Source organism: Hippocampus zosterae, chromosome 9, assembly GCF_025434085.1.
Source record: "Hippocampus zosterae strain Florida chromosome 9, ASM2543408v3, whole genome shotgun sequence".
In the NCBI taxonomy this organism is placed as follows: domain Eukaryota; kingdom Metazoa; phylum Chordata; class Actinopteri; order Syngnathiformes; family Syngnathidae; genus Hippocampus; species Hippocampus zosterae.
This window is the reverse complement of record NC_067459.1, coordinates 10725033-10797121: the sequence shown is the minus strand read 5'-3', so window position 1 is coordinate 10797121 and position 72089 is coordinate 10725033. Positions and strand designations below refer to the sequence as shown.

Here is a 72089-nt window from a genome sequence, read left to right as displayed (position 1 = left end):
GTGGTTTGCAATTTCATCAACAGCCGAGGAATGCAACAATAACGGCTCATAAAAAAAAAAAGAAAGAAAAAAAGTCCCTCGTGGGCCTCATCAGCGGCTCAGCTGGACGCCAAGAGAGAAAGCACGTCGCGTCCGTTGGGATTTTGGCTCTTTGTCCGCGGATCGAAATCAGCGAGAGAAAATAAAAAGGAAAAGTGCAGAAGATTTAAAATGCTGAATTTGAGACGGTAAACATATTGGTAAGCGATTCTGGCTAAATGCAAACCTGATGTTCCTGCAGAACACTCAGTGACTCACCACGAGGTTTGCTTGCAAATGCACCCAAACAACTTGGTTTGACGCTGAAAAGAGAGAAAAACATGCTAATTTTCAACATTTTTATCCTCTTTTTATATTCGGAGATTAGACCTCACACATCGCGAAAAAATCGACGTGTGTGTTCTTTCTGTTCATACTGTGCAGTACATTTGAGATGACCAACGCAGCCTACCAAACACATACAAGGAACTCCTCAGACATTCAGTAAAGTCATAATACACCCCACACCACAGAAGAATCTTCGACATTCCAGTCATTGGCCCTTTGATGACTTTAATCGCAAGGGAAGCAAATTGAATTTGGTGTTACTGCACCCAAAAAGGATTTGTAATCGTAAATATAGCATCGCATTTACGATCTTCGGTCTCCACCAGATGGGAAAAATCTCTCAACGCATCCTGCACCAAAGGATCATCATGCGGAATATTCTTTGCAGACATCCGACAACTGGATCTTTTTAGACTTTGATCACAAGCGAGGGAAAATGATCAAACTTGGTGTGGATCAGGAATGTTGGAAAAAAGCTCAAATTCAACTCAATTATCAGTGTATTGGATTTATGATTGTTGGTCTTGACCATCCTCCCATCAGATCGGTCAAGAATAATCACTCCAAACTACAGCATTATCACTTTGGATCACCTTTCAGAGATGTCTGACAATTGGGCCTTTCCTGATTTTGATCACAAGGGAGGTTTGTGTTGACCGCATCCGGATGGATCTACCAAGGTAAATTTACAATTAACATTTAACATTTACGATTGTCAAACCACTCGTGGTTTGAATGGATAAGGCAGGAAATAAGTCTTTAGCAACCATAAAATAATAACTCTGGAAAAATGTTCAAAGCCATTCAAGAGTCATCCCATTTTGGGAAAGAAAGGGAAAGAAAATAATCCTACTCGGTGTTGACTACAAAAAAAAAAAAGATTTGTCATCATAAATTTTTGACCAGGTTTCAAATTGACTAAGTGAATCGGGCAAGAAGTCACCCATATCACACCTCACAGCGCGGGATAATCACTCTGGATAATCTTCAAGAGACATCCGAGAATCAGGCCTTTTCTAACTTGCAACTCAGGAGAGGGAAAATGCAGAAACTTGGCATGAAAAAAAAATTGCTCACATTCTGCCCGATGACAGGAATCCTGAAAGCCTTCATGAAGCTCGGCTGTTTTTGCCTTCTTCTACCAAATAGCCTTTCTCTTGGGTAATTTTTTGCCTTTGAGAAATAGTTCTTAACTGTGAGAATAGCGACCAAATGGCTTTAAAATGATGACAGAGATTTTTATGGTCTTAAGAAAAACTGCTATGGTGCCACTCTTGATCCTTATTCCAGCCACCGTTTCCTGGAGTTTTACTTAACGCTTTCCAGACAGAGTGAATCAAGCTCAGCGTTTTCATCACGATACAGAATTTCATGTGAATGGCAATGATAATAAAATAAACATTGAAAAAAAAAAATACTCAGCGGGGTGGAAAAACTTGAGATTTCTCAACCAAATACAATTACACAATATTAACGATCACAATCATCACCATGATCATCATGATATAAATAAATAAATAATGATAATATATAATACATTAACAAATGAGGAAACATGAAATAATGCAATTAGTAATGTTCTGTAGATCAAACTAAAATACATACTTTTTAAAAATGATGTGGGAGAAAACCGGAGTGCCTGGTGGAAAGCCACGCAGGCAAGGGGAGAACATTAGGGTGGCACGGTGCCGTGCCACCATATAAAGAAATCTAATTGAGAAATAAAATAAAATATTTATTCATAGGCTACGTTTGTAACTTTCGTGTTTTTTGAAACTATCAAGCAGCAATTTTTCCGGTACCCTTTTGCAGTTCCCCATATATTCCCACAATTTCCAATCCTTAAAAAATAAAAAATAAAATCCAGGCATTTTGCAACCAAAGTAACTCTGAATGTCTGAGTTACTCAAAGAGACAATAAATCACTTTAACACTGCCAGTAAATCTTTAGAAAGGAACCAAATTTTCAGATTCCCCGTTTAAGTAAGAAAAAGCCCCCAAAGAACGCGGTCCCGGCATGTTTGTCAGTAAAAGGGCCGTTAAGTGTCACGTGGATCAGAAAAATGTTCCCGCTTGCCTCTTTTTCCCGGATGATCCGGCTCTACTGATAAAACGACACATTTGTTTGATTTTTCAGATCAAACCTCTTCATTAGTGCTCCCTTTGATTCGTTTTAACCACCTTACCGGCAAGGCTTCCCTCCTTCCACTATCTCAATGTTGGCTAATCTGATGCAGCCCCAGATTTCCCTGTCTGATCTTGCACGTTTTTATCCATTACTTCCTCTGCTGTGTTTTTATCTAATAGGGACCCATCACTTCCAAGGGCCGTAATTGTCCAGAGGTCCATTTACTGTAAGGGCAAAATACAAAGTAACAAGATATTAAATAAGGGGATTTTTTTTTTCGTCATCATTAAAGGATGAAGTGAATGATCGGTGGCGTAAACACAAAACAGATTTGAAAGGAATGCGCTTTCCCGAAATGAAGGCTCTCATTTAAAATCTATTCTTCCTCCTGCACTTTTGAGTTAAAGAGCAGTTGAGAAACCACAAAGCGGTTCTGGTAAGCAGCCTGACTCGGTGGATTCACAAATTACTTTTCTTAGCCCAGTGACCGAAAACGCCTATCCGAATCAGTCGAAAGTGTCTGCATGTAAAGTGAATATAAAAAGACTTGGTTTTTAATTATGTATAAAGAACAATTCAGTTCCCCCCAATTTATTTTTTTTTAGATTAAATTGTTTTCATACATCTAATGTCCAATAGCATCTATGTTGTGGTCTTTTAACGCTTTAGCAAAACACTAAAATCAAACGGGGCATCAAAAGCATGAAGACCGGGTACGCAATTAATTTTGTCAAGGGGGCCACATGAGAAACTGGAATGCTTGCCGAGGGCCAAGCCAACATGTCAACCTCAATATTGTCCATACTATTTTTTAAAGTTTTGAGAAAAAATATATTGTCTCGTTTTATTCAATTGCTATGTGTGTAGATGAGGTATGCATTGTTATAATTAGGAAATCTTAACAAAATAATTTGCGATCATTAACACAATGTTTTTACACATGAAAAATTATAACATTTTGTGCACCGAGTGGCCCGGTGTCCAGTGGTTAACGCGTTGGCCTCACATTGCAAAGTTCATGGGTTCGATCCTGGCTCCGGCCTTCCTGTGTGGAGTATGCATGTTCTCCCCGGGCCTGCATGGGTTTTCTCCGGGTATTCCGGTTTCCTTCCACATTCTTAAAACATGGCAGGCTGATTGAACACTAAATTGTCCCAGGGTGTGAATGTGAGCGCGGATGGTTGTTCGCCTCTGTGTGCCGTACGATCGACTGGCAACCGGTTCAGGGTGTCTCCCGCCTACTGTCCGAAGACAGCTGGGATAGTTTCCAGCACCGCCCGTGACCCGTGTGAGGACAAAGCGGCACAGAAAATGGATGGATGGATGGATTTTGTGCCCCAACTAGCAACTCATATTAATATATAAATAAGCGGAAGGAGATGATTGACAGTGATGTATAATGATACAGGGATGAGTTATAGTCCGGTCCATGAAACTGTACGTTTGTGTACAGTAAACCCAAATCTTTTTGGCCCTCTTCCCTCCAATCGTGTAGGCAAAAAAAATGCTGCAAATATTTGGACCTCTGTTGTAATTTTTGCAGGTCTCATTTTTTTTTTAAAACATTGTTGCTATAGGGGTCGGAATAGTGCCTAAATATGGTGAAAACAGGTGGCCCGGTAGCCCAGTGGTTAGCACGTCGGCTTCACAGTGCAGAGGTACCGGGTTCGATTCCAGCTCCGGCCTCCCTGTGTGGAGTTTGCATGTTCTCCCCGGGCCTGCGTGGGTTTTCTCCGGGTGCTCCGGTTTCCTCCCACATTCCAAAAATATGCATGGCAGGCTGATTGAACACTCTAAATTGTCCCTAGGTGTGAGTGTGAGTGCGATTGGTTGTTCGTCTCTGTGTGCCCTGCGATTGGCTGGCAACCGATTCAGGGCGTCCCCCGCCTACTGCCCGGAGACAGCTGGGATAGGCTCCAGCACCCCCCGCGACCCTTGTGAGGATCAAGCGGCTCGGAAAATGGATGGATGGATATGGTGAAAACATTGCTATGAAAAAATTTCAGACAGTCAGAGCTCTTGATCACTACCTCGCTTATACTAGTGTCAACACAAGTGCGCATAAAGTAGAAGCACAACTTTCAAAATAAAAGCAATTCATATTTAACGTTTGACTTTGATTTCATGGTCACTGTGAGGGCCGGTCAGACACTGTGGGTGGGGCGGATGTGGTCCCCTGTATTTTCCCCAGCTCTGATGTAGACAGACAATTTAAGATTACTCGCAGTCATATATAATCTAATCTCTGTGAAGAATGATTAATATCAGTGCCGTACTCATGAGCTGAGGGAGGAGTTGAGATGTTGTAATGAAGAGTTATTATGAATCCCACTGCAATGTGACTGCTGCATGAAGACAGAATTACCGAGACTCACTTGAGATTCTTAAGAAAAGTTCTGTTTCATACTAAGCCAAGTGGTCAAGACAGAACCTTTGATGTAAAAGCACAACTTGTGAAGTGAGTAATATAAAATGGTGCTTGGGATTGCTCTGCGAAGTGGACGCTTAGGAAATAATGTATACCTCTTATTCCTGTTTATCGATCTTGATCTTTTGTTCCACGTTCATGGACTTGTTTTATTACGTAATGTGTATTCTCGCTGTTCTCTTGTCCTTGCCTTTGTAAGCGATTTTTGTTTTATGTATTAAGTTTTTTTGTGGCTCCTTGTGACCGGCGATTTCAGTGTCTGTCGATGCGCTTTTCTGTAATATTTTTGTTAGCACACTGTGTTCGAGCGTGCATTTCTGGAATCCAAAACATGATTCAGTTAGCTTCAGAACCTGACACTTAAAAGTGTGACTATTTGAGTCAAAGTTTGTATTTTGGAAAAAAACTGAACACGGTGGCCGTAACCCATTTAATTTCCCATTACGCTGCGGCAGTGGCATGGCCACATTTTCTGCCAAAAAATGAAATAATGGCAATAAAAAGTCATTTTGAATGGTTCTGCTGTGGTGCAGTGGTCTCAATCCAACAACTGCAACCCCGATGTTTGAAAAACGCAATTAAATTGCCACATTTATCGCTATTTGAACGAACTGGCCGACAAGCCGGCTTTGCTGATGTCAAACTCCCGCTGTGGTGTTTAATGATGTGTCAAAGCTGTTTGCTCTGGTTAGACTTGAGGCTTAACTTGATCATTATGAGCGCTGTCAATTGTGTGACGTTGTCCTGGGAAACAGATCCTAATTGACTCACCGTCAGCGTTGCTTCCGTGGAGCACATTAACAGTCATGACCACACTGTGCTACCTTTGGAGCTCATGTGCATTACACGTTTTTCCATGTGTGTAAATACAGTATGCGTGTGTGCGTACATGCATGTATAGATAGAGAGGGGGAGAGAGAGAGAGAGAGAGAGAGAGAGAGAGAGAGAGAGAGAGAGAGAGAGAGAGAGAGAAGGAGACAGAGAGAGAGATTCTAAGGGCTGTAATGCTAGACATATCTCATGCAAGTGAGTTACTGCCTATCCCAGCTGTCTTCGGGCAGTAGGCGGGGACACCCTGAACTGGTTGCCAGCCAATCGCAGGGCATCCAGAGACGAACAACCATCTGCATTCACACGCACACCTCGGGATAATTTAGAGTGTTCCATTAATCTGCCACGCGTATTTTTGGAATGTGGGAGGAAACCAGAGTACCCGGAGAAAACCCATGCAGGGACGGGGAGAACATGCAAACTCCACAAAGGAAGGGCGGAGCCAGAACCACTGGTATACCGGATCGCCCGTTTGGAAAAACACCAAAAGAAAATATAATTTACAGTGTTTTTTCAATACATTGTGTCACAACTACATTCATCTAAAACTAATACAAATTAATGTCTTGAACAAGTTACTACTATAAAAGTATATCAAGAATTATTTAGTGTACAAGAAAACTGTTGTCGAGCAAGAAAGCCGGAACCATGCAGTTAAGCTGCAAAATGCACGTCCATGAGGTGAAGTGCGCATTTTCTCTGTTTGTTAAGCTTCCTGGTGTTTCCCTCTGACATTTAAATGATTGACCGCACTTGTGGCAATGCGCATTGAGCACCAACATTACAACACAATCCCTCCATCCCTCTTCAGGCATGACTAATCAAATCAAGAAAAAACAAAATTTCACATGAGTGAAACAGTGGAGTGTCAATCGATTGGTCAGTCAGATTGAAATGATCGGATGCTACTTTCACAGCAACGGAGCTCACAGCTTGCGGTGCATCGGTGTAAAACTCGCTCCTCTGAGTCTTAAAAGCAGATGATTTAGTAGTCTGAGCTCCCAAGCCGTTGGCGTGCGGATGCCGCGGCGTCAAAGCCCGAGTAGGTGGGGCTCGGATGGTGGAGTCTAGGCCCCTGTAAAATAAATACCGAACCCACATATCAAAAACAATGTTCTCAAAACTAGAGGTTTATCCAGCCTGATGTATGCTCAGATATAATACAATGGATCATATCGTTATATGATCGCACAGCACCATAGTGGCAGAGGAAGGAGTCACAAGTGCCCCTCATGAATGACGCTGCAGTGGGATGAGATGGCTCAGCTCAAATTGTGAAAGTGCGTCAATGAATTGAATAATTTGATTGATAGTTAAACAAGATCTCTGTGTTGCAAAATAACGGTTATATGGACTAAGTATATCAAAAAATAATTGGAGTAATTTCTCCATGACCATTAGGGGGAGCTTATCGATACTGAACTGAGTTTAAGAATTCGGCCCGAGGGCCAGTTTCTATCGAGGCGTTCATTACCATGACTACGAGAGGAGGCCAAACCCTGATTACAACTGCTTCTACTTACGAGTGACCAGTGCAGGGCGCACCCCGTTTGTCCCACCCTTCGCCAATTGGGATTGGTTTGAGCACACGTACAAACCGTGTACAGACAAGCAGTATAGAAAATGGACCAAATGTCAGCTGGCATGGGCTACAGCTCACTCGGAAACCTAATTTAGAGAAGTACTCCATGAATTCAGAGAAGTACTCTTCAGAATGGGTCGATGGATAAACAGATAGTTTGACAACAGCCTGGCTCACATCCCTTGAGGCTCATTCGTCGCCCACCCCAATGGCATTAAAAACAAATGAGGGGCTGATCTTTGGGGGTTCCCAGCCGACTGGTGCTTTACCCCCTCCTGACATCCTACTGGCCCTATCACGACTCTCCCGCTCTGTCTCTCTTCAGCCCCCCCCAACCCAAAGTCTATTGTCCCCTCCTTTTCAGCCAGTCTCATATCACCCATAACAAATGGGTCCATCCTCCCCCCATCCCTTTTCTCTCTCTCTCTCCCCCTCTCTCGCTTTTTCCTCCTCCGACTCGGTGCCGATGAAAGGCAGGCATTGAGCCGGCAGTGGCATTCCAAAACCTCAGGCCTCGGCTCCAGCGTGTCTGGCTATTCAACACTGCTGGGAGCCATTAGTTTAAGTAAGGCCTGACCCACCTACTCACCCACGGAAAACCCTCAGATCTCCTGTTACACTCGTACAGAGAGGCGGGGGTGACTGCAACGCGCCCGTGCGTGAATGACAGAGATGGGCCAATAGAAGAGGCGCAGGTATTTATGTGCATGGGGGGTGATGGGGTGCCGGAACGGAGGGTGGAAGTGAGTGTGAAAGTGTGAGCGGGAGAGTGGCTGCGTGTGTGCTTCTATTTTTTTAAATATATTTTTTTATGAGCGGCGGGGTCACACGCTCTCTTGGCCGCATCCTCCTCGAAGTTTCCAAAAGGGGAGGCCAAGTGTGCAGCCAGACGCCAAAGTCCACCCCCCCAAACTCTTCCACCCCGATCCCTTTCATCCAGTGGTTCTCAAAATGGGATCCACAAACCAGAGCTGTGGGGTCCGTAAAATAATAATTTGCACTAAAGGAATATGTTGAGTCTTAAAAAAAAAAGATACCTACATATGGGACCTCTATTTCATGGATTTTTAAGGAATAATTTCTTTTGGAACGCTTAAAAATTGAGTTGTGCTACAACAGGTTGGGCAGGAAAAGTCTGTTGGAAAATATGCAGCGTAATTCAAAAGAATAAGAAAAAGAATGTCCCCAACCCGGAGCCAAGCGCAAAGAGAATATAATGGTGAATCCCTGTGAGTTGAGTTGTGTCCTGTTTGCAAATTTTCTGGGGTTTTTTGTAACGATGACAATGACCATGACGCAAATTTTTGTCAGGCCGTCTATTTTAGAATTCACTCGGCAGACTTTCATTAAACAAATTTATTTGGTTTAAGTTAACAGCTTGGGGGGGCCCGGTGGTCCAGTGGTTAGCACGTCGTCCTCACAGTGCAGAGGTACCGGATTCAATTCCAGCTCCGGCCTTCCTGTGTGGAGTTTGCATGTTCTCGCCGGGCCTGCGTGGGTTTTCTCTGGGTACTCCGGTTTCTTCCTGCATTCCAAAAACATACGTACATGGCAGGCTGATTCAACACTCAAAATCGTCCCTTGGTGTGAGTGTGAGCGCGGATGGTTGTTTGCCTCTGTGTGCCGTGCGATCGGCTTTTGATCTTTGGCCTCTGTGAAGATCTACTGATAATCAAGCCCATAGAGCAGCTGAGTCTTCCACCTGAATGAGTAGCACAATGTCCTTTGAAAGACAAAGTGACACATTTTCGAAAAATATCACTACTATATAGCAATCACATTTTGTTAATGGTTAATTCAAGTTAATTTAAGGTAATTGAATTTCTCTCTCGTAAAAAAATATTTAGATGTACTGTAGGTTAAAATATAGTTTTAAAAAATATAATAAAAGCATTAGGTTTATGAGAGTGATTATCCTTACTCCCCGGTAAAATGAAGGTGAACCCTTGCTTTGCATGAGATCCCTTGCCCAAGCCGCAAGCACTGCTGTGGATATCCGTCGGACGCTCTCGGGAGCGGTTTTGGGTAATTGGAGTGGAAAGGAGAGCAGAAACGTGCTGCGTGCCGCTGGCGTCATGGCTGCGTTGGCACGTAAACACGGACGCTTCTCTAAACAAGCCCATGTTTGGGGAAGGAGGACGCTTGGCCGGGGCCCACACACAGTCATAACACATACAGTGAGTAAATCCACTCACCTCGCCTCGTGCTGGAGGAGGTGTGCCTGGTTTGGGAAACTGGAACTGTAATTTTATGTAAGTTTGTTTATGTCGGCATTAGCAGCTGTAAATCATGGCTCGGTCCCTACCCTGGTTTTGAGGTCGTGGTTCACTTCACATTGTGTGTGTGTGTGTGTGTATGTACATGTATATATCCAGACACATCTCACAAGACCTATATAGGCAAAAAAAAATGCCTATATTAAAACATTTGCATACATATTCGCAACATGCATTAGTCCCTAAAGGACATCCAACTACACGGAGGTGGTCCAACAGAGATTCAAACTAACAGCTCTTGACTGCAAGCCAGCTTTGGTCACTGCTACGATGCTGGTAAAAACTGAAAATGAAATAAAAAATATAATGTTGATGCGACAATGCTGTATGCCATCCATCTATGATCTGTAGTGCTCGTCCTCATTCGAGTCATGGGTGAGTCTCAACCTATCCTAGCAGACTTCTGCGTAGAGAAGGGTGTACAGCTTGGACTGGCTAGCAACCAATCGCAGAATTTTTTGAGAATGTTGGATAAAAATATAAGGAATACAATCCTGGAAAAAAACATTTTATAGAAAGAAAAAACTAATTGCATCTGTTTTGTTACTCGTCAGGACAATTAAATTAATCTTAAAGGAGTGGAAACCCAAGCCAAAAATATCCCCTCTTTCTAAGTATCAGTTATGAATGTACTTACATGCAGCGTCAAGAGTCATACGACTGTGGTATGAACCACAACACATATTTTCTGTCATTTGTCGAGAGGAGGAGAAAATCAGGTGTTGACAACACTGTGTTATTCATTCATTCATTCATCTTCCGAGCCGCTTGATCCTCACTAGGGTCGCGGGGGGGTGCTGGAGCCTATCCCAGCTGTCTTCGGGCACTAGGCGGGGGACACCCTGAATCGGTTGCCAGCCGATCGCAGGGCACACAGAAACGAACAACCATTCGCACTCACACTCACACCTAGGGACAATTTAGAGTGTTCAATCAGCCTGCAACGCATGTTTTTGGAATGTGGGAGGAAACCGGAGCACCCGGAGAAAACCCACGCAGGCCCGGGGAGAACATGCAAACTCCACACAGGGAGGCCGGAGCTGGAATCGAATCTGGAACCTCTGCGCTGTGAAGCCGACGTGCTAACCACTGGACTACCGGGCCGCCTTATATTTGTATTATTATTATGTTACATTTCCTGTTACCATTCCGTATAAACTTTCCATCTTGTTTTTTTTGTTGTTGTTTTTTTTGGGGGGGGTGTCCCTGAGGCCCTCGCAGCAGCTGTGTTGTTCGCTTCCCCGGCAGCCGTGGCACCTGTGATGTGCAGGTGGCTCATCTGGCAGCCAACATGGGAACACCTGGCCTGGCAGCAGATAGAGCCTTCGGGCTTTGCGCTGTCACTCTGTTTGTGTACGTTTGTATACATTTGAGGGGGCTTCTTGAAGGGCTCAATTAAACCCAGGGGACAATAAGCCTCACCCACACACATGGAGGAAGGTGTTGGTATTTCCAATGGTTGAGCCTCGGGGATGTTTGGACTTGTCAGGGTTGCAACACAATCCTCTCTGTAAGCAAAAGGAGTATTTACAGTTTGAGCTGCACTGTTTTTCCTCCTCCCCAAGAACCCATAACATCCCGAGTGGTGGGACCAAGGGTGGCTTTGTGCTGGAACACTGTTATGGAAGGGAAAGCTGATAAAATGCCAGTACAGTACTGTTTTTCCTGGTCCAGTCTTGGAAGTGTTTGGATAGCCTCCCCCCACTTCCTCCGTGATCTGATTTCACTGTCATTGGTTGAATTCTCTGTCACTGTAAAATATATAATTGGACGAAATCAGTGGCAGGGAGTGCCATTTGGACGTGGGACACTCGTTCATGAATGTATTTCGCTTGGGAAAAAACGTATTATCTAAAATTCTGGCTGGTCAAAATACTGAGTGGCTATAGGAACAGAAGCCACACTGCCGGGTGACCAAAACAGTTGTCTTCCATTACGATATTCAACTCCAAATCTCTTCAATTCAGTGTAGCAGTTCATTATTTCTTCAATAACAGGAAAACAGCCTAAGGAAATTCAATAAAATACATGGTACTCACCCCAGATACTTATTTATATACAAACTCCAAACCTCTTTTGCGAGCTGTGTTAGTGTAGTAAGAGCTAGCCATGTAGCCTTTGCTGCTCTCCGATTGGCAAATAGATTCTTTACAGAGTTGAAACAAGATATCCAGCTTCAATCATTGTCTAACTTGACAATGTCCATTTAGTTTTTAAAGTCCGCCTTGAATCTTAATTTTCAACCATCCTTTGTCAGTCACTGGCCTCACATGATGTACAGGAATTGAGTACGTACTAAATTAGCGGACGGAAAGAATCTGAGATCACCCAAAGACCCATCACTGCATCGGTTCCCAACCACCAATTAGTACCCGTCAGCACAGACAAAAAACAAAAAAAAAACTACATACAGTATATATATTTGAATTAACCAAATATGTGCGTTAGCACCCGCGAATAAAAAGCATTACGATTAAAATTTAACAATATTGTCGCACATCTGCTCACTTTAGTATTACAGGAGCGAAACAACATCTCCCTCAGGTTTTCCAACTGCACATATGTCTCCAGCGGCGTACTGTGGTAACCCCCTGCTGGGCTGTTGTTGTGGCCCCCACGGTGACATCTTGCTCCGGAGCTCAACAAGGACCCCCGAGCAAGGACAAGAAGCAGAGACACAAATTGACAAGGCTCATAAACAATGACGGCCAGAACACATTCCACCCGTGGGAGGAAGATACGGAGCTCAACTCCACACTCAAACTTTGGCTGAATAGAAAGTGCCTGCACCATGAGTGACAAAAATCCTAATTTGGCACAATCAGGATATGCGTCACAGCAGCGTTAAAATAAATAAATAAGTAGAAATGTCTGAGCGAAAGAGACAAGAGCGAGAGAGAAAGAGGTGGGCATTGGTGACAGTGTGGATATGTTTGGCTAATGCAATTCAACATGGGAGTCTGAGGATGCCAGTAGTCTCATGTTTACACAGCCATATGTGATGTGTGTCACTTGAATGTACATGAAAATAGTTTTAAAGAAAAAAGGATGTCACCATTAAACAGGCATTGGACCTGCAGTGTAAATCCAGCCTTTGTGACAGGCTCAGTATATCCCGCCAGTAGTGGAATGAAGCACTACGACATGAGGTGAACTTGACAAAAGTCATAAATCTCTTTACAAGCTGTCTGGCTGGCTGGGTGGTGAGGGGCAAACAACTAGCCAGGACAGCTCCTCTGTGGTTTGTGTGCTTGATGAGCACACGTTTCATCTCAGTCATTAGCTTGTCATGTTTCTTTTTTTCATCTGGAGATGCTCATCATTGCATATGCTTCCCATCAGGTGAAGACGATCAAGATGAGAAATGGCAAGCAGCAAAACTGTAAAACATTGGCTTGAATGGGAGGTGGCGGGTTAGAGAGTTGGAGACCTCTCGAAGGGAATGACTACGTCAAGTTAACACAATGGACCTTTCTATCAGATGGTGATAAATGCTGAGGATATGAATGGAGAACAGATGAACAGTGATCTACACTTGACACTCCATTGCACATTTTTTTTCTAAAAAAGCAAACTTTGTACTTGAGGGGGGAAAAATGGATTTATGTATGTGTCTAATGTGTGGTAAATCCAAAAGGTACGTGAAGGCATACCGAATAAAATGTCCAGTTTTCGTGCAATTCAAGACAGGATCAACACTACTTCACCTCTAACCCTATTGAGGACCAGCACTTTTGAAAACGGATGGATGGATGAATGTATGCGTGGATGGAGTTGGGACAGAAATACATGGAGGGAAGGAAGAAGCATGGCCAAGCGGGACACATTAGGTGCAAATGATAAAAACATAGAAACCCGCGAGGGCAGGGAACACGGACGGAATTCGAGAGGGGACACTAAAAAGCATAACAGGACCATCAATTGCTTTCACTTGACCACTCCGTCTCATGGTGAAGTGGCACTTTTGTAGTACCACTTAGTTGGAGACTGGCGGCTAAATGCCTGCACACAATTGCACGGAACTACCGACTTCTCTCGGCAAAAGTCAACTGGGATAGACTCCGGCTCATGTGTAACCCAATGACGACTAAGCCCTTCAGAAAATGGAAGAACGGATGCAGCCTGTGATTGTTGCTCACAACCAGCCTAGAATGAAAAGAAATACTGGACTTTCAAACAGACGGGCACACTGAAGGAAAGGCAAATCAAGTTTAGCGCCTTTCATACACAAGGCAACTCAATGTGCTTCACACAGCCAAAAGCACAACACTTCAAAGCATTGACAAACAGAACAGCTGAAGATATTCCAGGACAAAGCAAAGAGAACACGTTTATTAATATTACCAAAAGAAAGGCACATTGACCACATTTAAATGCATATTCAAACAAAATATTGAAAGACATTTAAAATCAAAGGTAATAAATAAAAAGAGCTTTCTGAAATCGCTAAAAAGGCCGTACAGTGACATTGATTTTGAAAAATGCTTTCTATGAAAATGAAAACGAATCGGCGGACCAGTGGTTAGCGCGTTGACCTCACAGTGCAGAGGTCGGGGTTTGATCTCGGCTCTGGCCTCCCTTTGTGGAGTTTGCATGTTCTTCCCGGGCCTGCGTGGGTTTTCTTCGGGTACTCAGATTTCCTCCCACATTCCAAAAACATGCATGGCAGGCTGATTGAACACTCTAAATTGTCCCTAGGTGTGAGTGTGGGTGCGAACGGTTGTTCGTTTTTTGTGTGCCCTGCGATTGGCTGGCAACCAGTTCAGGGTGTCCCCGCCTACTGCCCAAAGACGGCTGGGATAGGCTCTGGCACCCCGCGACCCTTGTGAGGATAAAAGCGGATCGGAAAATGGATGGAAATGAATACGAACCTGGATTCAAGATCATTTTTACTTGTGGCTTCCTTCACTTAAACTCATTTGCATGCAGCATCACAGCGATGGTACACATACCGCATATTCACTTTGAAACCTGGGCTCCACTTATTGATCTGAGGTTGCAGACCTCAGAGCCCAACTGGATTTGTATTCAGATACCATTTTCTTAATGTATTCAGAACCCTAACCGTTCAGTGATTTATTGACCAGTAGCAGAATCTTAAAATCTATTCTACACCTGGCTGGAAGCCAGTGAAGTCAGGTTTTAAAGACATTTTAATAAAAGCCATGCAAAAACATGGTAAATGTTTAAAAAAAACTTGGAAATGATCATATTTGTCAAGGCATAGGTTTATGCCATTTTATACAAAATTATACTGGTTAACAGAACGGAAAGTAGTACCGCGGTAGCCCGCAATCAAGTCCAAAAGGAAAGAGCCGGCCGGGTTATATTCCGCGAAGGAAGAAGTTAGGTTTTGTCAGGGCACCCTAAATAGCCCTGAACTCCTGTAAGCAAGGCTGGTATTTGCTAGGATTGTTGTTGGCGGGCGATACCTCGGCGCGAGAGCACATCTGGATCCCATCCTCCGTCATAGCCTCGCGCGGCAACAAGAAGCAGCTGTGCAAGAACTGGCTTCAATTAGCCTCAGATTCTCTCTGACAGCTAATCCCTTTCGACTCGTTTCTCTCACCGTTTTTTTTTCTCCCCCTCCTCACTCGACCCAGCAACTACCCCACACTTTTAACTGCTCGCTCGCTTGGAGTTGCCACACTGTCTGCAGTCATCGACGAGGAGGAGGGGGGAGACAGCACGTTCAATTGGAAACAGACGTCGGCGGAGAGAGTGCACAAGATCTCACGAAACACGCAACTCGACATTTCCTATCTGGTTGACAAGGTCGACGCAGATTTTTTTTTTTTTTTGCGAAACACTTGGGAGCTCCGCAGCCCTGTGGCGAAAGCCGTTTTTGGAAATTCACTCATTGAACTGTATAAAATACTGTGATAAATAAAAAACACAATGAGCCTCTGGCACTAGTTTAACTGATCAACATAAAATTGGGCAGACATGCCTATCATAAACAAAACATTTTACCAAGTCTCAAGGACCTATGGCTGAAACTCAACAGGGAGTCGCCCTCTTGACAATTGGCCCAATTGAGCTCCAACTGAAAGCAGGTATCCAGGTAACATCGTTCCCTAAACTTTTTTTTTTTTTACGCCAGCGACCGGTTCGTGCAGGACTGATTTTTTTGTGGACGGGCAACCATTCTTTGACACGTCAGGGGGTTGGGTAGGGACAGGGGAAGTGGTTGATGAATACTATATTCCAAATTGGAAAATGACTAATCATTAAGGGGGACGGAGGTGCTGACGTAGTCATGAAAAGGAATATAGGTTTTGCTAACCACGACCCTACCTCCCAAAAACTGGTACCGGAGCACGGACCAGTGGTTGGGGAAGACAATGCTAAAAATTTGAACAAAACACTAAAAATGGCATCGAAATTCCCTGAGTGGGTTGTGAGGGCCCTCAGCATGCCCAAGGGTCCCTAATTCCTGCAAATGCGCGTATCATGGTAAAAATAAATATATTTCAGAATGTGACTCTCCAAAACTCGCTTAGGAGCAACTGGACAGTTAACAAATAATTCAGCCCTGACACCAGAAAAAAGGGATTGTTTCATTGGGCAACAACATGTCCAAAAGTCACTGAATGCCTCAGTTGAAAAGTTTCAAGAGAATGTAACGGTCATAAAAGAAAATCCTAAATTCAGAGTTGCAATGAATTTCCTGTTAGCATTGCCTGCCGTGTGCATCCTAAAAGTCTTTTGCAAGTGGCAATTTGTCCTGAAAACAATCTTTTTTTTTTTAACCCTCTCGAACTGACGTGGACATTTTCTGTCCATTAATACTATATAAACAGATGAGACCAAAAACTGTGATGTGGATTTTATCTTGTCGCATGTCGACTCCAGACAAAAGTGAATGAATGATGAATGATGATGAGTCTACTTAATTAACATCATTGAAAAAAAACCAACCCCCCAAATAAAAGGGCTGTACTGTGGCTTGGTAGTATTTTATTTCTTTATTTCCAATAAATTGTGCCCACAATTTTAGTTTCACTTAGTGACATGAAATTTGGTCGAGCTTTCACGAGTAGACCCAGTAAAACATTTCAAGAACCTAAGCCCCAAAATTACACAGGACGTCTGCCATTTTGGTTTGATGCCAACATTTTGTCTGAAGTGGTCGTGTAGGCCATTTCGTGGTTATTAACTAATCCGAGAGATTTAAGTACAACATTTTAACCAGATAGATTTGCAGCACTGAACTGCCTAAAAATACGAGTTTCATTTTTTTTTTTTTGTGCATGTATTTTGCCAGAGAAAACATGAAATCTGACTACTGCGTCAAATGTATGACCAAATGGTAGAACTCATCTTAGTTCTGGCAACTGACGCTAAGCCACTGCCGAGAAAAGTTTGCTTAAGATTTCAAACTACATGCGGGGCAAAATCCAAGTTCTGGCCAATTTGCCAGCTATCAAGACCACTTTATCATTCGAACAGAAGTAGCTAGATTCCTTTGTTGTGGTGATCTCACGAGGCGAATTGGGCAACAAAATGACCCCATAAATTTGCTCCATTCTCATGAGAACGGCACTTTGCAAACATCTTAAAAACGGAATCCAGCCGGGCAAGCTCGTCGAACAAAATTGTTGCCGGTGAGTCATTAATCAAACTTGGATCAGCATCTTGACTCAGCTGAAGTGCAAAATCCAACCCAGATTGGGCCCTGTGATGGTAAATGCGAGCCAGATTTGAGTGGTCTGATGGACCACGATGAGCAAATTTGGAAAGTTCTGGAGTCGGTGTAGCCCTGGGCCCTGGAGTAAAACATTAACAGGTGGCGGTCCCGGTGGAAAAGACCCACACGGTGACCAGGGGGGAGTGAGAGTGATACTTTGTGGGCTCACAAACCCCGTCTCTCTCTCTCTCTCTCTCTCTCACACACACACACACACACACACAGCACAAAAACAAAACACATGCAACCGCACACATGACACGCACTGTAACAAATATTGGCCACCAGCAAAAAAGACAAATCTTGACAGAAACAACACACTCTCGTGCAAAATTTAGAAAAAAATAAAAAAATAAAAAACCACAACAACAACCGGGGGTTAGAGGAATTGAAGTGGATGACTGCAGGTACCGCTGCCCTACCTCCAGAACATTTTCCCCACATGGCAAAACACAAAAGGCTGACGTCTGGCACCGGAGCTGACCGCCCAGCAAAAGCCAAAACCAATTAGAACTCTAATGGAAACCTGCAGGGCCTCTTTTTCGTTTCTTTCCCCTTTTTCACGTCAGGCGATTGGAATCCGACTCAGCCCAAAGAATAAAAGGCGAATGGGAAAAATGATCGACGGGGCTTCCATCCAAAATGATCCACATGTTTCCAAGAGAGGCTAATTGTATCAAAGGGATCTACATGGAAATGATTGACGAGTGTGCGAGTCGCTTGCAAAGTACACTTTTTTCCCACGGGCCCGTTTAGCTTTCTGCATGGCGTCATGTTGGTGGCTTTGGGACAAGTTGACACATTGATATTGGCGTCACGTGCAGCTCATCTACGGGACAGTTTTTGCCTTACACCTATAGGGCTGCACATTTATAGAAATTGGGTGGTAACTGAATAACAATAGATGTATGGCAATAAAGATGAAAATGTACACGATTGAAGGTTATTGGATAACCATGACCCAGTTGTAAAATTGAGAATAGGTTTACGATCGTCAGTGTTTATATTTCTTGCTGTTTAATGACAGCGTGCAAACTACTACCCGCAAATAAAAGACTCAACTTAACAACTGATCTTAAATGTATAAAAATGAAATGACAACAACATGATTATCATCATCATCATCAACAACAATTATTCTGAAATAAACAACAAGAATGCATCTATAAACAATATGTCGTATATTGCAATAAATAAAAATTATAATAAAGCAGCAGTTTTGTTTCATTCGTTTATTGAACATAAACCATATACAGTAATGATTTGACAGAAAGTAAGGTACAGGTAAGTAAAATAGTAAAAAGGAAAGAGAAATCAGTCATCATTCAACACAGTTATTTTGTTCAAGGGAATAGGAAGAAGTAAAAAACTTATCTAGACCTACCCCGTGTTATGTGTTTATATCTATTAGATTATTTTTATATCAATCAGAAAAAAGAAAGTAAGAAGAAAGAAGTCTCCATTAAGGCTCATGCTTTACCCTTAACCGTGATATTTTTACAACTTTTGGTTCGTATCGGAATTATATACATCCACACCCTAGCACTCGTGTCAATTTTCTCTTGTATTTATAATGGATATTGCAATACCTTTCTCTATTTATCAACTTAGTTCTGATTTATTGTTATATTTAATGTTTAGAATTTATCGCTTTAACTCTGATTGATGTAGGCAGTTAAAGGGAAGATAGTAAAAGTAACATCGTTAAAATTAATGAATCAATGACTTCATTTATTTTATGGAATAAATACATTCTAATTTTAAACTAATGTGTTTGTAGGCAGAATACGACAAATGTATGTATTGAAATATAATTTTTTTTTGTATGTATAGTAATTTGCATGCATGTCACAAACTATCCATCCATCTTCTGATCCGCTTAATCCTCACAAAGGTCGTGGGGGGCGCTGGAGTCTATCCCAGTCGTCTTTGGGCAGTGGGGACACCCTGAACCAGTTGCCAGCTAATCGCAGGGCACTCAGAGGCGAACAACCATTCACGCTCACATTCACACCTAGGGACGATTTAGAGCGTCCAATCAGCCTGCCATGCATGTTTTTGGAATGTGGGAGGAAACCGGAGTACCCGGAGAAAACCCATGCAGGCACGGGGAGAACATGCAAACTCCACAAAGGAAGGGCGGAGCCGGAATCGAACCGGTACCTCTGTACTGTGAGGCCGACGGGCAAACCACTGGGGACCATCGTCACAAGCTAATCATTATTTTTAAAAAAAACAACAAAAAAAACATTCTCAGTCTTTTAACTTCAATCTACTCAACTTATAAATTTACCGGTACTTGCAAACTTATTTTGTTTCTCATCCTAGGAAGAAATGTCCGTTTGTGATCAGAGAGCAGCTACATTAGCCGCCATGCTAATCTCTTTGGATTCGCCAACATTCCTCATGAACTTTCCCAAGGAATGTATCTGGGAATTTACCATGCACTTTCCACCCTTTCACGACCCGAGTGACAGCTGAGAGTCACAGAAAAAAAGAAGACAAATCCAATCCCTTGACCTATTACAGTTCCACTCTCTGCTGCACCCTGGTGGCCACTGTACCCCCACATCGTCAACATCCTCATTGACACTTTAAGCATGTCGTCTTGTTAGTGTGCAAACAGTGACTGAAGACCTCAGCAGGGGTCACGGCGACACAGAGGGAGGGCCTTGCAGTCATACCCTTGGACCCAAACAGACCCAGCTGGCATTGCAGCAATTTACTACCAAGGCCTGATATGAAAGCTGGCATAAACAAGACAAAAAAAAAGAGTTAGGCAAAATAGAAGACTCAAGCCTGGTTTCTCACCGCCTGGTGTTTTTTTTTCTCTTGAAAAGCTTTAAACTCCAGATGGTGGAAAGAAAAAAAAAATGCCTGGTGGATTAAGGCTTTCCAAATCCTCGGCTGAAAAGACACATAGACCCAAAAGCTGCTACTCAAACAAATGGGAGCATAGTAGCTGTCGTGAGAGCGAGCGGGGAGAGCAAGGGGAGGGGTGGGGGGGGGGGGGGTCATGTTGGATAACGCAATTGAGTATGTGTTATGCATAGTTTATTCTCACTCTTTAATGTAGCCTAATGGGCGTATGATCTTGGCAGACAATAGGATGGCAATATTTTGTTTTGTGGCACACCCAAGCACAGACTATATACAAAAAAAAAGACAAATATAAAAGAATGTGACGGTGATTAGTCATTGGTGCATTTTCATGACCTTTTGATGCAGCGTACCCATGAAAGAAACAAAATAGGACCAAGGACATAGCAGACATTTGTTTTCGGTCGGAGTGTGCAGCTTGGAGCCTTCACACCTGAAGATAGGTGATATCTGATCATAAGAGTCACAATATGTTGACACAGTGGGTACAAAAAGTGTGTGTGAGTGTGCTTTTGTGTGTGTGAAATTTCAAATTAAATGGAAAATTTTGGAATTCCACAAACTGTTTATAGGGTGGTACAAGAAAATTGATCTTGGAGCTGCCAAGTCAAACAATTCTCTTAAAAAGTGCCATTGATAGGGAATATCTTGCTTCTCCTTATCTGTTGCCGTCACAATTAATGCTTAAGACACCAATATCTCAATTAGTTGTGATCTCCATCACAGTTGACCTTAAACCTCTATATTTACCGGTTCATCTTTTGCTGTCATATATTTCAACAAAAAACAAGTAACTTCCGACAACGTACATATCAACGTTCAAAAATAGGGACTACAAAAATAACTCATTAAAAAAGTTAAAGCACAAACATCTGGAAAATGTACTCAAGAACGTCGAATATGCACTGAAAACATGTTCAAAGCGCTTTGCTTTGTCCCTTCTGGTCTATTGCTATCGCCTCGCACAAATTAAACCCTCAAATAGATGTTGTAATGATAGGTTTATGTACTGAAATCCTACATTCCACTCTATGTAATTGTAGACTTCACCCAAAGATGGACTTTCAAGGAAATGGTCTTAAAAAAATATATATATATATATAGTATATAGTATATAGACAGACAGAGAGAGGGAGAGAGAGAGATGTAGATATACTGCACACAGTATAGACAAATAAATAGCTAGATATGGTAGCATAATAACTGTTGTGAGAGCAAGGGGTGGGGGGCAGCATATTGGTTAACGCAATTTAATATGTCAGGTACCCTGTGTGGAAGGGACACAATGAGTGGCAAATAGGATCAGACCAATCACGGCAGGATTGAACAGGAGAGGGGGTAGCGAGCAAGATAGTGATACAAATGTGTGGGGGATCCTCACGACCAAGCACCGCTGCCAAGAGGGAGTGCAAATGAGAGGACAGCTCAAGAAGATAAAGCAATCGAAAGCGCTGCGGATCATAAGTAGAAGAAGTAATTATTCAAGAGGTCGGGCGCACATGCTTTTTGATTTGAACAAGGCAAATTCCAAAGAACCCTTTTCTGTCCCCCAGAACAATGGATCAAATATACTGCCCAGCGTGAATACAGTTTAGAACAATACTATTTTATTTGTCCTAACACAGGACACAGTGTGGTCCCAGGCGTATTGAGAGCTCTCTATTGATCCCATTCCCTATTGCCAAAACTCCATCGAAATGAACGGCCAGCTCTTACTTGTGGAACATTTCAAGTCTTGAGATAACACAACGTGAAAACGAAGGCGAAATGTTCAATATGCAACGCACCAACTGTTGAGCCACAACTCTCCAGATACCCCCTGCCCAAAAAAACAAAAGTGAGAGCAGATCTGGCCTGCATACAGAATTTTTGAATTAGTGCTTCTCACAAGCATAATATTTGGATGCTGGCTGACAGAGCTGTGAGTTACACCACCCCTATCTCAAGGACACACACCACCATCATCATCGTCATCATCATCCCACCCCCCTACAGCCACCCACATATGCCACACGCTCTGTTCTTACCCCCCCTCCAACCTGCCCCTCTGTCCCCTCCTCCTGCCAGGCCGCCACCTGCTCTCTGCAGCATGCTGCACAGCTGCTCCGCTACAATAACAAATTAAGTTCCACCGTGGCAGGAGTCATTACCTACCGCTCCTGCCATGGCGGAAAGCGTCGGCTACTGCATGCACAAGCTGCAAAGACAGGTTTTGAAATGTAGGGGAGTGTAAATTGTTCAAATGTGCGGGACCAAGTGGACCCAGGGGCCAAAAATTGTCATAAATTATTGTAAAATAGATTCACTGTTACAACGTTCAGATAGATGGTAAAGTAATTAATCAATCAATCGATATCACAAATAAATGTAGTGGTGCATCTGTGAAAAGGGCGTATTGAAAAAAGAGGTTTTCCAGATTGTGCTAATTGGATATAGAAAAACTATTTACAACTGAAAGAGGAGCAACATTTCTTTTTAATCATGCCTCGGTGAATACATCAAATTTATTTTCATTAGCAAGATGGTTGCTCCACTTTCTACTGTGTCTCAAGTTCCGATTTGTGAATATATCACATTAATGATCCTCATGTAAACATTGTCACCAAATGATAAATTGCTCTTGTTTTTGATATTTGATGATATTTGGCTGCTGCACACTACAAGGGCAGATCAATTGTAACGGGATACAGGGCCTCGGACAATCACAAAATCTCGGAAAAAAAATCCCATTACCTTATGCAGAAAACTCTGATGAAGCAATTTTTCAAAGTAACTGTCATACTAGAGACATACAGTTGTCAATTGTCAAAGTGGTCCTTGTATCCTTCGAGGGGAAGTTAAACCCCCAATTTTTTTTCGACAATATATTCTATGCGCCTCCACTCGTCTAAACACAGCATTCTGATAAATATTGCGTTTGTGAAACATGAATTAAGCAGCAAAATCCATCCATTGTTGCCTATCATCAGGGGGCGGCCATTTTGCCACTTTTTGTCAAGTGAAAATGACGTTGCAGCTGCTCGGGGAGCAGGTAACGAACAATCACGACTCACCTATTTTATGAAGCTCCTTTTGTCACGAGGTCAAACCAAAAACTTTCTTGACAATGTTTTATTCGCCCGCACTAGTCCGAACCATTTGATTAAATTGAGTTCCATCCATCCATCCATCATCTACCGCTTATCCGGGGCCGGGTCGCGGGGGCAACAGCTTTAGCAGGGAAGCCCAGACTTCCCTCTCGCTAGCTACTTCTTCCAGCTCTCCCCGGGGGATTCCGAGGCGTTCCCAAGCCAGCTGGGTGACGTAGTCTCTCCAGCGTGTCCTGGGTCTTCCTCGGGGTCTCCTCCCGGTGGGACATGCCCGGAACACCTCACCAGGGAGGCGCTCAGGAGGCATCCGAATCAGATGCCCAAGCCACCTCATCTGGCTCCTCTCGATGTGGAGGAGAAGCGGCTCGACTCTGAGCCCCTCCCGGATGACCGAGCTCCTCACCTTATCTCTAAGGGAGAGCCCGGATACCCTGCGGAGAAAACTCATTTCGGCCGCTTGTATCCGGGATCTCGTTCTTTCGGTCACGACCCATAGCTCGTGGCCATAGATGAGGGTTGGGACGTAGATCGACCGGTAAATTGAGAGCTTCGCCCTTTGGCTCAGCTCCTTCTTTACCACGACAGACCGATACAACGTCCGCATCACAGCAGACGCTGCACCGATCCGCCTGTCGATCTCTCGCTCCCTCCTGCCCTCACTCGTGAACAAGACCCCAAGATACTTAAACTCCTCCACTTGGGGTAATATCTCCTCCCCGACCCGGAGGGGGCAATCCACCCTTTTCCGACTGAGGACCATGGTTTCAGATTTGGAGGTGCTGATTTTCATCCCAACCACTTCACACTCGGCTGCGAAACGCTCCAGTGAGAGTTGTAGAGCCCCGTTTGAAGGAGCCAACAGCACCACATCATCTGCAAAAAGCAGGGATGTAATACTGAGGCCCCCAAAACAGACTCCCTCAACGCTTCGGCTGCGCCTAGAAATTCTGTCCATAAAGGTTATGAACAGAATCGGCGACAAAGGGCAGCCTTGGCGGAGTCCTACCCCCACTGGAAACGGTTCCGACTTACTGCCGGCAATGCGAACCAAACTCTGACATCGGTGGTATAGCGACCGAACAGCCCGTATCAGGGGGTTCGGTACGCCATACCCACGAAGCACCCCCCACAGAACTCCCCGAGGGACACGGTCAAACGCCTTCTCCAAGTCCACAAAACACATGTAGACTGGTTGGGCGAATTCCCACATACCCTCAAGGACCCTGCTAAGGGTGTAGAGCTGGTCCACTGTTCCACGGCCGGGACGAAAACCACACTGCTCCTCCTCAATCTGAGGCTCGACTTCCTGACGGACCCTCCTCTCCAGCACCCCTGAATAGACCTTACCAGGGAGGCTGAGGAGTGTGATCCCTCTGTAGTTGGAACACACCCTCCGGTCCCCCTTTTTAAAAAGAGGGACTACCACCCCGGTCTGCCAATCCAGAGGCACTCTCCCTGTTGACCACGCGATGTTGTAGAGGCGTGTCAACCAGGACAGCCCCACAACATCCAGAGCCTTGAGGAACTCCGGGCGGATCTCATCCACCCCTGGGGCCTTGCCACCGAGGAGCTTTTTAACCGCATCGGTGACTTCAACCACAGAGATAGGAGAGCCCACCTCAGAGGCCCCAGGCTCTGCTTCCTCAAAGGAAGGCGTGTTGGTGGAGTTGAGGAGGTCTTCGAAGTACTCTGCCCATCGGTTCACAACGTCCCGAGTCGAAGTCAGCAGCGCCCCATCCCCACTGTACACAGTGTTAGTGGTGCACTGCTTCCCCCTCCTGAGACGTCGGATGGTGGACCAGAATTTCCTCGAAGCCGTCCGGAAGTCGGCTTCCATGGCCTCACCGAACTCTTCCCACGCTCGGGTTTTTGCCTCGGCGACCACCGAAGCCGCGGTCCGCTTGGCCAGTCGATACCCGTCAGCTGCCTCTGGGGTCCCACAGGCCATAAAGGCTCGATAGGACTCCTTCTTCAGCTTGACGGCATCCCTTACTGCTGGTGTCCACCAGCGAGTACGAGGATTGCCGCCACGACAGGCACCAACCACCTTACGGCCACAACTCAGATTGGCCGCCTCAACAATAGAGGCACGGAACATGGTCCACTCGGACTCAATGTCCCCCGTCTCCCCCGGAACATGGGAAAAGCTCTGTCGGAGGTGGGAGTTGAAACTCCTTCTGACAGGGGATTCCGCCAGACGCTCCCAACAAACCCTCACAATACGTTTGGGTCTACCAGGACGGACCGGCATCTTCCCCCACCATCGGAGCCTACTCACCACCAGGTGGTGATCAGTTGACAGCTCCGCCCCTCTCTTCACCCGAGTGTCCAGAACATGCGGCCGCAAATCCGATGATACAACTACAAAGTCGATCATCGAACTGCGGCCTAGGGTGTCCTGGTGCCAAGTGCACATATGGACACCCTTATGTTTGAACAAGGTGTTCGTTATGGACAATCCGTGGCGAGCACAGAAGTCCAATAACAAAACACCACTCGGGTTTTGATCGGGGGGGCCGTTCCTCCCAATCACGCCCCTCCAGGTATCACTGTCATTGCCCACGTGAGCATTGAAGTCCCCCAGCAGAACAATGGAGTCCCCAGCAGGAGTACTCTCCAGCACACCCTCCAAGGACTCCAAAAAGGGTGGGTATGCTGAGCTGCTGTTTGGTGCATATGCACAAACAACAGTCAGGACCCGTCCACCCACCCGAAGGCGGAGGGAGGCAACCCTCTCGTCTACCGGTGTGAACCCCAATGTACAGGCACTGAGCCGGGGGGCAATGAGTATGCCCACACCTGCTCTGCGCCTCTCACCGTGAGCAACTCCAGAGTGGAAGAGAGTCCAACCCCTCTCGAGAGAACTGGTACCAGAACCCAGGCTGTGTGTGGAGGCAAGTCCGACTATATCCAGTCGGAAATTCTCTGCCTCACACACCAGCTCGGGCTCCTTCCCTGCCAGAGAGGTGACATTCCATGTCCCAAGAGCTAGCTTCTGCAGCCGAGGATCGGACCGCCAGGGTCCCCGCCTTTGGCTGCCGCCCAGCTCGCATTGCACCCGACCCCTTTGGCCCCTCTCATGGGTGGTGAGCCCATGGGAAGGGGGACCCACGTTGCCTCTTCGGGCTGTGCCCGGCCGGGCCCCATGGGTGTAAGCCCGGCCACCAGGCGCCTGCCAACGAGCCCCACCTCCAGGCCTGGCTCCAGAGGGGGGCCCCGGTGACCCGCGTCCGGGCAAGGGAAACCTAGATCCATTTATTTTTGTCGTCATTGGGGTCTTTTGAGCCGTGCTTTGTCTGGCCCCTCACCTAGAACCTGTTTGCCATGGGTGACCCTGCCAGGGGCATAAAGCCCCAGACAACTTAGCTTCTAGGATCATTGGGACACACAAACCCCTCCACCACGGTAAGGTGACGACTCACGGAGGGGATTAAATTGAGTTTAGCAGTAAAATCCACCCATTTCTATCTATCTCAGGGGGCAGCCATTTTGCCATTTGCTCTTGACTGAAAATGACATCACAGTTGCTCAGGGCTCAGGCAACGACTGACACGGCTCACCTGTTTTCTGGGTTTGGCCATATGACGTTCGCAAGCCCAGGCATGAGGAAAACATAAAAACAACACATTAGATTCGAAGTCAGAACCTCAGATGTGTGTGTTAGACGTGTTAACCGTCGTTCCGCACTCTGCTACTCCAATTGGAAAATTTCCGCCTAAAATTCAAAATAATATATGTAAGGAATTGTGAAAATAACTCTTTTATCCATCAATGAAGATTATCACAAATTTCATCCCAAAGGTCCAGGGAATATTTTTGTCCCTGTTACGTTTTTGCCAACAAACAAACTAAACAAAACATCAATCAAGTACTTTGTAGGTCTTAATTGTGTTCAATGAACGCCTTTATTTGAAATGTCTCTCCTGCGGGGACATGTGTCAGTAAATCAATTTCAGGAGAGCTGTAGCTGCAAAGCCTGCGGCCTCTGGCCTTCATGAAGAGTGTTTAGCAGTTCTATAGAGCAGCCACCCATGTAGTTATTGGCAGGTGCACGCTGTAAACAAAGCAGCGACGTTTATACGTTACACGAACGAGCCCCACTGCTACTGTGCTACTACTGTGCACTTTACAATGTCAGAGTGAGCAGACTATATTCAAAATTGAAACGGTAGACACAATGGCTGGTAGTCTTCCGTTAAAAAAAAAAAAAAAAAAAAAAAAAGATAACCCCGTAATGGCCTGTGAAACATGGAGGAGGCGCTGTTATGTTTTGCTGCATCCGGCACAGGGGGTATTGTAGTTGTTGAAGGTGCAATGTTGTCTCAAGATCATCAAGCCACTCGAGAGAGAAATGTGCAGTTGTATGGTCAGAAAGCTTGCACTCGATTATGTTCCTGGGCCTCTGCTCTATAAAGGTGTCTTGAATGTGTGCAGGCCACAGTAAACTTTTAAGACTATGCATCTCGGAGCAAAATGTTCTGTGCAGTATTAGAAAGCCTGGTCTCAGTTATGCTCTGGAGGTGCTTTGCATCATCCGACGTCAAGACATTTTCGACACAATTGTGCGGCCCAGTGTCTACAAGTGTGTTCTTGGTTAGGTTTTGGGGCTGCTTTGCTTCGGGATAAAACGATATACAGTATCAAGACTATTGAGGCATTCTGGAGCAAAATTATGCTGCCCAGTGTCAGAAATATTGCCTTCAATTGCAGCTCATCTATCCTCCAACAGAATAAAGACGGAAGGGCACCAATGATTTTGCCAAGCAGGTAAATGCATGCATCAAAAGTTGCACGAATCACAGTTTTTCCTATCACATTCATTCATTGTTTCCAAATATACATCACCAATCACTGCAACTTCAAACCAAGCATGCATGCAGCGAACGACTCAAACAATGCATCAATCCAGACTAAACCTTTGATTGTGACAGCAATGTGCTGTCTAACTCATCTTGTCAAGCATCTACTTGACAGCTTAACAATGGGATGACTGGTCTCTTAACAGGAGGCCTGAGTCAGAGTAGAAGGAGGCTCAGACAGGCGCTGGGATTTGCTGTGGTCATTATGGCCCCTGTGTGTGACAGCTGGCCACTGAGCCCACCCCAGTACCGCCCCCGCCCACGAGCCCCCAAGCCCCACCTCCCCTCCATGTCCTTTCTGCGTCTTTGTCACATCCGCTTTAATCACAGCAGCACGACTGCGACAATCAGCTGACATCACCTGCTGGCCAACCGAGTGTCTGAACAGCAGGATAAGGTGGTACCCCGTCGTTTGAATCAGGCAGGGGTGTTGATCCTGTGTCACAGAATGTACCCGCCTATGTGATCACCCACCCTTTTCCTGGGTGACAGGCACGGCCCAAATCTGCAAGCTTCGCATGATTTGTGTCTTTCTACTTGACTGGTATTCCAAATTGAACTCATGATCAGTAAAATACTTTTTGTAAAGGCTCTCTGTGCAGCCCAGAACCAAATAATCATCACTCTCCACAGGTGAGAATGTGAGAGCTAAGGCCTTCTTATTGCACCTTTGTCACCATTGTCAGCTGGCATAGGCCAAGAAAAGGCATTGAAAGACTACGATTCTATTCGTTTTATCAATTTAGTCTGTATGTAGGATATAAATATCAGTCATATTGATGGTTCGAAGACATTTCCGTAAACCTAACCTCTTTTAATTGAAGACACTTGCAGTAGACGATGCCTCTGTGATCTGACAGCACCATACACGCATGCCCTCTCCACAGTGCAGTGTCTGTCTTGGCAGACTCGAAAAACTCCCACCCCTCCAGGAGGAAACCTTCTCCCTGTTATTTGCTGGTTCAATTGGGTGTACTTGTTAGGTCATCGGTGGGGACTGTTTAGCCTACTTTCTCAGCAGTGGTGCCATCTGTGTGAGCACTGTGGTGCTTGGCCTGCTGGCACACCTCCACAAAGACGATTCACTTATCCTCATTACTGTTTGAAAGCTGGGCGGTTTGAGTATTCCAAATAAATACGCAAGGTCCTTGGTTTACGACAAACCTATAAAATGATGTTTGGAGGTTATGAAGTTAACAGCATACTTATTGTTTTTCTTCTATGTTTGAAATCCATGTTTGTATTATGTGCTTTTCAAATGTATTCTCAACTGATGTGCTGCCGACGCAAGTGAAAATTCAATCAATGCTTTGACTTCAGCTTGCAAGTGGTTTGCATTTTAAGACTCGGGCTTGCTAACCCGTCTAGCTCTGCCCCTTGTTGTCATGGTAATGATAGCAATGCTCACTTACATAAGCTTGCCCTTCAAAACAGGTGGAGTTGAGTGAGACTTAAAATCAGCGCGCTGTAATACTGGTGGTATTTTGATAACGGCATGTCGTATTAATAGAACTGGCAACTGTTCTAAAGTGTGAACAATGCATAATACAGGAAACCACGAAGAGCTACTTGCCAATTTTCTGTACAACATTAACTAACTAACGAAACGAACAAGGAATCATTTGTGATGCAGTGAAGCTCCTGCGCCATGAACTCCCTAAACAGTGACTACAGTATATAGTGGCTCTTTGCATTTTTGCACACCCCTCTGGGACAATATTACTGCACTGATCATTGTAGCTCCAGCTCTCTACACATTTGAACAATCGTCGCCGATCAATAGTCCACCAGAAACTTTAAAGAGCTCAAGTACTTTCTGTATAATTGCAGACTTAAAATTGTATAATTACTGCTACTGACTGGTCACTTAAAAATGGTGCTACTGTTACCAAAATGCACCAAATGCGTAACCATCATAGTATTGTTTGCACCTCTGATCACTTTATCTCTGTTCGAGGACTCTGCACATTGTGGCACAGCTGTCATTGGGTGATACTACTGCACAATGGTACCCTAACGTTACGGAAAGACTTTCGATATTTACATGTCATGTCTATGTTTATTGCAGTTGCTTGTTTTGCAATGCTAGTGTATGATATATGCTTTTTTTAAAGTATATGAGAACAAATAAGAAACAATAAAATGGCTAATAGCAAAGTAAGAGTAAATTTGAAACGACAAACTGTTTTCTGGTCATAGTCCAGGGAATATTCAGGGTTCAAATGATTACTATAAAGAATTGTAAACATTTCGGGGGCCTCATTGTCCATTTGTTGTTTGCAATAGCGCTTGGTTTGACTGTACTCAATATCAGTTTTTATGGAGGCTAAGAGGGCTTTTATTATTTTTAGATGGCGAGTGGCCATATTGGGAATTGATAGTAAATAATCCAATAATCCATATCGGCTGAGTTAGTGGGAGGGGGGAGATGAGTGATCAGGACGGGTGAGCAACAAAGGACACACAGATGTCCGCGATAACGGAGGGCCAACAGATGAGCAGACAATAAGAGAATTAAAATTAAAATATGGAATAATTTAGATGTGAACAACAGACTGTCGAACGCTGCCCTGGAAAGATTCTGAAGGAAGGGTTCATAATGAGAGGTCAGACAGAAGAACACATGTCAACCTCGCACACCTGTGGCCCACCTTCTGCCACCGAGACCCCCGCGTTTCGTTACTCTCATTATAGCCTCCTGAATAATGTAAAGGTATATGTGCACGAAGGGACGTGTGGCTGAGGGGACCGAGGGATGTAAATAATAGGGCTATCTCTCTCTCCATCTGGTCATGTCATCGTCCCCTCCTCCCTCTGAGTGCCGCATCATCTTTATATGTTTGTGGTTCATCGTTTGAACCCCTGCTATTTGGCGATAATTTAAGTGGCTGTTTTTTTTTAATGGATTTGGATGGTGTACTGACTTGGGGCCCAAACGATTCATGAAGTCGTTATCATCAATCCACCAGATCTCACATTTTAAAGGCACACAGACATTACAATATATCCATCCATCCATTTTCCGATCCGCTTATCCTCACAAGGGTCCCGGAGGGTGCTGGAGTCTATCCCAGCCGTCTTCGGGCAATAGGCGGGGAACACCCTGAACCGGTTGCCAGCCAATCGCAGGGCACACACAGACAAACAACCATCCGCGCTCACACTCATACTGAGGGACAATTTGGAGTGTTCAATCAGCCTGCCATGCATGTTTTTGGAATGTGGGAGGAAACCGGGATACCCGGAGAAAACCCACGCAGGCCCGGTGGGTACATAGAAACTCCACACAGGAAGTGTGGAATTGAACCAGTGCCTCTGCACTGTGAGGTTAACGCACAAAGCACCGGGCCGCCCATCACAATACATCTAGTCTATATACTGTATATTTTGTACATTCTATCCTTGCAATTTTTGGTGTGTGTGATTGACGGTGTGCCCAGAACATATCCCCCTTCTGATAAATGGGAGTTCACTATATAGAGAAGCTATGCATACTTGTGGTACACCATTCACGTACAGTATATCCACCATCATTTTTTTTCTTTTTCTGTAACGGCCGAAGATGTCACAGCTTGCTGCCAAAACGCTGGCTAATAGGAAAGCAGAAACTGGCTTTATGAAAGTATGTTGGGTGAGGTCTATCAGCTCTTTTTTGCTGGGATCAGAAAAGTTTAGCCCACGTTTTTTGTGTATGTTATGGAAAGGTGTTACATCTCCACTGTCATGCTGGGGATGAGAGAAGTTTAGCCGGGGTTGTTACAGAGAGTTATTGCCAAATGTTTTAACTCTGCTGAGTGGCTACAAATAACCTGTAGCGGATAAACAACAGAGGTCTCGTTATTGCTTAAAAATTTGTATTTTTACTGATTGTCAACTGATGACATAAACATTTACACATTGTTTACAGAGGGTGCTTTTCTCCATTTAAATGTTTTTTTTTTCCGCGTGTGGGAGGGTGTCAAACCAAATCTAAATGTTTGTGTGTCAGTTCTGACACAAGGCTTGTCGTGGATGTCATTAGCCTGAAGCAGGTGTTCCTAATGTTGTGGCCGTCGAAGGCCGCTGACGTGAGTGCTGGGGATCCTCATGAGAATTAACCAGGCGTCTGCCATATGACCCCGGTGACTCGAAAAGCATCCTTGGCTCAGCTGATACACGTGCCGTGTGCCCCACACCCCCCGACATGACAAGCAGAAGGAGGAGGAGGAGGAGGAGGACAGAAGGACCAGCATGCAATTAATGATTATGGTGACTAGGGCCATCTTGATAGCCTCTCAGGAACCAGCCCCACCCCTCGTCCCGCTACCCCGACCCCTCCAAGGCAGGAGCCCTGGCCTTGGCCTGAGGTCTGGCTCCCACATGGACCTGGCTCGGGTTGAAGTGTCACCACCAGATACGGTCTGGTGTGTCAGCTGTCTGAGACCACAGGAGAAAATATGGAGATGAATCAAGTCTGTGAAGTATCAAGAGGAAGCTTGACGTGCATGGCCAGAGACCACCAAAGCACGTCCTACTGGGCATCCCTCAGTTGTTTACAGTTGCCGTCCAAGTGTTTGGTATCTCGACCTTCAGTCGGAACTTCCTTAATTTTAATCCACCTCTGAACACCGCCACAGTAATATGGCAAATGTAGAAACCTCTATTATACAAAACCACAAAACAACAGCACGCAATTGTACCATATACGTCATCTGCATCAGTTTAGAATCAATAATTATCTAACAGCATACCAAACTCAAAACATTTGAAATCCATCATACCGTCAATTCATGAATGTATTGATCTGGGCAGATAGCGAATAACTGAAGAGGCTTCAATCCACTACAAGTTTAAGTTTACTGCCAAAATAAACATAAAACAAAGTGATTACCATCAATCCATTCATTTAGGCGGAAACATCATTTCATGTCCATTCATCTAAATGAGGAAGGATGATTTGAGATACAACTGTTTTGAGTTACTACCAGTATTCCGATGTCACTTCTCAAAATAAACCTGCATAAACTGCATATGTATGAATTTATAACTATCCCCTGCATACGTTTATCGCCCTATTGTCAACAGTGTGTCATCTAGAGCCACCAGCCTGCAGCAGATCCGTGGACTCTGCTGTCACAGTGGAACAGGTGGAGCGGGCTAACAGTCACAGCACACACACACACATGAACAAACAGGGCTCAGACACTGGCCCATATGGTAGACCTCTGGAGCTGTTGCCCTCAACAGATCGGGGAGGGATGCAGAGAAGGCCGCAGGAACAGGAGGCAACAGAGGGAAGCGGGGTTGGCGGGGGGTAAATGTGAGGGTGGACGTGGGGGTGGGCCACCCCAACTGTCCGCTGTCTTTGGGGAATTGAGACATGCATATATGTGGCTGATTGAGCTGCGGGATGCTCGGCGAAGGGGGTCGCGGTCCGTTTTATTGTTGAGCGAAAACTCGTACAAAGATGTATTCGGAGAGTAATTAGACTATGAGATGAAAGTTGCCATATTATGAGAATAATGTTGTAAAAAGTATATTGTGGATGTATGCCTTTTAGTGTCATATATTTTAAAAACATTTAAGTGACGATAATACCGCTTATCTGACTTCGGGTGAGGGACTGGGTGAATTTGACCGGTCACCAGCCAATCAATCGGGGGGCACCAAAAATGCTGAGTATTTTCGAAATTAAAAAGTTGTGCCCATAAATGACTATAGTCGTAATAACACAACAATAAAGTACATGTTCTTGAGAGAAAAAGGTCAGACTCAAAATACTGTATATTCAATATTTAAAAAGCAAAACTATGAATATTTTAGCACATTTATTTCGAAAATCTGTACTGGCCCGAGTTGGGCCAGCGTCAGTGAACTTTGGGTGCCCCGATAGGTGCCACTGTTAATGCAGAAGACAGAAATGTACAGAAAAGAACACAGAAATGTACATAAATACATGAATTGTTTGTCTAAAATATACACCACTCTCTTGTCATAACATCATGACTTTGATGAAAGACGTCTTACTTTTAATGCTGAGGATATACAAATAAATATATGTATAATTTATTCTCATACTGTTATAACTTTCATTTTATCTAAAAAAATACAACTGTTAATTCAATATCAAACATTCAGTATATATCGTACGACTTTTTATCCCAAAAATTTATTAAAATATTCTTCGAAAGAGATCGTGTTCACATCAGTGTGTCTCGTAAATAATAATTTTAGTTACCGCTAGCTGACAATGGTATCATTTAATAAGGCAATTTAACAACATGTATTTTGATTATTGCGATTGTAATTTACAGTGTCAACTCAGTCACAATACTGACGTCAACACCACTGCGGACTACATTTATCAATAGTTATGGTGAATACCCATTTGATATACACATTCATTATTTCCACCGACCAACGCTTGAATGCATCATGCATGTATACAATATTATTTTTCCCTGTTGGACCGTGATCGAGTGGCTCATGTGGCCAATCTGTATTACGGATATCTACAAAGGCAATAAAAAAGCCAAAAGTCACTCCCTGGAACTATTGACAATGTCCCACTGACCAAACGTTAATGGCAGGCACACGCCACCACCATAACACCGCTAACGTTCTATTGACCAAGTATAAATGTGTTTTCCGTGTTTTCTTGTATTCTTTGTGCCTTCCATTTATGCCAGCTTTCATAAAAAATTTTTTTAAAAAAGAGGGTCTGGTGTGAAGGATAGGCTGCTGGCCACCTGCCGCTCAACATCACAAAGGCGAACAAGACTGACAGATGTACAGACTGGAGGTCAGATGGCGCACTTTGTAATAATGCTCAACATCATCACGCAGACACACACTACCCCCAACATTAATACTACTACAAGAGCTCAGCTCAGCGAGCTCAGCGGATCGGCCTCTGTGGTTTGCTTTTGGTCTCAACAAGAAGTGTGAAAAGTGAGAGAATGTCGAGAGAAAAGAATGCAGTCATCCCTCGCTAAATCGCTATCCACGTTTGCAGGTACATTGCGGATTTTGTAATGGTACATACTCTATATTGTGGTGATTATCTTTCCAGACAGACTGGCATTGGAGACATGTATGAATGAGTGCAAATTTGTGATATGTGCCCATTGTGAAGTTCAACTGCCTTGTTACACAACTGCACAACAGCCACACACACCTTCACTGTCACAGATACTACACTAGAATGTGAGGATGGGGATCCTAAGAGAACAAAGTGAATACCAGCACCTCACGTGAATATAAAGTATGTTGGTATTATATGCGTGAAGCTTTAAACTATTTAAAATAATAAATACTCTCAGGCTATTTCATCTATTGCGGTGGTTGTCTGAAATGAATCGGACAATGCTAAATGTGGGATTACTGTGCATCACAGGTAATTGTGATATTTTGACACGAGCCTGACACAGGAATGTTATAAAGATACATGGTACCTCTTTTAAATGAAAAAGAAAAGCCACCTTTAAGGTGAAAAAAATGCTACACATAATTTTGGAGGACTTGTACAGGTAGAATTAGTTTTACAGTACTCCCATGATTGCCATGGAGAAAAATTGTCTTGAATCCAATCCATCAACGGTCCTCTGTATTTGTTTACAATCAATGAACAATGACCTGCCTGAGTTCCAATATGCCACTTTCATGCACCATATGGTGGAAATAACATGATTTGGAGTAAACACTAGGGCGTTTAATCCCGGGACAGATTGTGGCGTATATCTTTTAAGGCACATTAAATGCACCTTTAATCTTATCTAATCTTGAAGAGATTATTCCATGTAATGTAAAACAGAGGAGGTCAGAAAGATTAGATCCGGTCTTCTCATACTTTACGTTCAAGCAACGGTGTTGGTTAGTTCATGTTTACCAAGGTTTACTGTATTTTATGCATGTATTTTTTTAAGATAGATATCGCACTTGACCTCATTAGGGTTTTATATGAGCTGTAGCCTATCCCAGCTGACTTTTGGCGAGTGGGGTAAACAATGGACTGGTTGTCCGCCAGTCGCCTGATACAATACAATACATGCTGATTTATATAGCGCTTTCACAACAGCGGCAGCTGTAACAAAGCGCTTTACAAAACAGTTAACATAAAGTAAAATAATAAACACAAAACATAACATAAAACACGGACAGTCGTGCAGTCCTAACCACTTTTCCGTCACACGCTTTGTTGTTTGAAGCGGTTTACATACAGTACTGTATCCATAAGCAACCCCGCACACTCTGGAAAATATCCAGGGTTCAAAGGAACCTGACATTCATGTTTTTGGAACGTGGGAGAATCCCCTGGAGAAAACTCACGCAAGCACGCTGAAGACATGCAATCTCGCTCGCAACTGTGTAGCACAAAAATGACCAGTTAATGTTTATTATGAAGTAGTGCAGCGTTTGAGCCACTAGATGGCAGCAGAATATTAGTTGTCAAGTTTATAAAAAAGGCCTGCGCGGGCTCATGAATTCAATTTGGCAGTTTTTAATTATTACAACAGATTAATCCAAATCAACTCAGTTACCCACGTAAATGTGTTATGTACTTTTTAATCTGTGCTCAGAATTGGAGCAAGGGTTCTTCCACAGGCCACCCACAACAATTGGGTGTTGCAACTTTGGCTGTTATTTCACCTGCTGTGGAACAGAGATGCAACACCAGCTGCAACACTCAAGGATGCAAGTGAAATAACACAGGACAACTTCATCATCTTGAACGACTTTTGGCCTTTTCATGAAGACATTAATATATTTTTAGTCCTTTTTTTTCTTGCTGAACCACCAAAGCAGAGCGAGATCTGGATATGCCCACAATATGCACGCACGCACGCACGAACGAACGAACGACACGATGAGCAAATGGGCCCGAAAATGAATGAAATCGAAACCTGACACACAAATCTTTTTTCCCCTTCGCGATCGACTTGGTAAACAGTCCGCAGGCTACCGTTCGATCGCGATGGGCACCCTTGGTCTCGAGCTAAAACTGTGATTCCCAACCAGTGTGCCATGGGATGCAATCCATTTCTACTTAATTGGTCTGAACTCTGAAAACTATTTATTTACGACAAAATATACATCTTTTTTTTGTTCCAATATTTATGCCAGTGACATAGTGACAGGGAGAACAATGAAATGCTCTTTCACTAGAGGTAGAAGGTACATAATAACTGAAACTTGTGCGCAGCGATCTCTGGCTTTTGTGATTTGCCTATTGACAGATCTGTTCTTAAAAGTGTCCTCTGCGATTCTCGGAAAAAAAAAACAAAAAAATCAAATTCTTACAGTTTTTGTGCCATGCAACTGCCATTTTGGCGCCAAGGAACTGTTGTGGAGTGTGTGAAGTGAGGCGCTTCATTTTAGACAGTACATAGAACTTTATCACCAAGTTGAGGCAACTACAGTATACGCCTTTACAGTACAGTGTAAACCTATTTTAAAGCGACGTCAATTTCTTTTTTTGACAGTGCGTGGTCCCTATCCCCTGCTAAGAGCAGAGGTTCCACTTTTTGTGATATGTGTGCGTTTTTTTTTCGAGTGTAATATATGTGTCCTGTCCCAGTAGAGGTTGGGAAAGCCTGCTCTAAAGACACAAACGAAACATAACAGCGTGTGTGTGGCTTAGTACGGTACGGAGGATCTCGCAAAAAACTTTGCGAGATCCTCGCAAAGTTTTTTTTTTCCTTCCATGTCCCCTTAGGGGCTCCGTAGCTTAGTGCTGATTAAAACGTGATTCTTCAATGGCATTTGGGCTGCAGTAGTTCTTTGCGGCACTTTGTTTTTAAACAGTATATGAACAAGAAGAATTACATTTGGGCGGTGTTACAGTCAGCGTACCATGGTGTCACTCTCAATTAACTTTAATTCTTATTACTCGTGGATAAGCCTCTTTGGAGGGCAACATACTGCGAGGGCGTGCAACTGTGCATGAGGGAGTTGTGTGAGCATACACGCGTGCACGTGTACGTGTTTGAGCGCGCGCGCGCGTGTGTGTGTGTGTGTGTGTGTGTGTATGTGCCCCTACCCCAGCCCTCCAATATCTCTCCACAGGACCGCCAGCCCCGTCTAGAGTTATTCCAGGAATGCGATGAACATGGCGGCCGCGATGAAGGCGCAGAAAACGGGACTGCTGGAGCTCCGGGTGACCGTGGACCGCTGGATCCGAGTGCTGGCCACTCTCACCGAGGACAAGCTGATTGTCAACCCTGGCGAGGGCGCCGACGAGACGACCAAGCACAATCCGAATCCGGCGGGGGCGATCAACGGAGACCCTCCCAACCTCAGCTCGTGTCCCGTCCCGGAGACCATCACCAACGTGAAGCGCACAGTGCGAGTCACGAAGCAAGATGTCGGAGGACTCGGAATTAGTATTAAAGGTGAGATCAACTTTTTCATGGAGTGGCGTGGCCGCGCCGTTCAAAACGTTGCAAACTGACCTGGAGTTGAACTTTTTTTTTTTTTTTTTTTTGTCAGCGAGCGTAGAAAACTTGATTGGTAACTTCCGAATGCAGCGTCGCTCATGTTTCGAAGAAAGCAGCTCGTTTTTTTGGAATGTTGAACGAATTTATGTGGCCAAAAAGTTGACAGCCGCTCTGCTATTTACTTTGTACCTCAACATGGAGCCTGATTAGCGTCTTTAACTAATCTGGAAACTCGGACAAACACATTTTAGATAATAACAATAATAATAATAATAATCGGATAAAAGGATTAGACAATTGATTGATGGGTGGATTATTATTATTATGCCATTTTGGGGAGTTTTTTTCAACCCTCCTCAGTCAAAAAAATGTGTTTTAATTTTTAAATGTGTTCATTCGTACATTCAAAAAATCAATCATAAACTCAATGATACTTCAGTTACATTGTCAACAAAAAAGCATTTCAAAGAATCCATGGATGAATGTTGTTTAAAAGGTTAAATTTTCTTAGTTTTTTTGGGGCGTTTGAAAAAATATTTCACAACTATTTACACAATAAGGCCGTATCTCACTGACACTGTACTTGCTGACAACTTTTTTTCTGTTTCACTCTAGTCAGGAAGTATCCGATTAAAACACGTATTTCAATAACATTCATACATGAAATTCTGCTCTTTTGTGCTTAATGTGTATCGACATATCTAGTTGTCCTTCAATACAGATTATCCAAACCAAATACCTACTCTCTATAGATGATGACAAATAGTATTACTTTAAAATCGATGCGGTACTTATTAAAGTTACATGTGACTGGTTGCTCCCATTGGGACAAGACAGCAACTTCCCCATATCTAACATCAAGCTTACGTAACTGTGATGTGTACTCACAACAGCGTGGTGGATGTTTGAAAGTCTTTTGAAATACTGTTTACATGACCTCAGCTGGGATCTTGGTGGGAAGGTCACTTTGTTGGGAAGTTAAAGTTTTGTAAATACAGTGGATAGAGATTGTGCTGTGGTTGGATTATTTTCTAGATGCAAGCAACATTTGGTGGTAGTTTGGCTTTTTGGATGACCAAACTCACAAGAATGTCTTTCAAACCAGAACTTTTTCCATTGGAATTTTGCATGGCAATTGTTATAAATGCCCATGTACGGTATGTGTGGCTATTAATGACAAAAACATGATTTCCAATAGGCGCTCGTCGTGGCTTTGGCCAAAATTTTAGGTTTGAGCAGGGATCAGATATGCTCCTGCTCAAGTGAAATGGAAAACAAGAATAAGCAATTAAGGTACCGTAATGCCCTCACATTTTGACAAGGAGAGCTACTGTATTTGTTCGTTTACTATTTTTATTTATGCTTGAATGTCCAAACTTAACATGAAATTGCCATGTAAAGTTTCCAATTTCCAATGGAAAGTTATTGCAAATTTCCTGGGCATTTACCAGACTTGTTCCATGCTTTTAGAAACCAAATTTTAAGCAAGGAAGAGTAGGAGAGAAGTTTCGCCTCTTTTGTGCAGTGATCCTACAAAATCACAGTCATGACCAATGACACAACCTAACAAAGGCGGAATATTCCCACAACTGTTTGTCGTTTCATACAGTGACGGCATCTTGCAACAAACTTTGCTCTTCCCCAATGTACAAAGCTGGTCTCTTCGTTAAAATGTATCACTTCAATGTAAATCCTTGGACCAACAGCACTACGTTCTTATTTTGGTAGGGATTTTGTGGATGTTGTGCTACCATCATATTTCGCAACGAGCACAAAACGCTTTGAGGAGCTGATTTGCGAATGCTGTTGGCGAATTTTTAAAGAGTAAATTGCGTATGTGCAGGGGATTTGCAACAGTCGCCAAGGGGTTTCTGCTGTTGCCGTTAACACAGAACTCTGCGTCTCGCAATCAGACAATTAAATGCGTGATGTCAACAACCGGTGTCACAGGGTCTTAAACTTGAGACTTAGTTGTGTGATTTCAGGTGTCTCAAGACCCGGATACTACACTACCTTAGACGGCTGGAAATTTGCCAGGTTGACTTTATCCGTGGAACTTGGAAAAAAAGGCACTAAAATTTCACCTTTTCTAGACGGTGCAAAAGGTGCTTGTGTCTCTTTTTAGTGTGCAGTACCACCTGATGGCAAGTCATTGGTCATTTTTGGTCCTCATTCTAGCTGACACTAACATTTTAGCATTCATTTTAGCTCTACATCCTTCCATCGCCCTGACAACAAAGAAGCCTCTAATGGCAAAACTGTCATGACGCACTCCGTGAATATGGGGAGCTTTTAGAGCCAGACAGCTTGTTATTAAAACTAAATGATTACCGGCTGGCTTGATGTTGTTACGATACGGCTTGCTTAGAAGGCTACGATGAAGAAAGGTGGGAGACAACAGAAAGCAAAAGTGGAAAAATGATAAGTGGAAAGACGTTGGCCTTTCTGACACCGCAGCAAGCGAACAGCTGAGAGGAGCAGCCTACAGTTGTCATTGGGCAAAGATGAAAGCTATGTATCAGGGAGTGGAGCGCCCGTGTTAATTTTAGGGAGCCCACCCTGGCTTTTAGAAAACGTGGAGGCAGTCAACCTTCACTCTGCTCTGTCTAATTTAAGCAGAGAGTAAAGTTCCAGGTCTCCGGACAGCGTCAATTTAAGAGTGAAGTCTTGTAACTGTGGGCCCGGGTGAAGCCTATTCTATGTGTTTATTTTTAATAGTTAGTCATTTGTATTTTATATAAGGTTTAACGATGGAAGCAGTTGTTTCTTTGAAAGAAAACAAGAAAGGGACGTTGCATTAGTATGCAACCAAACATGCACTTTGTAAAGTGTGTTGACTAAAGGCTTCTCTTTTTTCAAATGGCTGATTAGTGCGAAGAGCTACCAGTAGAGGCGTCAAAATTAATCCATGAATCGACAATTAATTCATCATCAAAGTCATCTGCACAACTACTTTGATCATACATTCATTGTTTAGAGCCTTTGTTTACGTTAAAATTGTCGATATCCTCTACTTTGAGCTTCACAGATTCTCTTATTCCTGTAATCCTTCATGATAGCAAACCGAATTTCTTACACTTTTGTAAAAATCTAGTGTTACTTGGGAAAACAATGATCAACATTTTCCCTAGCTATCTGAATCCCAATCAATGTATGGAAACTAAAATTAGCGTTACCCGGTACTTTAACTGTCCCATCCATCCATCCATCCATCCATCTTCTACCGCTTACCCGGGGCCGGGTCGCAGGGGCAGCAGCTAATACTTTAACTGTATTTATTTTAATACAATTTTGATGAAAAAATAATCATTATGTGCGGTCATATTTTTTACTTTTAATGTAAAGTAAATGTTAATGCAATTATTCGACGACTCAACACTAAAAATATTCAATTGTGACAGCTCCATCTATCAATTTAATAAACACTACTGTACTAAAATAATTATCACCTGTGCTCAAACTACCTTTCATCAAACGTTATTATTCATAATTGATGATATTCATTTATCTGAAGACACATGTTAATGATTTTGCAATTATTACAAAACATAAATATCAATATCCAACATTTTCTTTTTATACGTCTTGCAAGTGTTTGTACTTTCAAATGAGCATTCTCGAAGCATTTTTAGTTTTTTTTCCCCCCTGATCCAAAATCCAAACAAATTCAAGTACAAATAAATGGCCCAAAACCAATTTTGTTTGACGTTTGAGGTTCCAATGTAGTGTTCGGTGGGTATCCTGCCAAATATTGCACGTTGTCAGCGCTGTTTGAACCGCTACAGCTAAGTTACCTGTGTCACCATTTGCGTCAATACACCCCCGCTATCCCACATGTCGTCCGAGCGACACTTTGTCAGCTTGGAGGTGCGGACGTGTACGTGACATAAGAGGACATGGTGGGATGGTGAGGGAATATGTGAGGATTAAGTGTTAGGCTGACGGTTAGGGGAAGAAATAATAATTGCACACTCGCACTGTAGCGTGTCTTCACAGATTTAAACATAGAAGACAAAGGCCAACCACAGTCAGATGGTAGTCTTTTTATTTCTGAACTCTCCCAATTACTCGGAAAGCAGTCCACATTTTAATTGCAAGCACAGATGTATTTGTATTGTTTTTATTTTTATTTTTTTGTAGGTATTGCCCTCACATCTCCTCACTAAGTATCGACTGACTCTGCTTCTCTCGACATTGCCTCGTTTCTAATACTTAGTCATGCAGCCAACGACTTGTTTGATGTCACCGGGGTCAAAAGACCGGGCAACGATTCGGTCCAAAACTCGATTAGGAATGCGCTCGACATGCATAGGAGGAGCGAGGCCGTTGACTCTCAAGTCCCGCATTGAGCAAACTTGCGCACGACATATTTAAAATTAATTGCATGTCTTTTTGTGTTTTACAGTAGATAATGACCAGAGTTCAACCGCCAGGTGACATCAGTCACCAAACTTCTAAATTTTTTAACCTGCTCACCTTCATTTCATTAGTGTGCAAGGAAGACACATAGGAAAGAATATGAAGAGTCCTCTCCTTGTGGCTCCCCCTTTAAATCATGCTAAATTTCACAGAATATTCATGTAATGGTTTTTCTTCGGGTACTCCAGCTTCCTACTCGCAACCCAAAAACATGCTTCTTTGGGTAAATTGATATTGTGCATACAACTATTTTAAAGTTGTATGCATAATATCAATACAAAGTAAGCACGTGAGATGCAGGTTTTTTTTGTTTTTGTTGTTGACTTGTGGGGTGGGGGGGGTCACCACCCTCACATTCTCCTCACATTCTACACTAGTAGCTGTGCCTTTGAATGCATTTTGCTTTCAAAGGTGGGTCCCGGCCTAAAATCAACATCGAAACATTTTTAGGAAATGTTTTTCGTCATCTGTAAGGTAAACATCGGTTAAATGTGAGACTAGCTCTTTCTTCTACACATAAATGAGTCGCCCAGAAAACTTTGCTTCTCTGTGGGGTTGCGGAGCTTATCGATCATTGATATTGTTGTGGTCTAATAGTTTAGAATCAGGATCTTTAGACCAAGTGTTGCAAAAAAGTGAAGGAAAAAAAAAAAGCATAACCGAAAGCTCAAGTAAATCCGACGTTGCATGTGATGAGGTGAGACTGTATTTTACTGTGCAAAGTATTCAACCATTCACTGCGATGCGTTCCATTTTCAACACGAACAGAAAATGTACGGTAGTTTCTCTTTTCAATTTTGTTTTCTGAAGCGTGCCAGACAGGCCACCATTCCCACAGCTGTTGACATCAGGCTTTGGCAAACCAAATGACGATGCGCATCATCTCGTGCAGGTGGGAAGGAGAACAAGATGCCCATTCTCATCTCCAAGATTTTTAAGGGCTTGGCCGCCGACCAAACGGAGGCGCTGTACGTGGGCGATGCCATATTGTCTGTCAACGGCTGCGACTTACGCGAGGCCACGCACGACGAAGCCGTGCAGGCGCTCAAGAAGACTGGCAAGGAAGTCATCCTTGAAGGCAAGACGTTTACGCATGTTAAAATTTACACAAACATTTCAATTGGACTCAACAACTTCTTTTAACCTTGTTCATGCTCTTTAATATGATTGAATACATTTTCCCAGATGCTGCTTGTACTTGGACAGTTAAGCTATTTATTTATTTATTTTTTGAGTCGACACCGGTCTAAGCGACCGTGTTTTCACAATGGGTAGATGGGGCAAATTCACCCACGTTTGTGTGCTTGTTAGCAACTCTGCTGGGGAGTTGTGTTGATTTCAGTAAGAGCAGCAGGACTGCAGACAGGGGAGCTCAGTGCGTCTGCCTTTCTTGTCCACAGTCAAGCAGAAAAGTGTTGATAGCGTGACAGCTCAAACGGTGCTGCTCTATGATCCGTCAAGTCGGGATTCTTTTCGGGCAGGCTCCCCCTTCAGTAGAGCGGCACGGAGACCAAAGAGACCAGCATGCGCACAGTGGAAAAGTGTACAGGAGTGCGCACTACCTTATTTTTTTATTTTCAATTGAATCAAATGATTGTATTTATTTATGTGCGGGACAGGAACATTGAATCGTATTCCCATTCATCTGTTACAGCCCCCCGAGAACACACCAACAAAATGGATCATCTGGCCAGAATGGTCCATTTTTTAAACTAAAAAACCCTCGATGTATTTTTTAATCAGGATAACGATATAAGCTTGGGTTGTCAATTTTCACCATTTGTTTGAATAAATCAATTAAAAGGCTAACAACTCTCAGAACCTTCTCGTCAGCAATGTAGCCACGCCCCCACCCTCTTTCCATGTCTTGGTGGGAGTCAGCGGAGTAACCGACACAATTTGTCCATTCAAAATCACCGTAGATACATTTTACATAACGACCTAAAACGGCGATCAATCGCCACCAAATTGTCCGCGGACAACAGGATGGAACAAAGCAACCCAGGAAACAACACTACAATGCTTGTCTCTTTCCTTCAATGCCACAATCTGGCTGAGCAGTGCAACAAGCAGTGCACCATCCCCCCACGCCCCCACAAATAATGGGCATCATCAAGATGTGCTACATGTGGTCAGAAAAAAAACACATGTACACAATTTTTTGTGCGGAGGGGCATTTTAGTACTGTCATTAATTTTGACATACCGGTAATGATCATCCCAATCAAGTGGCCCTTGAACTCTTTTTCCCTACACTTGTATGACTGATAAGACTGCTAAAATGTTATGTCTTAAAACATTGTACCTTGGCGACATCAGTCAAACGTGTCACAAACGAGCACACAAATGACATAAAATATCTCAACACATGTCCCCCGATGCCAATGAGCTTTTATTTAATATACCGAATGGTAAATACGTTGTTGCACAAACACTCGCTGTTCTTGACAAAGTACAGACAGATTCAGTTTAAATGTCCAACTTTTTTCTTCCTCCCTTCTCCCCGGACTTCTCACCATGAATCATAAAGTGTATGTTGTCAATTGGACTTTTTGAAAGAAAATCAAACTTGCTGGCTCTTCCAAGCTGTGCCCTGTTGCCATCTCGTCCACGCTGACTTTACGTCAAGATATGAAGGAATAATCAGTGTGTGTGCATGTGCGTGTGCGTGCATGTGCGTATGTGTGAGAAACAGTGAACACCTTGAGGGTCAGATAAATATAAAACACCAGATGAAACCATAAATCCTCAAGTGCCATTCATTTCCTCCCAGTTATATTTACAACCTTGTGTGCATGTGTGTGTAAAAAACAGGTTTGTTTATAACAATGACAATTTATCTTGCGGGCGGCCCGGTAGTCCAGTGGTTAGCAGGTCGGCTTCACAGTGCAGGAGTACCGGGTTCGATTCCAGCTCCGGCCTCCCTGTGTAGAGTTTGCATGTTCTCCCCGGGGGTTTTCTGCGTGGGTTTTCTCCGGGTGCTCCGGTTTCCTCCCACATTCCAAAAACATGCGTGGCAGGCTGATTGAACACTCTAAATTGTTCCTAGGTGTGAGTGTGAGTGCGAATGGTTGTTCGCCTCTGTGTGCCCTGCAATTGGCTGGCAACCAATTCAGGGTGTCCCCCGCCTACTGCCCCAAGACAGCTGGGATAGGCTCCAGCACCCCCCGCGACCCTAGTGAGGATCAAGCGGTTCGGAAGATGAATGAATGAATGAATTTATCTTGCTTGATATTTAGCTGTTTGAATAAAGTTTTTTTATAAAGCCTAAGTTTGACTTGGATCCCTTGAAACCCTGACTTAAGAACCCACCCCAATCTTGAACTCATATTCTGAAGCCTTACTTTGGCTTAAAACACAACTTTTAAATAGTATTGCCGTCTTGAAATCTGACTTTGATACAGCAACCCTGGTTTAAAACCTTTGTTTGAGACCCTACCCCTGGCATGAAACCCAATCCTTGATTTGAAACCTTCCTTATAACTCCTAACCTTGACAGTGACATCCGACTTTGTAACCCTAACTCGAGACGCTACTTTGAAGCCCAGCCCTGGCTTGTAACCCCACCTTGAAAACCCGACCCTAACTGAAAGCAGACTTTGAAACCCCAACCCTAACGTGAAACTTTACTTTGCTCTGGCTTGAAGCCTGAACATACAACGTTGAAACCCCAAACATTATTTGAAACACACAAACACACACGAAAGCTTGAAGCCTTACTTTAAAAGCCAACTATCAAACATCAGCCATTGATCGACACATTTTGAAACCCCAAGTTCTATCTGAAACATTTATTTTGTGCAATGAAACACTTTGTCGTCCCCCCAATTTTGCTGCTGTAGGCTGCAAATTTCCCCAGTGTGGGACAAATAAAGGTTATCTTAATTTGGACCCTAACTCTATTGCCACCATTTGATGTAGGGAAAAGAACTCCTTTTTAAATATTTCATTTGAGTCAAAACTCCAAACACATGAACAGAACCTTACTGTTGCTTTTACTTTCCGCACCACATGCCTTCCTGCCAAATTGGTTTCCGTTGTCTTGCGGTTTGTATTTTCCACACACAGCCGCGCCAGCATGCATTCATTGGGGTGCTAGAACAGAGTCATAGAAAATATTTTTACACAACGTACACAACTGCAACGTTGATTTAAGCTCAGCCCCAAATTACTTGTGTCGAGTTTGCCTGTGCTGCCAGGATATTTCTCGACACAGCTGGTTCTCTCTCCTATGTCCTTTTCATCACTGGTCCGTGACTCGCTGCTGCACACGCACTCACACACACACATGGATGAAGCAGACTTTGTTATGGAAGCACTGCAGTGTCTCTACCATTGTTGTCGGAACTTTTACTGGCAGGCAGGGAGCGGGGTTTTAGATGCTATATCAGCTGCATCGGGCCGTCCACACTGTGCAAAAGCAATTAGGCTGCTGCGCACAGCGTTGTCATGTTGAACTGTTGCCTGACATCATCTATTGTCGCATGCATTTGGGAAAATAGCTTCATGGCAATAGAAAGGAAAAGACATGTTCCGTGGAACCGCCCGAAAAGTCTTAAAGTACATCAAAATGTTCTGGAAAAAATGCCTCAAAATGCAGAGTGGAATTTGTGTCTGCCTTACAGTCCTGAAGGCCGTGGTTCGAATCTCAGCTCAAACCTGCCTGTAAAGAGTTAGCATTTTTTCATTGTAAAATTGTACCAAAAAAAAAACAAGAAATATTGAAAAGAAATTTGCTGAAATGCTAATGTATTGAACTTAAAAGTGAAATACAACTGAACTCTTCTTGGGCAACAAGTCTTTCCAATATCACTAAAAGGAGCCCAGGGCGGCCCGGTAGCCCAGTGGTTAGCACGTCGGCTTCACAGTGCAGAGGTACCGGGTTCGATTCCAGCTCCGGCCTCCCTGTGTGGAGTTTGCATGTTCTCCCTGGGCCTGGGTGGGTTTTCTCCAGGTGCTCCGGTTTCCTCCCACATTCCAAAAACATGCATGGCAGGATGATTGAACACTCTAAATTGTCCCTAGGTGTGAGTGTGAGTGCGAATGGGTGTTCGTTTCTGTGTGCCCTGCGATTGGCTGGCAACCGATTCAGGGGGTCCCCCGCCTACTGCCCGGAGACAGCTGGGATAGGCTCCAGCACCCCCCCCGCCCCGCGACCCTTGTGAGGATCAAGCGGCTCGGAAGATGAATGAATGAATAAAAGGAGCCCTGGGTGCATCTAGTGGTGCCCATACAATACTTTAATGAACCACTTGTGTAAAGTATGCAAATTTGTATTTGTGGTTATCGTTCCATTCCATCTCGCAATCATGGATTGAAGATTGCCTGCCTCGGATGGGCGGACTCTGTATTAATTAACAAACATCAATGTTGAAAAGGTTTTACGTTTACAATCATTGTCCTTGACAATTTTCCGCATGGAAAAAAAACAAAATCAATCATCATCCATACATGCTCTGAACCGCTTATCCTGGATTGGGTCGCTAAGTATCATCTTTTAGAGGCATACAATAATTGGCCTTTTGATGCCTCTGATGGAAAGGGTGGTTAAAAATGATGAATTTTTAAAACTATTTGTATATCTGTCTACCTCATTTTATTCGCTCTGTTAGATTAGCACAAATGTGTGCAGTCAGTCTTGTCAGTGGCTAACTGACCATATTCAGTCAGTGGCAGAGGGCTTCTGTGAGAGAAAACAACCCAGTGAGTTGGTTCGTTTCGGGGGGACGAACACAAATGGCAGCTTTGTTACATCAGAAGTGTTTGGCCTTGAGCCATGTTCCGCTTGATTTTCCCATGCTGACAGTGTCATCTCATGGAGCAGATGGACGCAAACCAAATCGCACCAACTGTGATCATTAAGCACATAAATACCATTTTACAAGAGTGTGAAAATTCCATGTGCGCAAGCAGTGATGTGTTTGGCCAATGCCTGGCGTGCGATTAGATTTTAAGGATGTTCATCTGTGCCCGTGACGCTTTGTCAGCACACTCAACAGGCGCTAACCCCAAATCTAATCTCTTGCTGTCTGTTTCTTCGCCACACTCACACTTGCACACCTGCATCCGATCTTTCGACTGTTTGCAATAAAGCCATGCCTGAACTACTGGAAATACTGTCGGCAAGAAAATCATTGCTATCCAGTGAAATGAGTCATAGTTTGAGTTCTTTCTTGGCTGATTATTACAAGTCATGCTCCGTTTCCCCTTGGGTTCATGCCGTCCTGTTTCCTGTGTCAGCCAATGAGCAAATAGCTATGTGTCAAGGGCTGCCATTTGGGTCACCCAAAAGCAACTTATTGGAAACTACTCAGCTCACCGCAGATGCCGTTGCAGTTGACACTTTTCCACTGACATTACCAGGTTCTGGAGGTTTATGATGGCCCTGATAATATGCATGAGGTAACGAACAAGATGTAGTGATTTAGTTTGGACAGCTGCATATGCTGTCACGTGGCACAAGAACGCAAGCTCAGTGACCTACCGACTATATGCACTGATTAGGAATGTCCCGATCACGCATTTTTGGTGTCCGAGTCAGAGTCCGGGTCTTCGGTTTTAAGTTTCTGCCGATACCGAGTTTCGCAAATGAAGATAGAAAAATACATGCATCAATGCGGACATGCTTTTATATATATATCCATTCAGACATTTTCCAATCCGCTTATCCTCACAAGGGTCGCAGGAGGCGCTGGAGCCTATCCTAGCCGTCTTCGGGCAGTAGGTGGGGGACACCCTGAACCAGTTGCCAGCCAATTGTAGGCCACACACAGACGAACAACTATCCACGCTCACACTCACACCGAGGGACAATTTAAAGTGTTCAATCAACCTGGCATCCATGTTTTTGGAATGTGGGAGGAAACCGGAGGACCCGGGGAAAACCCACACAGGCCCAGGGAGAACATGCAAACTCCACACAGGGAGGCCGGAGCTGGAATTGAACCTCTGCACTGTGAGGTTGACGCACCAGTGGAGCACCGGGCTATATCTATATCGAGATATATATATATATATATATATATATATATATATATTGCGCGTCGTCCCGCACGCGGTCTGAACCAGCTAGTATATATATAAAACTAAGCTACTTTTCTTCTATTTGGAAAGATCTGTGCATATTAGGATCATTTTGTAGCTTTGCGGCCATTAAATGTTCAGAAAACGAATGTTTTGGATCAGCTGAAAATCACGTGATTTACCCCGATTTCCCATCATGTGATCGAATCGGGACATCCCTTGTACTGATGATTTGTTTTTGGACTGTTGCGTATGAAACATCTTTGTTTGGTTAAAGCGCACCCTATGACTACACAAATGAAAGGAAGACACTTAAAAAAAATCTAACGCAAATCTAAATCCATTTCTGTAAAAACTTAGAATTTCTTGTATCAAAAACATGGTCAATTTTCATGCTGTTGTTAGCCTCCGCTGGAATTAAATTGATCTGTACAGTTGCTGATTGTTAGCGTGTGTCGTGTTCAATGGCAGAGTTGTATTTGAAGTGAAAAACCAACAATTGTTCTGTTTGATGGAAATGGGGCTATATGTGTTCCACATGAATTCTAGCCTTTGTTTTTCAAATTCCAGCTTTATAATGTAAATATGACTGGAATCCATTCCAAGAAGCGACATGGAATTTAGTCCGAAGATCACCTGCTGCACGTTGATGTCCCTGCAAATCTATAGTTATCATTGTCTTTCCTGGGCCCGGCTGACAATTATCTCGAGGGCCATTAAGCTTTTCTTTTATTGACAGCTTCTACGTGCGACCAACCTCTTTACGTGGGTGTCGCCAGGCTGACGGCACATCAAAAATGTCAACAAGCACATCAGCTGTGTGGGTGAAAGCTGTACAGTATTATGATAAGCAGAACGACTGTCTTCACTCATCAATACTTTGTGTTTGGACTTTTAACATCACCACTGCCTATAGGTGGTATGTGCAGCTCATGCGATCATGTGACACTGTTTGGCATCCGTTTAAGCCATCCTGCTTGTGGATCAGACAAAATGTTTCTTTTTCTAAAAGCACACATTGTCTTTAATAGCCAGATTGAATCCCTCAGAAAGCATCCCTTCATTCGGTCTATCACTCAAATCATCATTCTTGCCTCTTCACCCTCATTCATTTTGCCTAGATTTCTCTCATTAAAAGGGTCAGCAGCGGGCTGATGAATCTCCACTTAAAATGAGTACATTTTCCTTTCAGCTTCTGGGGTTGGATTTCTTTGTGAGATTAAACAAATGTCTAATTAATATTATTATAATGTGAAGTGAAAGACTCACTCAAACCTCTACAGTTGAAATCAGGACAGTGTGTGTTGTGACTAGATGGCGAAGTTTGCATGATCAGCGATAGACAAGGTGAAGATCCAGAGCCACTTTCTAGCACGGGCCAGATGACTGACTTCACTGTCTGAAACACTCACATCATTCGCATGTGGTGCCCTGTCAAAGCCAAAATCTCTGTGAATCAAAATACAATCTTTGCCTCAGCCACGCAGTGATCATTTTTGCACATGGACTAACTGTACTACAGACGCACGCCACTCTGTGGAGAAATACTGTCAGTTAGCGTGATGCTTGACAATGTCCAAAATTAAAAACATTTCACCCTTAAAAAAATAAGATGAAGTGCAATGTATCTACTGCAAAGCAGGGCTAACTAATGTACTGCAACAGCACGTCTACAATCTCCAACACACAGTATCGACGTTAGCTAATTTAACGGAGCCTATCTCAGCTTGCTAGAAAGTAATGAATACATCAATACGTCAACATCAATTACCGTCAGCTACGTTTTTTTTATCGGAATGGGGGGAGAAAAAGCTTTGACAGCTCTGGTTAGATCATTAAGATAGGACAGTAAAAACAGACACTAATTATGGCGAATGGGAGGGTAACGCCGTACCTCTTTTGGAAGAGATCACGGTGTATCAAAACAACGCAGACGCTTGTGAATATGGCGGCTCTTTGGAAATATGATGTTACAATACATTGAAAGAGTTGATACGATAGGAAAATCAGTAAAATAAATAAATTAATCTGGAAAATATTCGAGAGCTGCCGCCAACGTATGAAGTGCTGCCTCCATGAATGAAAATGTGTTTAGTGCAGGGATGCCCATTAGGTAGATCCTGATCTACCAGTAGATCTAAGACAGGTCCCAAGTAGATCTGAGGAGTGTCGAGAAGAAAAAAAACAAACAACCATTTGTGTGTCTTTGTACATGTTAGTAATATATTTTTTTGTGTTAATATACACTGCACACTAATCAGTCTCATTTTCACAAAAAAAATATTTAAAAAATAAAATAAAGCAGGTAAATCTTAAATTTGTGTGTGTGTGTGCGTGCGCGCACCGGTAAGGGTAGATACAAAGTTTGGACAGGTTGGCTTCCTCTTTAAAAAAAATTCTCATGATATACGCTGTGTATATAATAAAGGAAACAAATGTGTTTATAGTCAAAATCCAGCGATAATTGGTGAAGTGCAGCAGAAGAACTGAGCATGTGGCTCAGTCATCCACTCTGCACTGGGCAGAGTTGCACCTCCAGGTGTGTCAAAATAAGAAAGGAATTTTTGGGCTGTCTAGCCACGTTTTGCGAATGGGTTGTGTGTTGTCATGTTCCGATTTGGTGAAGCATACAGGTACTCTATAGAAATGACAATCTGTCAAGTGATAGGAATATTTTTGTTTCACCGCTGCAGTTTATGTCTTTATTTAAGCGTGTAACGTTGTAAGATTTGTCCAAAATGGAAATTGTGGCAGCCTATCAAGACGTGCTGTCACTGCCATGTTGAATCCGGATGAGTTGGAAGAGTTTTCAGTTCCTCAAACAGCTTATCATCGCCTGGCCCCGATTTCCTGCTGTGCTGTTGACGATGCTGAACAAGCAGGTGGCGTCCTGGTTCAAGCCTGGATGGACCCCATCCTTCCATCATATCACCCCCATCCTCCTACAGCTCCACTGGCTTCCTGTCAAACTTAGAATCAACTTCAAAATACTTCTCTATACATTCAAAGCCATCCATAACCTTGCGCCCCCCTATCAGTCAGATCTTCTTCAAATCTCCATTCCCTCTCGCTCACTCAGGTCCTCATCCTCCCTCCACCTTGTTCTACCCTCTGCCCGTCTCAGTACAATGGGGTGCAGAGCCTTCAGTCGCTCTGCCCCCAAACTCTGGAACTCACTTCCTCCCAACATTCGTAATATTGACTCTCTTTCCTTATTCAAAACCCAGCTCAAAACCCACCTATTCAGACTTGCCTACCCGCCTTAAATCTTTCTTTATTTATTTATTATTTTATCTGTGTTTTACTATTGGTCTTGGCTGTACAGTGTCCTTGAGTGTGAAAGGCGCTTACAAATGTGATGTATTATTATTATTATTATCCCGTGAGGTTAGTTGATCAAAAAGCCTAACCCCTGGTTTAGTGTCTTTACAGATGGTCACTTTTTCTCACCACTCTGGGCTCTGCTTCCGGACGTATAAATTGCTCCACCCCCGGTCGTTCCAGTAACACAATCTGATTTTACTGTTGGCCCAGCAGATATCGGGCGGGGTTTCCACGATAATTCTTGAGCCTTGTGATATTTTGCCAAAAGTGTATCACAGACGTATTGACACCTGGGAACTGTTTTACTAGACAATGTTTGAAATTTAAGAATGTTATACATCTTCATTTTTTGTTTTTAGGGTAAGATTAACAGAATATTCCTTCAAACTATAGGTCAACTGTCATCCCAGTGTAGACGAGAGAAGAGGTTCGAATGTGGTGTTTTTGTTGCTGTCATCTCATTAAAAACTTGCCACTGTTGTTCACAATCACAGAGCGATTATCCTGCACTCCGGCCATCGCATGGCAGAGTCCAACTTTGGTCCCGTCCCAAGTCTACGTGCGGTATTATCCCTTCTGTGAAAGCTCTGACCCGCTATATAGAAAGCTCGTTTCGTTTTCCTTTGAATCTGATGGCCCATGAGCAAATTGTGCTTACGCACAGTATGGGGATAGATTATCTCACAAAATAACAAAGCCTGATCAAATCGCAACTCTTGCCTGGAGGGCCTTCTCCCCCTTGCAGCGTGACGTTTGCTTAGCGGGACCCCTTCTGCACTCGGCTGGCTATTCCAGGGCCCCGATAAATTAGAGCCCAGGCCTTTGTCACTGTGGACTCGGCTGAACCATCTCGCTGCATGGTGCATGAGTACATACTGTGTTTGTGTGCGTGTGTCAATTTATCTTCCCTCTCCAGACAGAATGTTGGAGAAGTTTGCGGCGCGGCACGGCCATCTTTACACTTGCCTCTTGTCCTCAGGCCAGGTCCTGTTTAAGTTTGACTTACTTTCACTTTGCGAAATTAATATAGTGAACTCTCCTGACACTCTATGAGAAGCAATCACATCGGTGCTTTGGCAGAATGTGAATGAGTTTACTTGCGTGATTCAAAGTTCTCCGTCTCGCTCCCTCACCTTTGGCAGACTGGCAGTTAACCATGATCTTAATGAGATGTGCTATAGGGACAAGGGATTTATCTAAATCGTTTGGAAGAGAAGCCCTTGACAGATTACTGACAATGCCTGAATGTAGCACATCTTTAGTGGTGAAAGACACGGGTAGCGTGTTATTTATTAACCGTGTGTGTTTGCTCACACTGTGTAGAGGCACTGGGCTTGCATGTTGCACAAACATTGCTTTTGGGTTCAGTCAAGTCAGGATGTGTTGCTGCACCGTTTGTGTTTGAATTATCAGTTGTTTAAAGGATGATAACATAGCCACATAGTTGCTATTCCTCAGCTCATCCACTGTAGGGTGTTTCACATTAGCATTACGCTAGCAAACTTCAAGTCAGCTTTGTTGTCAAATATGCTCTATGTGCAACACAGATGAAATTTCTTTTCTCTCAACAACAGTACAACCACAGGAGAGAGAGAGGAGCCGCCATCAACTGAACAGTTAATAATAAATAACAAAATAATACAACACATAAGACACAGACAGCCATGCAATCTTAACCACTTTTTCTGCATACACTTTGTTGTTTGAAGCAGTTACAGATGAAAGAGGAGAGGATCAAAGTGTCCTTTCACTAGTGGATCAGAGACGTCTGCTACAAGCTAAGTTTGAAAGCGAGAAGCTGTAGCGTCCATTGATGATAAAAGAGATTGGCTCACATCTCCTGCCCCATGTAAATCCACTTCAATTCCAAGCTGCGACCAAGGCAACGTGTCACTCTTGTTTGATGTTTACTTTGACAGTAAACTATACTTGGGAGTCACAAACATCTTGAGGCATCTTTTTGAAGAATAGTTTACCATCTGCCAAACTGCAGCTTGTTGTTTTGACTTCACTAGAACCAGACGGCGCTCATAATTCAGATTTTTGCTTGCAAGTCAATGAAAAATAATCGTCTGAAAGAAGGCTCATATCAAAAACGTGAGGTTAAACATGTCAAGGTAACACTGTGCGCACATGTACATGCTCACGAGGCAAACATTCTGTACCTTCCACTAACCCAGGCTAAACATACCTCCTGCCCATCATACAAAAATCTTGTACAATAAGAGATGTACAGTATCACCTTCATAATACTTGAAGAGTTTGCAATTGCAATGTAGTTACCATAAAAGCTCACCGTTAGCCTCTCTTCTTCTACAGCGACTCTTTGTTCTTCTTTGTATTTTCAGGATGTCTGAATTACCTACAGTAAAAGACAGCGTGATAGTTGTACAGTTTTTGTGGCCAAGACAACTGAGACGCCAGACATTCCCAGCTGACAAAATGCTCCAAATTGCTGCTTATGAACTTAAGCAAATGACTTAACAGCATAAACTCGTTCCAGAGGCGGATTTAGCATCATCTAATATAATGTTCGAATTTTCAGCCTTTATACTATGGGAAAAGCTACCCGTCTGCAGAAATCACATTTTGCGAAGTGGTCCAGGAATCTCCATGCCAGCCTCACGGCGTGATTGTTATATACAGGTGGTGCGCATGTGCTGCATCTTTCAAATATTTTTTTAAAAAACTCCACTTTTTCAAAACCTGAAGACTTATTGCGACCAGTAATAGCTTGTTTTACCTTGAGTGACCTGAGTATACGGAATGGGTAATCGCAAATGCTTGTGATTTACAATGTTGTTTTGGCCCGAGATATAGTGTTTTTTTTTTTTTTTTTTTTCGTCTTGGTGGTACTATAACATTGAGACATTGTTTTTCTGGCATGCTTTACAGAGCCAACCGCATGCTTCAGAGGTCGCTCTGGCTGACCAATGACATTCCAGCCGTTCCCATGGCAACCAGTGAAGGGCAATGAATGGGTGCTCTTTCAGCAAATTTTCTTACAATACTGATGTCTAATGCCACCCCAAACCTCCGAATGGCAAACACTTGGATCTGGGATTCTTGTTACCAGCCAGTTTGATTGGATTTCAAAACGAGCTTTTCCACAGGAAAAATGGGGACATTGAATAAATGATTCACTTGGCTTGCTGAATAATAACAGTGTAAATTGCTGACACTGATTTGCGTCATGGGCATAGTTGTTCCAGTTTGATTTAGTCAGAGGATGACCAAGTCAGACAAGACCTTATGCCCGGAAGAAGAGAAAATGCTGTTCAGATCTAACAGTCTTTGCCGAGTGAAGATAAAAGAGAACCCATGAGAAGTATTCTTTTTGAGCAACCACTATGATTGTTTTGCTTTGTAGTTGTTGTTTTTTGAACATCTTTTAGTTTAGCCAGGTTTCCTTTTTGTTATCTAAGTATCATTAGCTCGAACATATAATTACTGTTAAAGTAAATGAGACTCTACGTTGATGTCAACTTTTGTTGCAAATTTTTCCTTCAAATTCAGAGTTCAAATTCCAAATTGCATGACTTCAAAAGCATTTGACTTTGGAAACGTCACTTCATAATTTGTGGACTATTTTATTCTTGCCTTTCATTTATGTGTCATCTTGAGTGGCAGCTTACTTGAACATTTTTGGGAGGATTTTTATTTGATAACTTATCCTAAAAATCATTCATTAGCAAGGTGGACACGGTTTATTCTTCTTTGGTTGTCAGCCACTTTGCAAGACTGTCTCCCACAGGACTGTGGGTGAGGGGGCGCAACTTTCATTGAAAGTTTAGCTTTTATTAGTAACGGAAACCCAAGTCGGATGTTGACATACGTGCTCAACGAGGAGGTGGTAATCTGACATTGATTTTAGTGGTTTTTTTTGGGTGCGGGGGGGCGGGGGGGCAGATGTACTGAACATGATCCTTGTGTGCTCTTGTTTTTTTATTTTCATTTTACTGCTGTAAAAGGCGGAACCAGACAGTGTGATCACACATTCTTTCATACACTGATGACATTTATCAAGTCAAAGTAGCAGGCAGTATTTATTCTGTCACGGTGTCAACTGTGCCTGACAACTTGGTGAGGGAATTGATTGGCTGTGTTTATAATTATCATTCAAAAAGCACATCATCTGTTGGTACTTTTCCATTGCAGCTAACATTTTGCAAATGCTGCTTTGGGAGACAAGAAAAAAAACCAACAACTTAGTTTTAAGAGAGTGATGTCAAAACTGCATTGGCTGAAAATGTCTGGTCAGGGTTTGTCAAGGAACGCTTAGAGGGGATTCTGTGGAAGAAGGAAATCGTATACGTGCACGCGCGCGCACACACACACACACACACACACACACACACACACACACACACACACACACACACACACACACACACACACACACACACACACACACACACACACACACACACACACACACACACACACACACACTGTACAAAAGTGGTCTCACTGGCTGCCAGATAAGCTGAAGTAATAACAGTGCCATCTCAGCTAATTTTAGCCTCTGTATTGAATGTGCCGCCCCCGGAATTCATGGCAACATTTCTGGATGTGCTTTGCTGGATCTACCATGTCTTGTTTTCTTATTCTCTTACTTTCAATTTCCTCTTTCTTTCTCTTTCCCATGTTGTTCATTTCCTTACACCAGGGGTGCCCAAACTTTTTGGATCGAAGATCTACTTTTCGATCAACTAACCTCCCGGGATCTACCCTTACCGGCGTACGCATGCGCACGCGCACACACACACACACACACACACACACACACACACGCACACACACACACACACACACACACACGCACACACGCGCGCACGCCATGATGAGAAACAGCCTGAAACGGAGGCATGCGACGCGCTTTTGCAGCCTGTTAACTATCGTAGCTCACACGTACCGTTTTAAAGTGCTTCCCTGGGCCCTCCTAGATTCCCATTCTTTGCTCGTGCCCTCGGTGAATTGTACACGAAGCAAATTCTGAATGAGAATCATGACGATAAAAGATAGAGCGCAACAGCTCTGATCACAAGCTGCAATTGCAAACTGCTGAGCGCCAACAACTTCCGGTGATGTAATTACACGCCACCGTAAATGTAAGATTTACCTGCTTTATTTTATTTAAAAAAAAAAGATTTAGTGAAAATGAGACTGATAAGATGATTAGGGTGCAGTGTATATTAACACAAAAAATATATTACTAACATGTACAAAGACACACAAATGGTTGTTTTTTTTTCTTCTCGACAGTCCTCGGATCTACTTGGCACCTGTCTTAGATCTATCGGTAGATCAGGATCTACCTAATGGGCACCCCTGCCTTACACCTTCATAATCCTCCATCTTTTCATCCAGGACTAACTCCATTCCTAGAGCCGGTTGTGGATCCAACACTGCCATCTTTTCGTCATCATCTTTGTGAAAATAGAGCTGTATAAATAATAAATAGAGCCCGGTGACCAGTGGTTAGCACGTCGACTTCACGGTGCAGAAGTTGGGGGTCGATTCCCGGCAGCGCACTTTGTGTGTGGAGTTTGCATGTTCTCCCAGTGCCTTCGTGGATTTTCTCCGGGTACTCCGGTTTCCTCCCACATTCCAAAAACATGCATCGCAGGCTGATTGAACATTCTAAATTGTCCCTAGGTATGATGATTGTTCATCTATACGATTGGCTGGCAACCGGTTCAGGGTGTGCCCAACCTACTGCCCAAAGACAGCTGGGATAGGCTCCGGCACGCCCCGGGACCCTTATGAGGATAAAGCGGATCGGAAAATGGATGGATGGATGGAGAGATAACATTTTGGTTCATAGCTCTTTGTATCTCCATGTACATACCAAAACACCAATGTCTTGCCTGCCTGTAGATCTTGCTGTTATGTGTTTTCAATTAGCCCATTTTACTGCAGTCGGATGCCTGAAATAATCTTGTTACGTTTTGAAAAACAGCAACAACTAAAGTTGGAGCCTTGATGTCCGGCCGCTTGGTGCAATCACCGACTCTAGAAGAATGTCAATGAAGAACAAATGCTGCCTAACCGCCACTTTCAACCTCCACTTCAATCCACTTTCATTTAACCTCATACATTACATCCGAGTGGCCTTTGTCTCGCAACGTGGAAGACGTTGGCTGCCGCACACAAGCAAACATCCACCCTTTGGCACCCGAGCAAATAGACAGAAGGTCATTTCTGAGACATTAAGTACACAAGTTGAGAGCTACTTCAGAAAGGTAGCAGGAAGCTGTTACTATTTTGCCACTTAACTCTCAGCCGTCCGACTCTTACATGCCTGCACAGTTTCGCTGAGGTAAGAATTCATGTGTGTCTTCTCGAAGGAAAGACATAACACACGGATGATCCCAGCAAAACAGTAACTCGGGGAATGAGTGACCGCACTTCTATTAAGACAGCTCACACCAATGATCACTGCTGTCATTTCAATTATTCAATTCAAACTCTGATGTTTTGTGCGACTTTCGAGGCATACTCTACTTTTCCAGAACAAATTAGTCTGAATTGTATGGCCCCATGGCCGTACGACTTCAGAGATATACTGTATGTGTAATATTCAGATCACACTTTTTCAATTCATTTTTGGGAGCTCATCCGGCTCCGGGTATTAAAACGTCCACTCCGACAGGTTGGGTGCAGCGATGTAACTCTATCTGTTGCTCTTTTGTGCCAGAGACAACACATAAAAGTTGTCCTTTGCACAGGATAGTTAACTTCCTGTAATACTTGTGTACCCTTACTTGTTTGTAGAGCAAAGGCATCTTTTCTGTGGCTGAATTGAGTGTCTGAACATCGGCGAAATCAGTGAACAGCCCGAGCCATTCGAGCTGCTCCTTCATTTCCTCGCCAACAGAATCCGTTGTCGACATTTGCCCTGCAGCTTAATGTTTTTTTTTAAACAAAATAGCTGCATGAGAGGCAGCCTGGTTGACTGAGCGGTAGGAATGTGATCTATTTTGGGAACGGTGGAAGCCCCGCCACCCCCATCGCGCCCGTTGTCCCGTCCTGGGGTTCTTTTGCTCCGAGCTACATGACTCTTTATCCTGAGCAAGACGAGAGCTCTTCACACATCTTCGGTGAAACCAGATCTCGAGCTTCAGCCTTCTGATTTAGTCCGCAGGCTATTTTTATTTGCTGCCAAACCCGTACCCTAGACCTTGGCCTGTTGCACCCGAGCTTCCTCTGTGTGTGGTGTACATGTGTACAAATGTGTTAGTGTCGTGGTTAAAAAGTAAAAGTTGCCTCGGTTTCAGATATAACTCCAAATAACCCTTATGAAGAATCTGGTGTAGCTGTATCAAAAATGTTGCCATTTTTCATAGATGCTCAGCTTTGATCGGCACTGTCGGAGAAGTATTCCATAAATGATATGAAGGCAAGTTGATGTCACTCTGTGATAGTCTAAACTGAGTGGCCACTTGCGAACTTCCTCTCGGTCTTGTGATGTCAAAATGTGAACGTCAAATCAGAATAGATCTTGGTCCTGTCATGGAATAAGCACCATGTTGCTCTTCCACAAATAAAAGTCCAATGTCAGATTAAGCATACATCTTAAAATGATAGCTAATGCCCAACCAAAATGGATTTTTTAGGATGATTCTGATGTTACAATACAATACAATACATGCTGATTTATATAGCGCTTGCACAATGTTTAACAATACACTATCCTTCGTGATATTTGGCATATTTGATGTTTTGGGAGATGTTGTGATATTTTAATGTCATTATCTTTGTTTTATGTTGTAATATGTTTTCATTGGGCTGATTTCAAAAGAGCTCACATCAGCAGATGAAATCATCAATTGGTTGGTCCTGGTGGCCCGGTTGCTAACTGGTTAGCACGTCGGCCTCACAGTGCAGAGGTGCAGGGTTCGATTCTGGCTGCGGCCCTCCTGTGCAGAGTGTATATGTTCTCCCTGTGCCTGTGTGGGTTTTCTCCGGGTACTCCGGTTTCATTCCAAAAACATGGATGGCAGGTTAATGGAACGCTCTAAATTGTCCCTAGGTGTGAGTATGAGCGCGAATGGTTGTTCGTCTAAGTGTCCCTTGCAATTGGCTGGCAACCAATTCAGGATGTCGCCCGCCTACTGCCTGAAGACAGCCTGGTTACGCTCCAACATGCCCCGCGACCCTTTTGAGGATAAGTGGATGAGAAAATGGATCGACGGAAGGATGGTTGGGCCCTAATTATAGTGCAGTTCAGGCTCAACGTATAATAGTCGTCATTCTCTTCATAATAACTTGATATTGCAGCTTTTGAAAGAGCCGCTCTGCTATAAGACCCTCATTGTGTTTCAGTTAAGTACATCAAGGAGATGTCGGCGTTCTTCAAGAGCTCGGGGTCCCCTGGCGGAGCTCTCCCGTGGGACTCGCCTCCTCCAACGCCTCCGAAGGGCGCTGACCATTTGTCCGCCGAGGCGAAGGAACCCCGCAGCATCCCGCTGAAAATGTGCCAGGTGTCCCGCAAGCAATTCCCCCCTGACACAGAAAACAGGTACGCACCGCACGTGAGCGGTTCACTCTGTTTCGTCAGTTTGGCTCATCAAAATGGCTCATCTCCTCCCACCAGATACTTCGAGGTGGTTTCGCCCAACAGGAAGAACTCTGTGTTCCTGCGGGCCAAAGACCCAGCCATGGCCCAGTCTTGGTACAACGCCATCCAGGCCGGTGCTGCCAACCTTTTACCGCAAGTCAAGGAGGAAATGAAGAGCTTGCACCCTGGTATGGAAGTCAAACACTTGGGCTGGATTGTAGAACAGGTAAGGATCGGATCAAGTGCTACCAAGGAGGTTATGTTTTTTATGGCCATTTTTTCGATCGTTAGTGGGTAGCATTTTAAAACCATTGCCAGTTGTCGTCATAAAAGGTCATTTATATGTCAAAATATCGTAAGGAGAGAGAATTACAGCACATTTTGCATTCATTTGTCACACGCTGGTTCAAATCACTTGGTTTTAAGAGCCGGGTCTGTGTTGAAGTATCACATTTATCGTCGATGCACTAGGCAACGTCCTAGTTCATAGACCATACTTTTGCATTCTTGAGCATTGGCAGCCAAATGCTTTAGTGATTTTAAAAGGGGGGAAAAAGGAAACTAATTGCCTGTATTGTCCAGATCTTCACTCAAATATCACGTGTTTTAATATAGTAAGAATTTGAATAGGAAAAGACATCTTAATGCATAAGTGGATGAAGGTGTCCAATGTGGCAGAAATGCGAATTGATTGTTGAGGTGTATGCAACAAATAATAAGAAGGAGATACGCTCCGTTATCCCTTCTGTCATCCCTGTGTCATGCCACGCCGATTCCTTAAGAGGCTGTCAACTAATGTGTGATGTGTGCAGGCGGTGCAAGGACCCGAGAGGCCCGTCCTCGCCGTGCTGACCGAGCGGGAGCTGCTTCTCTACCCTGCCTTGCCCGAAAGCAAAGACGCCATCTGCAGCCCGGCGAAGAGTCACCCTCTCATCACCACCAGGTATACATACTGTATATGTACACTGTACATTGATACATACTGTACAGCCATACAATACATACGGAAGTGTAAGCATCGATATGTTTATGATCACAAGGTTGCTGCTGCTGAGTAGGAATTACTCAAAAGACCTTTTAGATGGCATTCAGTATATCTTCACCGTACAATCCCTCCTCTTTGCAAGGACTACATCGGAACGACAGCTTTTGGCATATCCCCTGTCATATAAAAACATTGCCATGCACACCAAGTCCAGTTCAGTGGTGGAGTCACATTCTCACTCTCTCCATGTCTGCCTCAGCAGATGTTTCATCTGGAAAATATGAGAGTGATGCAAATTTATGAGTCATACTGCATATGGTTCCACCCCTGATAGACTTTTAACCCTGGATATCCTCCTTGTCTCTACAATCTACCTGTCTGCCATAGACTGGTCCACTCCGGCCCGGGAAAAACGTCTCCTCTCCTGGAATCGGAGCTTTCATTTGGGCTGCGTTTGGGCACCAAGCAAGGTGTGGAGACCCATGTGTTCCGGGTGGATTCTCCCAAGGAGCTGTCGGTGTGGACTCACCTACTGGTCGATGGCTGTCACAATGCCGCCGAGCTCATCAAGGAGGTCACGACAGGTAGAGTAGACTGTCATCAAAGGCGCCTACAAAGAAAATGTCAAGTTAATATTTCCAATATAGCCGGTCATGAATCGGTCTACCACAGTCAATTATTAGCAGCTGCACAGGGATGCAAGGAGCAACATACTAGGTACCACTATAATAAGGTTTAAAAGGGATGGGAAGTAATCTCCCAAAGTCATTCAAACCTTGTCCCCACATTTGATTCTCTTGATTATCACTTTTAGTTTTTACATTGAATGTTCCAAATGATCCAAATCGTGTTTGCTTTTGACACAGCCCACATGCCTACTAGGTAGACATAAACAACCAGCCGGCGTTAGGGATTGTTCAAAGAGAGAATGATGTTAAGAGTTGTTGACATGATATTCCAAAGAATAATAAAAGAAGAGAGGCAAGCTTTCAAACAAGAATTAACATAGGGGTTTCATTAGTTTGATGCGACAGAACGGCGTCTAAAGTTTTTATGTGGGTGTGTGTGTCTATATATATATATATATATATATATATATATATATAATGTATTTCTACACACGCATATACATTTTATATATATATATACACAGTATATACATATACTGTGTGTATATATATATATATATATATATATATATATATATATATATATATATATATATATATATATATCGCATCTCGCCCATCTCCGCTTGAGAGAGATGCGATAGATAAAGGTGACAGTCGTGCCTGTGGTGGTCGGAGCACTCGGGGCAGTGACCCCCAAACTAGATGAGTGGTTGCAACAGATCCCGGGAACAACATCGGACATCTCAGTCCAGAAATGTGCAGTGCTGGGAACAGCAAGGATACTGCGCAGAACCCTCAAGCTTCCTGGCCTCTGGTAGAGGACCCGAGCTGAATGAGGGACGGACACCACCCGAGGGGTGAGATGAGGATTTTTTTTTTTTATATATATTGTATGGCTGGCCCAGTGGTCGACCCCACAGTGCAGAGGTCGTGGGTTCGAGTCTAGCTTCAACCTTCCTGTGTGGAGTTTGCATGTTCTTCCCGTGCCTGTCTGGGTTTTCTCTGGGTACTCCAATTTTGTCCCACATTCCAAAAACATCCAGAGCAGGCTAATTGAACAGTCGAAATTGTCCCTCGGTGTGAGTGTGAGCGTGGATGGTTGTTCGTCTGTGTGTGCCCTGCGATTGGCTGGCAACCGGTTCAGGGTGTACCCTGCCTCCTGCCCAAAAACAGCTGGGATAGGCTCCAGCACCCCCACCCCCTCGCGAGGATAAAGCGGATAAGAAAATGGATGGATGGATGGATGGATGGATGGATATAAAAACTATCCTGCGCATACACATGGAATTACTTTTATTGTCCTAAGGTGTCCTCTAGTGGTCATATGAGGAGCTGCAACACGCTCTCCGTATTGCTGGCAGCATGGTAACTTTGTGGTTATGTAGTACATTAGCACATATGATTTCATCCGCTTACTCCGGCTTCCTTCCACATCGCAAAACATGCATGTTAGGATCAGTGAAATGTTTAAATTGTCTGGAAGTGGGAAAGTGAATGAATGTGAATCGAAAGAGCAAATAAAGTTTAAACACCAATGTTTTTAAGTTTGGTTCATTTGATATAAAAAATGTGGCCAAAATAAGTCCTCTTAGAACCTTTCACACGATAACGTGACCTATAACCTATACAACTCTATCTTTTTGACATAATGTAGTTGCAGAAACGTGCACTCACTCTTATAACTGGAGATGCGGCTGTGTTCAGAGTTAAAAAATGGTCCTCAAACTCATGCCCATTTAAAGTGCCTCTGCTTATACGCGAATGAAGTTTAGAGTTTAGTTTAGTTCCAGTCGGAACGGGTATAAACCTTTGTACCCCCCCCCCCGACCCCCACGGTAGCTTGCAGCTGGAATGGAAAGGAGTGCACACTGGGTGTGCACATTGACGATGGCTTCACGCTATTCACCGAAGAGCTTGGCGTCCGCAAGAGCGTGTTGCTGCAGCATCCCTTTGAGCGTCTGAGGATGTCGTCAGACGACGGTGTCCGCATGATGTTTCTTGACTTTGGAGGGCCAGAGGCCGAAATCGTGAGTCAAGCAATCATCCTTATACTGTAGATGCCATGTCTGCCCTGTTTCTATTCTGACACATGATCATATGACTCATGGAAATAAGATAATATTTTCTAAAGGGTGTATGTAAGCAGATGTTAATTGCCGTGCGGCCTTTTTTTCCCCCTCATGCACCAGAGGGTTCATTGATGTACGTATTGTGTTTTTGAGGAAACACTGTATACCACCGATTTAGGGAAACTACTACAAAACATTATTAGGAAAAACTCATTTCTCTCTTTGTTTTTTTTTTCCTCAGCAACTGGACCTTCATTCTTGTCCCAAGACGATTGTGTTCATCATCCACTCGTTTCTCTCTGCCAAGGTCAAGCGACTCGGCCTCCTGGCATGATGACGTCTACAACATGTGCATTAGGAATATTTGACAAATTCACAAACACAACGACTCAGACTGACTTTTGAGCTGAAAGCGATGACTAAATCTTTTCTCCTCTCTTCCGGCTCATCCTGGTCTCTCATGGCGAGCCGGCGGACATTTGGACGTTGAGGTTTTTCCACAAATGCAGACCTCATGATTCATGCATTGATTTTGCAGCAGCCTTTCACATTTTTTTCTTCCAATTTTGGTCAGCGTCCCTTCAGCTTTTATTGATTCATTGTTCAGTATGTATGCGTCATGAATGTCTTGATGGTTGATGTTGGACAAACCTCTATTTAATTAAAAGAAGACACCTTTAGTGGAATGACAGGAGACTGATCACTGCGTGATCAAAATGGATGTAAGGATTCATTAAGGGAGGAACTTGTGGATGTTTAAGTTGCCTTCGCACACAACGATTTTTATGATAGGCCCCTCCCCCCAATTTTATGATAATACCAAATAAGAATTGAATATAACAGAAAATATTTTTATTCCACTTGTTTTAGCTTAGCTGCAGATTTCGATTCAAAACATTAAGGCTACTAACAAAGAAGGCCTCATAAATAAATTGACTTCAACTACAGAGAGGTACACACATGCCGATAATCGGACTGGACTTGAGACTTTTTTCCAACCATTCTAAGCAAAATTAGCGCGCAATATTTTATCGGTTGTCGCTGAAAGATTATCCTGAGCGATTGTGCTATGGGATGGGATGTGTTCAGGGTGATTTTTCCTTACGGATTTGCTTGTAATTCAAGGCCGACAGTCGTAAATGTTAAACCTGTTCAATATTAACCATGAAAAATCGCCATTGTATGGTCAACATTGAGTTGAGCCAAGCTCCGATTTTTCGGCAGTTGGGCTGCCCTGTGGCACCACGCTGCCCCTCACGGGTTAATCTTGACAGGCATCTGACTTTGGGAATCAAGTCATGATTGTTGGTGGGGACATCATTACATGTACTCTAAGAGCTCAATTGTAGACTTTTTTTTCTCCTTGTCAAGTAAGAAAATACCTCGTAAAAATCGGTATATGTGTAACCTGCTCAAAGGGTATTTCTAATACGCATTCGTGAACTCTTTAATGAATTCAGCTACCGGTACTTATGCTTTCATTTACAAAGTATTTAAGCAGTCGATTTCACCAATGGCCTTCATCACAAAGTACTTTTTGTATTCGCACAGAACATGAAATATGTCACGTTAAAGTCTTTTTGCAACACTAAAATTCAACTTGTATTCATCATATATGTTTCAATGCTCTCCAAAATAAAAATGTGTATTCTTATTTAAGCAAGCAAAAGTGTGCCTTTTAAGGGTTGTTTGTACATAAACACGTAATAAACTTTGGTAACTTTTAACATACTTTGCCTTACTGTTTCTTCTATTGGATTCGCAAATATCATAGTTCTGCGGTTTTGGGTGAAAATCTCTGCTTAACTGAAAAGATTAAATGTGCCGCAGATGTGAATGTGAGGTGAGCTGCTGTTTGTCTCAATGTGCCCTGAAATAGACTGGAGCTTTCATGAGAATGGGAATCCCAAAAGATATCTGTTTTGAAAATATGGTGCACTTTGATTGTGAAATTAAGGACAGTCTAAAACACTTCATATAAAAGAGCTAAATGTGGCTTAGTGTCAGAAAACTACAACCGATCACTATCAAATTCACATGCGCATCTATGCCCCCTTCAACTTCTTAAAATAGCAAAACGATCACCATGGTAATTTTGGTTATATGGGGCATCAAATTTTTTCCTCCTGATGGACATTCACTATAGAGAAAAAGCTTTATGTCTCTTATTAATGTAAAAACAAACAAACAAACTACAACCAATTGCCAGCAAGATTAATTGGCACATCCCCATGCATTCCCACATCAAGGTTTGAAAATATCAAAAGATATTTGAGATTGTGATGGACATTACTGTTCTTCTTTCCATAGGCGTGCAATCAATCCCAATGTCGCTTAACGATAAAAAAAAAAAAGCTTCATGTATGGGCATTAAGAAAAAGATCAGCTGGTTCTGATCCTTTTCACCATAATGATATAATGTTAACGTTCGTCCATTACTAGAGGAATATGGCCCTTAGAGAACAAGTACTAGTCTTTATTTTTGTCTGCATAACTATTATATGCTTTGTGGTGGGCATACCAGGAGCAGCACAATAAAGTGATTTGCAGCATTAAGTCATTATGCGTAAATTCTAATTCTTCACATTCTATTTAATGATTACTCTGAAGTACAATAATATCGAGTGCTGTTTTTCCTTATGGAATACACAAACATGAAAACTTTCGCTTTTGCTCCTCTCATTCAACAGTGTTAAACTTTAATGCCTCATCTCAACATCGCAAATAAGCAAAACAAAAGCGGCCTTTATTCAACAGGGGGGCGTTTATGACATCCACACAGATGCGTACGATGACGATGATGGTAGGCCGCGTTAAGTCAGCAGGGTGTGTGATAGAGGCAATTAGGCTTGTTGCTCACCAACTGTTTTCCCTCTTACGTGCTTTTACTGCAACAAGAACGTGTTATCAGCATGGAACAGATGCTGTGTGTAAGCATGCGTGTGTCTGTAGCAGCATAATGCGAGCTGCACGTATATCAAAACCATCACATTTGATCACATCTCCCTCCTCCTTTCTGCTTGCCCCCCCCCTTGTTGCGGAGTTGCCTTGGCAACAGCAGGGGTGCTTTCACATTGGCTTCTGCTGAACTCTGGTGAAATTGGCAATCAGCCTGTCAGATCTGCTGAAGTGGGGTGGGGGCTGAATATATTTTGATGAACAAGGAGCTGTGGAGACAATGTTGCGAAGGAGAGGAATGTGGAACAAGGTGAAGGGGAAAAATACGGAATTGCCCAGTTTTGATGAAGGCAACAAAGCAAACAGTGCAGACTTTTAATATGTTAAAACATTAAGACATTGATAAAAAACAAAAGAGGGGAAGATAAATAATTTCAACACGAAAAAGGTTGAAGGAATATTTCACCCGGACATTTCATTAGTTATTGTCAAAAAAAAAAAAGACAAAAAAGTGATTGTTTAGCAAATAGGCGACACGTTGGTTAACTGGTTAGCACGTCCGCATCACAGTGCAGAGGTGCAGGGTTCGATTCTCGCTCCGGCCTCCCTGTATGGAGTTTGCATGTTCTCCCTGGGCCTGCGTGGGTTATCACCAGCTTCCTCGCACATTCCCAAAATACGTGTGCCAGGTTAATGGAACGCTCTAAATTGTATCTCCGTGTGAGTGTAAGCGCGGATGGTTGTTTGTCTCGGTGTGCCCTGGCAACCAGTTCAGGGTGTCCCCCGCCTACTGCCCGAAGACAGCTGGGATAGACTCCAGCACTCCCCGTGATCCTCGTGAGGATAAAGAGGATCAGAAAATGGATGGATGTTTGGCAGATGAAAAAAAATGCATCCGAGAGTGTTTTATTTGGATGTTTTTATTATTTATTGGATTAAAAAATGCATATACAAAATATGTGATTAACAATCAAGAGACTTTAGTAAATGCAGCATTTAATATCATAGCCAGAGAGAGAGAGAGAGAGAGAGAGAGAGAGGGAAATGAGAGATGTTTCCACTGGCTTATAGTGAGCCATAGTTTCCATTTTGTTTCAAATATGCTTAAAAAGATGCCAATTAGTGTTAATGGCTGCACACTGAAGAGAATGAACAATGTATTGTACTTTTTAATGCAAATAAGATCCATTGCCATAAGTAACTTAAATTTCTCTGTAATTGTGAATCCCCAAAGAACAGCCAACAAATGAATAAATAAAGACATACATGTGATCTGTAACAACACGTGAAATGCTTTGGGACGCCTACAGAAATTGACAACAGCAAGAACCTACCGTCTCACAGGAAGACTTCCAAGAAGATGTCAAAGTGTGGCTCAGTAAGCGGTAAGGAAAGAAAGTACATTTATAAAAATTTACCATGATTTCAGAGTAGAGGTACCAAACTCATTTTTGTCATCTGCATGCTTTTTGTTGTTGTTGTTTCGTTTCTCTGTCCACTCCCCCCACATTCTTAAAACGCGCCGTTCAGTTAATTTAAGACTTTCAATTGTCCTTAAACCTGAATGGTTGTTTTACTTTTTGTGCCCTCTGATTGGATCGTGACCAGTCCAGGGTGGACCCAGCACCTTGACTCAAGTGTCAGCTGGGATTGGTGCCAAGGTCTCATAAATGGGTAGATTTAAAAAAAAATCATTGATCTCTCTCTCTCTCTCTCTCTCTCTCTCTCTCTCTCTCCCTCTCTCTCTCCCTCTCTCTCTCTCTCTCTCTCCCTCTCTCTCTCCATCTCCATGTCTCTCATGTATACATCTATATATAGATATCAGATAAGAAAACCTTTCTTAGTCTCACAATGGAGAAATTCCCAATTCACAGCAGCAAAGTTATGAAAGGAAGAAGTAGAACAAAACATAGGAGCTGCTGTCAAGGCAGCCACTCTCGCGGCACCAGCGTGAAGTCAAAATAACAAAATACAACACAACACATAAGACACAGACAGTCGTGCAATCTTAACCACTTTTCTGCATTCTCTTTGTTGTATGAAGCAGTTGTATATCGATATATATTGTAATTGTTAATAATATTGCACTCCTGTATTTTTAAATTAATATATTCTTTTTAAGGTTTTTTTTCATTTGTATTCATGTATTTTGGTGAATTTTTCATTTATAAATCAAGTTGAGTAATTCAATCCTGTGACCGTCAGGTGGCACTCGTGTGCCTCGTGAGAGGCATGTCAGTGGTTGGTGCGAGTCAGTAGGGGTCTCTGTGTCTCCATTGAGAGGAAGCACAAAGAAAGACATGACTATTCCCTTCAAGTGGAAGTGCAGCGAGGATTGGGGAGGGGAGGAGAGATCTAACATTTAAGATTTGATTGGAGCTGACCTAATTCCGAACAGGACATTCTACAATATACAATATCCAATATTCCCCACCCCCCCTTTCCTTTCTTTTCCTTCTTGAACACAAAAGGACTAGAGCGAATAACGAGGCCAAGAGATTAATACCAAAGCATAGATGAGCAATTCATATTCCAATTCAAAGAGCATGTTATCTATTTTTTTCTCCGCACACACCCTCGTCCCCCCCCCCCCCTTCTTCAAAGCAGAATTCAGGGAACTTTCCAGGAACAACAATGGAGGTGGTATTTAAATGCAGGTGAAACGTTAGCGAGGTGCACATTCCCATCACCTTCCCCAAAAAGCGTGTCAAATGTGTGGAAGGGATCAAGCGCAGGAGGAAAGGGGCAAAAAGGCATAAAATGAAAGCTGAGGCTAACTTTCAGTGCCCACCTCAACACACACACACATACACAGACACACACATTCTTGAATTACCAACAGTAGCTTGACATTTTTCCTGCCCCCTCCACACACACAGCCTATTCCTTAGGATTGTTACAACAGTTGTGTATCTTATGGGGTACAGCTTGTTAAATATGCCACATCAAATTGTATTTTCACACAAGTAAGGTCCTTGGAAATATTCTATCAGGGTACCCCCATAAGCACCCCCCCCCTCCCCCACACACACACACACACACACACGCTCCCCTTCGAAATGTAGTTATGAATTTTAAAGTAGACTTGTATTACTGGAGGAGTGTGTGTGTGCGTGTGTGTGTCTGTGATTGGAATACTGAGCACAAAGCGCCAGATTGCAATTCCTTGTTCTTGGGGAGGGCTTTAAGGGCTGGGGGTGGTGGGCTGCTCTCAACATAGAAGGTGGAGGAAGGAAAAGGAGCAGAGGTTAATATTGGCTACCAGGATGACAACAACACTATTTTGTTGTTCTTAATTCCAACAAGGTGGCGAAGTTTTACGTTTATTATTGTGTAAGTGCACAGTGGTGTGAAAAGGGTGGTTTGACCCCAGCCATTCACCTGAGCTGGGGATATCCCCTCCCACCCCATGAAGAAAAAATTAGAATGAGCAGCAACATTACAAAATACAGCAGATACGTGTCTCAAGAGCAAATGGGGGGGGGGGGGGATCAATTGGCAGACCCATTGGGGCAACGGCATTATAGGCGGTGGCTGGATGCCGACATCAAATTTCAAAATCTCCATCTTCTCTGTGTAAATCTGTTGTCTACGGAACGGAAGTGTCGTACTTTAATACAAGTTGAAGAACCT

The 72089-nt window shown here is 43.4% G+C and overlaps 1 protein-coding gene across 1 annotated transcript; it reads left to right on the top strand.

Annotated features, from left to right (window-relative positions):
- The first annotated feature begins 37997 nt into the window (after positions 1 to 37997).
- Positions 37998 to 67289, top strand: snta1 (syntrophin, alpha 1). Its single transcript, XM_052075846.1, has 8 exons — positions 37998 to 38499; positions 43856 to 44041; positions 61638 to 61833; positions 61909 to 62098; positions 62685 to 62815; positions 63245 to 63441; positions 65329 to 65516; positions 65800 to 67289. The coding sequence occupies exons 1-8, from the start codon at positions 38211 to 38213 to the stop codon at positions 65890 to 65892; spliced, it is 1470 nt and encodes a 489-aa protein (XP_051931806.1). The 5' UTR covers positions 37998 to 38210; the 3' UTR covers positions 65893 to 67289.
- Positions 67290 to 72089: the final 4800 nt, after the last annotated feature.

Excerpts from the sequence above, each read along its gene's own strand:
- snta1 (XM_052075846.1), top strand. The coding sequence starts at position 38,211 with ATGAACATGGCGGCCGCGATGAAGGCGCAGAAAACGGGACTGCTGGAG. Across the intron at positions 62,816-63,244 it reads CACCCTCTCATCACCACCAG|ACTGGTCCACTCCGGCCCGG; the intron begins GTATACATACTG and ends TGTCTGCCATAG. Across the intron at positions 63,442-65,328 it reads CATCAAGGAGGTCACGACAG|CTTGCAGCTGGAATGGAAAG; the intron begins GTAGAGTAGACT and ends CCCCCACGGTAG.